General features: G+C 46.9%; 3 long non-coding RNA genes across 7 annotated transcripts; all 3 read left to right on the top strand.

Moving 5' to 3' along the window:
• Nucleotides 1-15,906: 15,906 nt before the first annotated feature.
• LOC310901029 lies at nt 15,907-31,829 on the top strand. Of its 5 annotated transcripts, none has more exons than XR_014585543.1 (6): nt 15,907-20,009; nt 25,914-26,239; nt 28,503-28,614; nt 29,244-29,716; nt 30,332-30,811; nt 30,949-31,829. It is a non-coding gene; the product is annotated as an uncharacterized lncRNA (long non-coding RNA). The 5 variants fall into 5 exon arrangements; XR_014585545.1 differs by having other exon boundaries at nt 15,908-20,009; nt 25,928-26,239; XR_014585546.1 differs by having other exon boundaries at nt 15,915-20,009; nt 25,928-26,239; nt 30,674-30,811.
• Nucleotides 31,830-46,230: 14,401 nt separating this feature from the next.
• On the top strand, nt 46,231-48,770 carry LOC310899795. Its single transcript, XR_014584672.1, has 2 exons — nt 46,231-46,850; nt 47,807-48,770. It is a non-coding gene; the product is annotated as an uncharacterized lncRNA (long non-coding RNA).
• Nucleotides 48,771-53,030: 4,260 nt separating this feature from the next.
• On the top strand, nt 53,031-55,346 carry LOC310901111. Its single transcript, XR_014585610.1, has 3 exons — nt 53,031-53,440; nt 54,496-54,615; nt 54,967-55,346. It is a non-coding gene; the product is annotated as an uncharacterized lncRNA (long non-coding RNA).
• The last annotated feature ends 16,156 nt before the right edge of the window (nt 55,347-71,502 follow it).

Raw genomic sequence — 71,502 nt, 5'->3', positions numbered from 1 at the left:
ACAAAATACTCCTGCAGAAGTCAATGGCTTGCAATCAAGCTGTGATACTCATGAAGTCATAGGAAAGGGAACACGTCACTGTCAATATAATTCATGTCAAATCATTAGCCAGGTGCTGCACAAAACTGCTGAAGAAATTTGCTCTGGGAGCAGACCCTGGGGACCCTGAGCAGCTGCTGGCGAAGTGACAGCAATGCATGCAGCGTGGCATCTGTGAGAAGGTGGGGAAGGAAGGAGGAGGCAGCATATTTTGCAAATGTAACAAAGGTACTTACAGAGGGGAAAAAAATAAAAAAGAAAAAAAAAAGAATAGATATGGGCAGAAGGGATTGCAAAGTGACCTAAACAAAAGAGCTAACAAGGAAGCCAGTTGCTGAATTCATTAGCGAGAGGTGCAGTACAGCACACAGTGACCAGAAGCTCTTAAGCCTTTCTTACATACAGGCAAAGCTCTGTAAATAATACGTCCACTCAAGCAAGAGCTAAGGGCTTGCTCAGCTAGGATTATCCCATATTAGCCCATTGCCATGGTTACTTGCTCTTTCCTGAGGTGCCTGCTGCAGGCCACTGCATCCTCAGGTGCCTGCGGCATCGGTCGGAGGCTGCTGGGGCAGTTTCATACACCTGTACTTCTGTGTCACTTGGCTGCTCTTTAGGATCAGAACAGCTCCTGGCCTGGATCAGCATGCGAGCTCCATCGTGTGAGAGTGCCGTGCCTCCCGGGTGGCTCCAGCAGCCCATGTGTGCGTTGAGACTTCTGTACACACCTGGAGGCGGGCGCGTGCTCCTGAGGGCTGCGAGCAGCATCCCCCTGGGCAATGAGCCACGAGGAGCATCCCACTGGGCGACATGCCACGAGGAGCACCCCGCTGGGCGCTGGTCATTATTCCAGTGTGAGGCACTGTCACTTCTGTTACTCTGGCTGGTGGAAAGAAACCTCAGGTCTAAATTACTTTATCACCACCGAATCCAGCTCTTTCACTCTGGTGCTCTTGACAAGCCTTTTGCCTTGGCTTAGCACTCATCAAAGTTTTTTTTCTTTCCTTCTTTTTCTTTCTTTCTTTCTTTCTTTCTTTCTTTCTTTTTTGGTTTTCTTTTTTAACGATCACGTTCAAACCTGCCTTTCTGAGCTTTCTGCACAGAGTGTTGTAGGATAACATTTTAGTTGAAGAGGAAGAATACTGCTAACTGTGGCATAGGTAGTCTGCTAAAGAAAAAGCTGACTCCGTATGTCATTGCTAAAAACTGCTGGGTTTACCTGTTGATTAAGAAGTAGGGAATATGTGAAGTATTTACAGAGCTCTGAGATTCCTTGCTGTTTCCCCTTAAATTCATCAGTACTAATTTTCCTGAGGTAGATCCTTCTAATGATACATGGCTACCTTAAAGCTCTCTGGTTTGCTAAGAAAATGGATTGATGCTCACCAGTAATATCAGCCTATGTGGCACAATGCTTGCTGGAGGCAGCTTCCAGCAGCAGCAGCTTCTCAGTGTGACCTGGCTGGGCTCAGACTGAACTGCAGCACAGAGGCAGCGCGGGCTCCAGTCCAACGTGCGGCTCTGGCTCACAGCAGGGCACAATTTCCAGCCCCAGGAACCCCTCCAGCCCCATAGAGTTCCTCTCCCAGTGGTTTTGCTGATCTTGCACCTTCACTTGGTAGTTTCAGCCTCACTCAGAGTCACCAACGTGCCCCAGTTACTCTCTGTCTGTAGACACTAAGGTTCCTTAAAAATGATCGGTGCTCAAAGTGAGGAAAGGTGTAAAATTCAGTCTCCAGACAGAATTGAATTGATGCAAGGATAGTCAAATAGATGCTAAACTTAACAAATATTAAACTGATGGTGCCTGTATCAAAATGTGCACATTGCTTGCAATCTCTAGATGTATGCTTGGCTAACGAGGGTTTTAGCACACCCAGCACTTTTCTGTTTTTTGTCACTATTTTAATCTGTGCATTATTTCTCACTGGCATGGATGTTTATGCATAACTTTCAGCCACTGTGGCTGTAGGTGATATCTCTTCCCCTTCTTTTTGATGTGTCAGCCCCACCACACCAACTGGCACTTACAAAAATATATCTGTGGGAGCGGCAGAACGTGGCTGAACCGGAGACACGAGCCTTGCCAGGCGCGGGCGCACGCAGCGTACCTGCTCCTGCAGGAGCCTTCTGTTCCCCAAGCTGCTGCTCCTCACAGGCAGAAATGCTGAGCAGCAATGAGAAAAATGGGTGTCCTCCCACCACATCTATATTTATCTCGTGGCGATGTTGTGGTTTAATGTGTCTTGACATCCACTATTCTTCTGTTGAAAGGAAATACCCCTGTGGAAAGAGGCAAGGTCTGTTCTGTTCAAGGAATGGACCAAGGTCACTGGAAGAGCTGTAGACCCCTCTGGTGTCCCTTGCCTCCAGGGTTTTTACCACCCACAGTATAAAACAAATCAGACCACGGTCACGTTCCTTTTCCCCCTGGAAGCTCTGCAGTTCGCTCACATTCGGAGCTATGAGTGAAGTTCAGCTTCTGAGGGAACACGACCAATGAGACCACTTTCACAAAGCACTTCTGAGAGCTTCAAAGCATCAGCAGGCGAGCATGGTTTTATCATTTAATTTTATTTTCTTCTCTTTTCTTCTTTCTGTTAAATCTCTGAATTCATCTCTGCATCGCGTATCAGAGCAGTACACAGTGCCAGCAGATTGCTTTTGTTGCTGCCTTGCGCTTCCCCTCAGAAGCATGGGCTCTTGAAAATCCACCTCCCCTAGAGTGCAGCAGCCAAGCGACATAAAGCTCAGCGTGAGATCTCACCGAAGGGGAAGTGACTTTTACTTACAAAATCTTCAAGCAAGGTGATTTTATACATTCCCTCCAACACACAGTGCCCCACAGGCACCAGATGTGCATGTCCCAGTGTCTGGGCCAGGATCTGCAGTGTGACTCTGGGGACACTGCCTGTTTTCACTGCTTCTTTGGGGTTCCTCGTGAGCAGCAGCAAGCTTGGTTTTGGACGAACCTTTATCCCCTTAGGAAGTCAGCAGCTTTGTCTGCTGGTCCTCCAAGGCTCACCTGCATTTCAGGCTGCAGTCAAACCAACCTCGGGATTTCTGATAGGGACCTCAGCAAGCGCTGCTGCAGCAGCTGGGAAGGGGAGGCGTGAGCCTGCCATGGCCATGGCACCGGTGTCCCCATGCCCATCTGCCCTGGCACTGCCTCCATGCATTTGCACCATGTCTTGAAGCCCACCTGCAGCACTCCGGGTGAGGACAGCTTCATGGCTGTGAAGCTTAGAAAGGCAGCCTGGTCCCAGACGTGGCAGCGGTGGAGCGGGCGGTGCGAGCAGGGTCTGTGCTCTGCCACCAGCCCCAGCCCCCCCAGCAGCCCGTCACCAACTTGGCCAGGCCAGGGTTAATTTCTGAACTGCTGTTGCAAAACCCTGCCAGCCCAAGCACCAGAAAAGATGTATAAATACTGCTGGGACTCGATGGTGCGGAGGGAGTGGAGCTGCCCGTGGAGAGGATCACGTCCGTGGCTGGAGCTGCGGCATGGCAGGAGCCAGGGGAAATGCTCCAGGGGGTGTTCTGGGAGGTGTCAGCAATAACAGAGAGCATAAAGTGGAGCAGGTGCAAGCTTCCTTTAGTTTTATTCTTCTAAAATTCAATTCTCATGGAAATATTGCTATTTTAAAGTGGCATATGGGCAGATAATCCTGTTTGTGGTTCCCCCTGTGTAATTCTGAAATGGAGAGAAAGTAGCACTTGATTTGAGAGCCTGAAGTGTCCTGAATTTTCTGGAGTTACAAAAGGATGGTGCAGAAATGCAACGGCTGAGATGCTTTCCCTGGAAGTAATTCAGAGATTCTGTGATTTACCCATCTCTTTCTATTCACAAACAAAACATTATTTCACAGCAGTCTGATTTTGGTACTGTCTATACCAACTGTGAGTTTCACTATGCCACTAAGGGAAAAAATACTAAAACTTCATTTGTCACTCACATCACTTTCTGTCTTTCCTTCATGTAGAAAACAGTCATTAATTCTCTTTTAAAAAAGATTTTCTGAAAGACAGTTACATTTTCTTGAAAGAACAGAAACCACTAAATTTTGGAAAATGAATGAAGAATGCAGGGATTAAAGTAAACAATCAACTCAAATAAGAACCGAGCCAACAACTCTTTTTTTAAAGGTGGGAGGCAGGAGGTTTAGTCCTGGATTACGGTCAAAACCACCCGGGGCTTGGTAAGGTCTCGTCCCCGCTGAGAGGCTTGCTCTCAGGCACTGGCTGTGTGTTTGGGCTTGGTCTGGGACTACTAATTGACACTTACATTAGCATTCCCTGCAGCAGGTGGAGGAAAGGAAGCAACCAGCAGCCAAGATTCGGTGATGACCTCAGGCTGGTGATGTTAACTCGGTATGAGCGATGGTACGGTGTTACACCAACGGGTTGGTAAATCTCCCGTGGTCCTCTTGTGGTCATGCTCGTCATTTCTGCGGTGTATGTGCGAACACTTCTGTTCGGATGTACAGCAAGAACTGGCATCCCACCCTGCTCAGCTCTTGGCGTCTCTCTGGAGAAAGCATCGGCAGGAAAGCGATCCCCCACAACAGCTTATTGACTTGATTAGAAAATATTAGCTCCACTTAATCTCTTCTAAAGTGTTTTCCAAACAGCTTGTGATACTTACGTACTTTTTGTTGAGAGTTAGGTTCAGAAGTTTGGGTTTTGTTCGGTTTACTGGCTTGGCTGAGTGCTGGAGGTTGGTGGCAGGGCAGGATGGGAAGGATGGTTCTTTGGGAGGGATGCTCAGCTGAATGTCGGGCTCCTGCCCTCTGCGTACAAATGCGCGGCGGAGGAGACCCCTCTGCGTGCCGCGCAGGGTGGCAGGAACCAGCCAGCACACGTCCCTAGCACACATCACAGCCAAAGCAACATTTTGATCCTGCTGTATAAAAATAATTAAGGAAGTGGTGAAAGGCAGAGATGTAAAGGAGGTCAAGATACCAAGCGAGGTAAAAGAGTATTTTTCTGAGGGAAGAAACTAGCAAAAGATAAAGGGGCGGTGTTAAGGGTCAGCACGTAACGGTGTCTGAAGGGCTGGCAGGTCGTCCGGCTTGTCCTCTCCTCCGATGCAAGGCCAGGAGTGGCCTCCAGCCACTGCTCTGCACGCAGGGACTTCTGCCGTGACATTACAGACTGGGGCTGTCAGGAGAAGGGAAGGCTTCCTCTGATGAATCACCTGCACGGTGACAAAGCTTGCTTCAAGTCTTAACTGCCGGATGTTTCTTCTCATTATGCCTTCCCAGCGAGGTTAAGGATTGGGTCAGTAAATAGGATTTTTCTTCTTTGATGGCATGCCACTGTGATCAGGTCACACCATGGTCTTTTTGTGATACTTTTAGTATATTGAGCTCTTTAGATCTATACTGTCAGGCGTTTCATTCAGCTCCAAATGATTTTTGTGGGTCTTTTCTGTAATTTTCCAATTTTTCAGTTTCACTTACAGAGGGAGATGTAAGATTGGTCATGGCCCTGCTCTCGCTAGTGCCACATGTCACTGCTGAGACACCACTTGCTGCTTGCTTATCCAACAGGCATCGCACATTTAGCTGGGGTCTTGCCTGGGAGCCACAAGAGTTTTCTGGTGGAGGATCCTCATTAACTGAAAGTTGAAAATCCAGGCTCGCCGCATTGAGCGGATCATATTTATTTGTTGGTTTTCTCTTTGGGAAGCAAGGCTTCTCTCTCCAGAAGGCATTCTGACTCCTACCAAGCTGTAGTATTTACCTGTGTGTTTAATAATGCTTCCGTCAGTTACAGGAGACAGCACTGTGCTGCCTACCTGTGATCTGCCTGCCGTCATCAGATATTCCAGGCACATTGCGCAGTGCCCTGTGATGTAGAGCTCAAAGGAATTGCGAGGAATAGGGGAAGGGAATACTGCAAGAAAAGGTAACAAGGGCCTTTTAATGCAAGTTTGAAGGTGTGAGGTCTCGCCAGGTTTGTTCTTTCAAGGATAATAAACCAGGAATGGGGCTCATTTGTGCAGCGAACATGTTTGTAGAGATGTGTCCTGTGTTACCTGGATAATCCTGGTTACAGATCCTCCTTTATTCGAATTTTTCCTCTAAATATGATCATCTTCAAGGGAAGGTGAATGAGATATCTTCAACAATAAAACGTTTCATGTCCTACAAAGTGCTAACCTGACATATTTAGCATCTTCAGTCCCCTGGAGAGCTGATGAATAATAAATAATACAATAGAAAGAGCTGGTTATGCACAGTTTTACACCACCTCTATTGAGAATTCAAAGAGAATCGTGCATTCAATAAACAGCTAGCTTGAGCAGCTCCACACTTTCTCTTTTGCCTGGCTCCATGCCCTGGTCCAGTTTGCTGTCAGTCCTGGTTGGCCCTCAGGGTGCAGGAGGAAAAGGAGCAACTTCTCCTCTAACCACTTTCCTGGGCACATGCAAGCAAAGCGCTGTGCAGCCTCACAAACCAGGACGGGCTGGACAAGCAGGCAGGCTGCTCTGCAGGCTGCTCTATGAAATACCCAAGCAGGGAGGACTGCATAGCTGCAGGAGGCAGAGCCAGCTGCCAGCGGTTCGTCCCTGCCCCTTTTCCATGCTGCTCCTCAGCAGCCAACAGCTCCCTGCCAGCCACACGCAGCTCACACCGCTCTCGGGGGACCAGCTCCATCCGCAGGTGAACCCTCAGCTGAGACCAAAACACAGTTGTTAACTTCCTGGGTTTAATGGGCTCCATTAGTTTTGTCACTTTTCACATTTTCATGTTTTTACTTCCAGCAGCAGTTGGTCCTCCAGACAGCTTCAGGAAGCAGAGCAGCAGGCGGCACAGCCAGGGGCCACCCAGGAGAGCGGAGTGGCACCAGGCACCGAGCCCCCGGCGCTCGGCGACCCTCAGTGCCTGGGTGACACTCGGGGGGGGGTTCAGGTGGGATGTGAGGGCTTTGTTTCTGCTTGTGATAAATGCTTCACTAACAAATTGGCAACAATAGGATAGGATAGCATAGCATAGGATATCCATAGGGATAGGGTGGGACTGGGTAGGATAGTATGGGATGGGATGGGATGGGATGGGATGGGATGGGATGGGATGGGATGGGATAGCAGCGCTGTGCACAGAAGTACACAGAAGAGCTGATACGCTAAAAAAGGGTGTCTAGAGAAAGGCAGATCTTTATTAATGACACCTCAGCTCCTGAACTACTGACTTGCCCCACATGTGACTCTAAACAAGAACTAAATGTTCTAACACAGTTGAAGAGCAGCCCATTGCTATTTTCCAGATCTTTTGGAAAAATCCCAGAGGTAAAAGCCTGAGGAGAGTGAGAAGGATAATGCTGATGCCCATACCTCCTTGGAGCTGCTGCTTCTCTGGCTGCTCATTATTTCTCTTTCACCTGTCGTGTTCTCAGATGGTGGGTAATGGGAAGGCTGTAGAGAGGCTATTAACAAATGACAGGTGAGTCTTTCACATAACCTTTAAACGAAAAAGCCTGAAAGGAAAGAACTTATAAGAAAAAGGTGGGGAGTGGTGTGCACATTCTTCAGGAATAGCTGCCGAATGAAGCAGTTCTGCTTTGCAGGATCAGTCTGCATCCCCTGGCATATTCCTTCCTACAGAGAGCTGGGAGAAACTTAAAATCCAAGGAAGGGGAGAGCTATCTTCATCTGGAGGGATGTCATCTGTGTCAATAGCCTGCACTCCTGCTGCCAGGATCACAGGGCATCCACACAACCGCCTGCTGCTTAGCTCCACGATGGGGTCCCAACGCGTGTGGCCGCTGCACCTGCTCACGGTGCGTCGCAGTCCATGGTGGTGCCACGACCTTTGTGAGGATGGCCATTTCTCCGGTACCATTGTTTACCTTTCCATGGTAAACCTGGCTTTGCAAAGCACTTTAACAGGTTCCACCACAGAGAAGTGATTGCACAACTCCAGCAGGGCATTTGGGATATGGATTTAGGGAAAATTACAAGGGCAGGTTCATATGAAAGCAGATTTTCTGCACTTAAGAATGCCGTGGAAAAGATTCAATTAAGCAATCTCTGGGAAGTCCATGGAAAGTCTATTTATGAGTCAATTATCTCTCAAAGAGAAAATTATTTCTATCTTGCGGAAGTTGAAGGAGATAGATCACTGCTGTTAGCAGACCATTCATAGAAGAACACATTTTCATTATAGTGTGCATTACAGGACATTTTAGTTATGTGTGTTTGTATAAAGCTGCACATCCTTCTCATTATGACCATTAAAAAGCAGACATTTAAAGTAAAAATAACATAGAACATTAATATGACTTGAAAATATGCAAGTGAATACAAAAAAAATAATTATTGATTCAAAAATCAGTGTATAGCAATGAGAGTTTGAAAGATAAGAATATGTCTTGTTATCCTGAGAAGGGTGTGAGTTCTTATAAAATAATGACCCACCATTATAAAAGTGGACCTTTTAAACGGAACAGAACAGAACAGAACAAAATAAAATGTTTAAACTTTTAGGTGAAAATAAAGAAAAAAAAAAACAGACAACAAAAACTTATTACAGATCACTTAAAATTCATACCCAATTACTCATTTAGAGAATCTTTCCAGTTCAGTCAAAAGAAATCACAGGTAATAAATCTGAATTATTAAACAGTCCTTAATTTGGCAGTTGCAGCAACAGTACCACAGACCGATGACTACGGAAATACTGCACACAATGCAGTAAGAAACATTAATGATTGTTAAGACGAGAAAATTCAGCCCAGCACTTTGATACTTGAAAATACAATGCTTTCCTCATAAAAAATAAGAATAATTCTACAATACAGTAACCTGGCAAAGTGACACTCTAATTGGGACTGGGGTCTTTGAAACATGACACTTCCCAGTGGAATTACAATTAACTTCTAAGTTGCCGAGATTCAAATATCTGTCTGAAGAGTGAAGGATTACTGACGTGGTTGCAGATGCTCTGTCCATTGCTGGTCAGGCAATTTTCAGAAATGCTTATGGTGTTTTGAGCCTGTGCCTTAAAGCACCTCTGACCTGCAAGGGAGGCTTGTCAGATGGGGGTGTGAGGATGGGCTTGCTCATTTCGTAATCTGGACATTGGGATTTTTAAAAATGAGATCATATGAATTTATAGTTGTGAAAGTGGACTTGCTTACCCCACACGGGAGGGGACGTGACACCGATGCACTAAGCCGTCTCACTCATCTGCCAGTTTCTTTCTTTCTTTTACACCTAGTCTGTTCTGACGTTTATGATGCCAAGCTTCACTGCGGGCACTGGGAGTCAGTGCTAGACACAGCGGGACGAGTCCCGCAGCGACCTGTGCTGACTGCCTCTGGCGGCGGCGCTGCAGGCGGGTTCCTGGAGCTGACAAAACGTCCTCCTGTGTTGTATGGCACGTGTCATGAGACCCTCATTCCTCTTGCTTCCTTCTTATGATATGACTCATTGACTGAAACACAGTGATGATGAAGTATTTTTATTGTTGTTTTTATGTGTATTGAGTATTTACGCTTTATAATTCCCAACAGGTGAAATCTCAATTGTCTCCTTAGAAAAGGAGATTGATGGTCTGTTTTTGGGGGGGGAATTTGAGGCAGAAATGTGTCAATGGCAGATCAGACAGAACCTATGAAACATTCTGTTTCTTGTTTGGCTCTAACTGTTTCATCTCTGCAAGGACCCAGAGCCTCCCCATGTTCTGCAAGCATGGGAGTGCAGGGTCCAGAGCGGGTGCGGAGGCAGTCTGCCAATATTTTGATCACTTCTTTTTCTTCACAACGTATACCGAAAGAGAATAGGTTAGCCAGAGCCCAGGGGCCAAGGGCCACTAGCACCCTGCAGACAGGGGCCAAAGATGGGCTTCATCAGCTCTGTAGCCTGTTTCCTGAAATACCTGAAGCGTATGAAGAAGCTTTGGCATTTATTTATGTTCATCTTGTGTTAGGTACTGTTCATGGTTCTGTGTGTGAAAGTTCACATGGACAGGGGTGCACATATGCTGCAAATATACCTTGGAATATTGTGTAGTTGGAAGGGACCCATGAGGGTCATCAAGTCCAACGCCTGGCTCCACACAGGACCACCCAAAACCCACACCCTATGTCTGAAAGTGTTGTCCAAACACTTGCTGAACTCCAGCAGGCTCAGTGCGGTGACCACTGCCCTGGGAGGCCTGTCCCAGTGCCCGACCACCTCTGGGTGCAGAACCTTTCCCTAACACCCAGCCTGACCCTCCCCTCCCATCCCGTCCCCTCCTGCCCCCCCTCCAGTGCAGCTTCTGGCTGTTCCCTCAGGTCCTATCACTGAAGAGATCAGTGAGTTCCTCTCCACTCCATTGCGATAAAATTTATGCAAAGATAAAATAATAGAGAAAATTATTAGTTGATAATGTGCTTGTAATGCCTCACCATACTTGTCTCATTTCCCTTTTCCGTTCTTTCTTTTAATTTTAATTTTAATTTTTAATTTTTATTTTTTTATTTGGCTAAGTGTTCAAATGAGGTACCTAAAGCAGCTGAGTGGCCCATTTTCCTGATTACCTACTGACTGCCCATTTCAGACACTTCAGAAAATCAGGATGCAAGAGACTGCAACCGTGGACTGTTATGCTTGAAAGCACGGTGGCATGGCAGCTAGAGCTGCCCTGAGCTGGGTTGCTGCAGTGGTTGGAGGGGTCGGCGAGTGCCGAAGGTGACTGGAGCAGACGGTCCTACCCAAAAATGTGGTGAGCTTCTGGGCTTCTCACTGGGCCTCTGGGCTGAGTTCAGCCTCATCACCAAGCCTGCAGAGCCCGAGCACGGGGAGGGACAGGGCTGTAGGGGGGTGCAGGACCGTGGTGGTCTGGCCTTGAGTGAGTTCACATCGCTGTGGCGCTGAACCCAGCACAGTCCCCACTGCTTGTGCTCGTTTGGCTGAGCTCATTAGAGATCCCCCGTCCTGCTCCACCCGGTGCAGCCGGCACACCCCTGCTGCCTGCCCGTTCAGCCACAGGGCGCCTGGGCACTGCCGCCGACACGGGGTGGAAATGTTCACTTGCTCCATGCTGCACCAGGCCTTGGGCTCGTCAGGATGCCATCCCCAAACTCCTGAAGTGCTCTAAAACCTTCCTGGCATCTTTCCAGCCAGGTGCTGCTAAATGGCAGCTACAGAGCGCTTTGACATCTTGAGAAAGGAGCAGAACATTGACAACAAACCAGCAAAGCCCTGAAAAGGCATTGCATGGATTCGGTTCAGCAGCTGGGTGTGAGCTAAACATCTGAGGGCAGCTGCAGATTACTGGAGCTAAATCGGCCCTTGGGGCCAGGAGGGAGCAAGATTTCCACATGCCCCCCGAATCCCCCGGCCCTGCGCCGACACAGCACAGGAGGGGCGGCCCCAACCTGGGGATTTTCCCGGAGTTTCAGGTCCAAATGGGAAAAATCACCTCCTTGTGATGAGAAGCCCTCATCCCGAGCCGGGGCCGGGGCTCTCGGTGCCGCGGGACGCTGCCGCGGGACGCCGCGCTGCTCCGTTCCCCACTCCCTGCCTGCGGCCATTCGCAGCACCGGCTGCCGGCCAGGGCAGGAGGGCGAGCAGGAGACGGCCACCGGATGAAAGCAGTTCTCTGCCAAGCACAGGAGCTTCCAGCAGTTTGTGTTGGAAAGAAGAGCGTGTTTTCTCTGCCTGCCCTTACACGCCACTGATGAAGCATTCCCCACCACCCAAACCTTCTGAACTGTCTTTTTTTCGACAATTCTTTGCACCTCAGTGGACTTCGCCCAAGTTTTATTTCACCTCAGGGAACTGCGCAGCAGACGCCAGCTGTGCTGTTTGTAGGGACTGTTTGGGGATTTTGCAGATTTGGTATATATACACGGCATTATCTGAAATTCAAGATCTGCCACTGCTGAGAGTGCGAGGTAGGCACAGCCAGGCACGGTGCTTTAATATCGATAGCTTCTCTGGCGCGTGTTTGCATCTGGAAGCACGCTCAGCTTAGGCAAAGAAGGTAGCAGAAGAGATGCATCCCAGGAGATAACAGCCCTTACCCGTTTCCATTTCTGCAGCTAGAGACACAAGTGTTCATAAAGCAAGCATTATAGAAATGGCTCTGAGGTATTTTCTGCAAACGCCATAGTAAAAACACTGTTTTATGCTCATGGCCCATACGCAGAGGGAGCCACAGGCAGCAGCTGGCAGGCCGAGGCTTACCAGAGGGCAGCAGCAAGCACGGGGCGCATTGCTCTCTTGCAGGCTGCTGGGAGCGTGGGGCTGGAAGAACAGCGCTTGTACAAACTCTTCTGAAGACTGCTGTGACAGGTTTGTGGGGTTCCCTTCAGGGCCGATGGAGTTGCTCTTCTCAACTTCAGCTACAGAGAAAGATGAGGTCTTGGTTAACGATATGCATTTTGCTTTTGCATCTTAAAATCCAGAAAATGAAGGGGGGACATCAGCATTTCCTGATTGAGCTGCTCTACGTTCTCTAGAGAGGAAAAATGCACAGCAATTTCTACCTGCTTAGCACCACAGGTGACTTTAATTCTGACAATCAATCAACTGGTAGATAGACACAGAAAATAAATATGCACAGAGATCACACTGAACTTTAATAATTGCTCTTTATGATGTTTTGATTTCCTTAACTCCTGCAGCCTCCACGGTGTGAAACTGCTTAGCCTGGGACTCCCTGGGGCCCGGTGCTGTGCCGCCAGAGCAGGGGGATGCTCGGATGCTGGCCCTGCTGGGATGGTTTCCATCTCCCCCTGCAGGGCAGGAGGCAGCAGCTGGGTGAGGGCACAGAGCGATGCGCGGCGGGGGCAGAGTCCTGCCTGGGGACGCCTCGGCTCCCCTGCTGCTGCTGGAGAGGGGTGAGGGGACCTGCAGGGAGCGAGCAGGGATGGGCAAGCTGGGGGGAAGCCCCTGCAGATTCAAGGCTGAAGGCTCCTCCATCCCATCCCTGGAGGTGTGGGCTGGGGGCAGACCTCGTCCTGTCTGCCTGGAGCCCACCTGTCCCGCAGCCACCCCACGTCCATCCCGCAGCCGCCCTGCATGGGCACGGTGCCCGCCTGGGGACGTGCAGCTGCTGGCCAGCTCTCCTGGAGGCGATGCCAGGACGCTGCCGGGACCTCCCCAGCTTTCTCAGCTCCAGATGGCTGACAATTAAAGGAAGCCTTCCTCTCTTGAGCTAAGTCCCTTTCCCATATGTAATCTCTTCGACAACAATAAACCAAAACTACCAAATCAGTATGTAAGAACCATCCTATTTGCATGGAGGGATGCTGGACATGGCTGTGCTGCACTGTTCTGTAGATGAAGGAAATTACTGAGTGTTGATCACTCCCGAGAAAAACAATGGGTGTATTTCCTTCATATTTTTCAATATGGTTTGAGAAGCCTTTGCCAGACGGTTGCAGGCACTGCGTATATCAGAACAATTGGTGGATTACGATGCAGAGAGGACTGGTATCCCACACACTCCCATTTAAATCATTATCAGAAGAATGGTTTCTTATCATCCGTTCTTATTATTATAGTCCTTGTGAACGGGAGGGCATAAATTGTCTGAATAACAATGAGGCTGGATTTGGAACAAAATTACTCCCCAAACATTTGGCTAATGCTGGAGGCAGCAGTGAAAATGGAAGAAGAACCTAGGCATGCAGGAAAGACATTACTGCTTTTATGGTTACAGATCTTTGGAGAAGAATAAAATATGATGGCCCTGACCAGCACTAGCCAAGTTTCTCTCTTCACTTTCTCCACTTTTTACTGCACTTAGACTTCCTCCCATCAATAAGAGAGCAAAGCAAACTGGTCCTGTCCTGCCATCCCAGCCTGAGCCTGATTTTACCATCGGTCAGGACAACCAGGGACAGTTTCCTTTCACCAGGGATGAAGTTCATGTCCCTGCTTCATATTTGCGTGTCAGCATATCGTGTGACAAATGAAGACCTCACGGGAAAACATTTTTATATCATGTGTGACATCTTGTTTTTCTTACTGGGCTTCCATTTCTTTGGCTGGGGCTGTGTTTGGGCGTGCAGGCAGGCAACCCGCTGCTGCTGCCGGGTGCCTCCCACAAGCTGCAGGAGCCTGGGGCTGACCTGTCTGCAGCAACCTGGGTTCTTCCTCTGATCTTACCTGAAGAAGGGCACGGGCTTTGCCTTTTCCACCACACCAGGATCTCCCCAGGTCTCCACGGCCTTTCTGAGAGGACTGAGGCCTCGCTGTGACATGGGACAGACGGCTCAGCACTCGAGGGCAACAGCTGCTGGAGTTGCTGTGCGTAAAATTACTGTTGGGAGCTGCACGTGGAAGTAATATTGTGGCCAGAATGTTTTACATGTCTGCCCCAACACCTCTGGAGCACTCTCCTTTAAATAGGGAATCACTGCACGGAGGGACCAAAGCATATTGGGCTGCCAGGTGCCTGTTCTCGCTCCGCTTCCTGCCTGCATCCCCAAACCGTGCGGCTGTGTGTCACCCTGGGGGGCTGTCCCTGCCCCTCCGCCTGCTCATTGTCTGCCAAGTGCTTTATGGTACGTGATAGTCTCGAAGACTGAGGAATCACGGCTGTGTTCCCCTGCTGCCTTTTTGCGTCACATATGCTCTCAAGACAATTTCTTTAACACCAAAGAAACAGAATCTCCTTGGGAAAGTGGATGTGGTCATCTCAACGGAAGGCAGATTTCCCTGTGTAAACGAGGCACTCCTCTTGTGACCCTCGCCCTCGGCTCTCCCCTAGAAACAAGGCCCGAGCACCTGCTGGCCCCAAGGGGCTCTGGACCTCCTGCAGCCATCCCCAGGCACACGCGTGTGGCACCCGGCACAAGGCAGAGGCGAGCGGCACCGGCTGCCCGGGCTGCTTGACACCTAACCGAGGTAACAGGACGCTTTGGAAGATGGCCCTTGTGTGAGGAGCAGTGAGAAGTAGGTGACAGCTCCTTCACAACTCTATGGCTTCCAGAGCAAGAATACAGATCTCATGTGGAATCAAATATTTATTCAGAATCATGCACAATAAAGCATTTATGAGCCTTTAAAAGAAGGTAAATTGTCTCAATACAAGATAAACCTCTGATGTTTAATAACCTGTATTATAATAAGTATCTGCTTTGAAAAATAAGAAACGAAAATTGAAGTCTTTCAAGCAGAGCAATCACTCACTGCTGCAAATTGGTTTACAAGACATTTTAATATATCACCAAAATACTGCAGTTACTGACCAGCACACTTAGCACCCTGGGAAGGCAGCACTGTACCTGCCAGACCTCTGCAGAAACCAGAAGAAGATTTTAAAACTGTCCCAGGGGTAACATCAGGACACAACTTCAAGCCAAGAATGTATTTTAAAGCATGTAGCGATGGACATACTAACAGGCAGAGAACACAGATCAACTGAGAGACTGGCCCATGCAAACTGAAGCAAAACATGTCGTTTCTTTCTCCTGTCCCCAACCTAAAAGTGCAGCTGGCTTTTCACAACACAGTTATTTGCTCTGTAAAACATGTATTTTGCAGATGCGCAGAAAGCAAACAAGGAAGCGGCTCCTGCTTTGGAGAAATCATTTAGGAAGAAGAAAAAACGCACTGTAAAAGAACAGGATTTTTTGCAAGGTCTGTGGTGTCAGCAATTGGTGTCTTGGTGTTTTCAGCGGGAGGCAAGCAGACTCCTGGCAGACGTCATGGTGCTGTGGGTGAGCCCCAGAATTGGCAGAGGCTCTTGCCAGTGCAGGAAGCTTTGGGTAGAAGTCTACAGGTGACAATGAAGTCCAAAGAGGCAGCGTGCATGCGAGCACACACTTGCTCATGTGATGAAACCCCAAGAAATTGTTTCATATCAAATTAGAAAGAGAAGAACTCACTGTAGGGGAAACAAACCTAATGAGGAAATTTAAGAAAACTGAGAGACTATTGCATGATAATGGGCAAAAATGGAGCTGTCAATGTATCCCAAAATACAATGCTTGCAAAAGCAGGAATATTAAAGCTATGGAGACCTGGTAATGAAAGCATAGAAAGAGAATCACTTATATGATTGGAAACAATTCCTTGGCAGTAATGATTTGTAATGAGTTGCTCTTATTATACATTATCATATGCTTCTGTATAGTGGTTGAACTCTGTGTAAAAGAGCCAGCGTTTTCATCTGCTGTTCTCTCTGCTTAGCACATTGCTGTCCAATTACTTACATAATCCAATTAAAATGGATGGATTGTATAGTAATGTATAAGTAAGGATAATTACCTCATTTATCCATGTAAATAAAATATCTAATTATATAGCTTCTGTGGCAACATTGAAGGGAAATACTTCAAAACAAAGTAAGAGGAGCAAGCAGAGACGCAGCACGCGGCCGGAGTGTGCTCGTGCAGAGGAGCACGTCCCTCGCAGGAGGTGGTGGCTGGCTCCTGGCCAGGGCACGGGGACGAAGGACAGCCTGGGCACTCTGCACGGCTCCTGCACCGCATGGGAGCTCCTCGCAAGCCTGCCCTTCTGCTCTCACCTCCCTAAACGTGGTCCTTCAGATCCCAAAGTGTGGCCTTTCCACCCCGTTCTTCTTTTGCTTGTTTGTCATGTTTATTTTAAGTGCAGAAATAAAAAGATTTAATCTGTTGAAGGAAAAAATGGAAGTTCATTGACATCCGTAGATCGAAGTCTTCACATTTTATAGAACGCTGTATAAATAACAAACAAAACAAAAGCACAAATTAGGAGAAAATGTGCATGATGTCAATCATGTTTTACTGTAATAAAATGAATTAACTTCTCCAAGTAAGTTTGTCATATTTGGAAGAAGCTTCTTTCTTTCACACTGTCATATCATTACTCATTGTTTCAGCCTGATTTTTCTGGCTACATATGTAAGTTTTCTGAGTGTTTATATGCAGGTTTGCCAGCTCGTTTTCTCATGGGCATGCAGCAGTTCTCTGACAGGTAACATTTTGTATACCCTGTGCTGTGAAAGAGTATTAACTCATCCAAAATGCATATTCTCAGATGAAGTTATCCACCATTTGATAGAAAAAAACTGAATGTTTTCAGTTGTACCAGTTGAAGTAAAAACTAAAGTACATACCACCAGGCAATAAGCATCCTTTTTTTTTTTTTTTTTTTTTTTTCTTCTTTTGAGCAAACTTAAATGTGAATGTTTAGAATCCTTGTAAATTGATCAAGTTGCCCCGTACCTGGGCAGCCACGGCACACGGCGGCACAAGGCCAGCCCCTGGAGGCAGCCGTGGGGGCACCGCTTCTGACCCCCCCCCCCCGCTGAGCGCAGCTCCTCACCTGCGGCCTCGGGATAAGTGACAAAAATAACCCCGCTTTCATTACTTCTGGCGAAGGTGTGCGCAGACCTCCTGGCAGCTGACAGAGGTGATGACTGAGCTAACAGATTATCTTTACACGCTCCCATCCATTTCAAGGTCCCTTCAAACACCTCCTACTTAATAGCGATGACAGGCAGGCTGAACTGCAGGACTTTGCCTGCTATTCCTGTTAACTTTCTGAGTTGCACTCACATTTTCATCACCTTATTAGAGCTTCCTGAGGCTCCTCCAGTGGCATTTGCTGGGATGGTTATTGTCATTTGACTGCCAGTGTGGAGCAGTAGCACAAATGGTCCCTGGTATCAAAGTTACCTTTGCTGTTTGATTTTTAAACCGCCTTTTACAACTGGACACTGATCAATTATATTTTAATCACCAAAGTAAGGTATTTTTTAGGCTCAACGTGCAGGACTCGGAGATCCAGGGCAGCCTGCTGGCGGTGCTGTGCGTGGCACTGCGCTCTGCTCCTCGGTGGGGTTTTGGGCAAAAAGCATCCCCACGGCCAGCGCGTGGCCTCCGCGCTGCCCAAGGCAAGCCGCGTGGCACGCGTTGAGGGGTACTGCTGCTGGCCGCAGTGCCAGCGTGCCTGCTGTTTATTTGTGGTGATGCTCTTCAGTCTGGAAGCTAGTACATGCCTCTCAGAAAACACCAGAAAGCAAATATTTACATTCAGAAAGTGAAAAAAGAACATTTACAGCTTCCTTGTGAGTAAATAATCCTTTCCTTATCGGCTTGCTGTTTTCGTGTACCAGATACAACCTTATAAAAATAAATAAATAAATAAATAAAAGCATGAAAGCAAAACATAACTGATGTATTGAAAATGTTTTCATTTTCAAGAGAGTTTTTTGTGGCAACTTTAGCTTTAAAAATAACAGAATCAGTGTTACGGTGCAGCAAAACATTCATTTAGTGCAAATGTTACTTTAAATGTGAGCTCAGCTGTTTACTGAGCATTTCCAAGACAAACTGCACTGCTTGTGTGAGAAAACCCAAACCGCCTAAAATGTATGCTTGTGGTTTCTAACTTTCACATTTTCATTTGGATATTCCAGTTGTGAGTCCTGAAGGGAAATAAATACAAGAAATGAGTGCAATAAAAGAATGAATAAAGCCCAGCAAGGGTAATTAACCCACAGCAGGAGTCACCCTGTGGGCAGCGCTCCCGGCACGGCAGCAGGCTGCGAGGCAGAGGACGTGGCTGCCGCTCCAAGCAGGGCTGGCTGCGCCAGCTCCCAGCTCCGCACCGCGGCTGCGCCCCGCCAGGATGAGGCCATCTCCTGCCCTGCCTCCGGGAGCAGTGGAGACACAAAGAAAAAGAGAAGAGCTTAGATCGGGACAGGAGAAGAGGTAATAAACAGTCCCAAAATTGGATGGAAGAGGTGGCAGTAGCTGCACGAGGCTGGGCAGCTCTGCCAGAGGGGCACGTGATGGTGCAAAGCGGTTTTGCTGGGGGGGGGGAAGCCCCCCAGGCCCTTCGGCACACTCTGCAGGCCACCAGGCAGCCGGAGGTGCAGGCAGAAGACCAACAGAGCAGCGCAGCATTTGCTGGGTCAGTGCACACCTTGCCTGACACACCATGCTCTGAGCGTATCCAGGTGAACCGAGAAATTCATGCAAAGCAGACCGATAGCAGCACCTTCCAGAGAAGTTCAAACACAACCGAGGAGCGTTTTCTGGAGGTCAGCACCGCTGCCTCCCGGCTCTCAAGGAGGCCGCTCTCCATCAGCCCCTGCAAATTGAAGCTGCCGGCAGAGCTTCGCCTGGTGTGGGTGGCTCGGCTCGGCTCTGCCCATGGGCAAAGGGTTGAGGCGGGTGTCCTGGCACAGGCTTCATCTCCCCAGGGCAGCGGGCTCCTCCCCGCTCAGCACCGCTGAAACCACGCGCAGGGGCATGGGAAGCTGCGGGCTCCTGCCCTCTGCCTTGCACGTGTTGGGGGCTAAAGGCCTGCGAAGGGGCGATGCAGCGTAGCTCAGGCATTGCTTCATGGCAGTTCAATCACTGCCTCACATGATGTTGTTGTTTAAAAACATTAGGCAAAAGTTGTGCTAGCGTACTTCTATTAAACAGTGGCAGAAATGTATAGCCACAAATGGATGATGGCTGGGTTGGCAGGATACGGCCTGGCTGTGTGTCAGGGCCTGTGTCTGGTTCCAGCCCATGCTGTGCTGGCAGGCTGGAAGCCTGCTCTGGGAATAGAGGGTAAGTAGAAGCTAATGCACTCAGCGAGGCTGAGCTTGCTAATGCAGGACGAGGAACAGCTGCCAGCCCTTCGTCAGAGGATTCTGGGGTTACTGGGCATCCCAAGATAAATACATCTTAGTCATGTCCTGCTGTGATGGGAAAAGTAGTGACTTGTGGATGAGGGGGCACAAACATGAATGAGCCCTGCAAGAAACACGACATTGTACTTTTGTGCTGCTAGAGCCCACAGCTGGCCCAGGATGCCTTGTCTGAGGGTGTGGTGCCAGCAGGAGGCAGCCCCAAGAAGAGCCGTGGCGATCATCAGATGGCCCTGGGGGAGAGCTGCTTCCACCTGCAGCCAGAGAGGCCGAAAAGGGCCGTGCCGAGGAGGGCTTTAAAACGAGCTGTGGGTGAAGGCTGGGCTGGGCTTTGTCGTGATCCAGTAAGAAGAGTTCATGCTGAGCTTGGAGGAGAGGTCTCTGGCAGTGAGGGTAGGAGGAACAAGCTGCTGAGTGAGGCTGCTCAGCCCCGGACAGGAGGGGTGGGAAGGGCGTGTGGGGTGCTGTGGGAGGAGGTGGATGGGGTGCGGGGAGGGGTGGCCCCGGGGTGTTCTCTGTCGCCGTGTGCTGGAGGTGACATCGCTGGGTGCGGGAGGATTAGCCCTCGGCAGCGCCTGGGCAGCTTATGCTGAATGTATCAGAAAACTGATTTAGTTAACAGGTCTGGAAAATAAGTGGTAGGTAAAGGAGGTGTGATTTCATATAAGTGGTTCTTAGCGGGGTCCCGCAGGGATATTTTCTTACTCTGCTGCAGGTGCGCTTTGTTACACGTCCTGGTGGCGTGTGTTGAGTTGGCGAATACAAATTGCAGGCTGTGAAATAATGGATGAGGGCAGGTTACATATAGTGGGTGAACTGAGCTCTGTGGTAAAATAATCGCATTTCCTCCAGCCCAGTGGCTTTGTGGGAATAAAAACAGAGCTCCCAAGGGGGTCGATGGGAGAGCTGTTCTTTGGAAAGCGGTAACTGCAAGGGACCCTGCAGATCGTGACCCGCAGGATTTGCACAGACCTGTGATATTGTGTTCAGCTTTCTCTATAGCACAATGGTGATATTTAGCCTGTAGCCTTGTCTGGGTGCTACAGCTTAAAAAGCTTTGCCTGTGTGTCAGTGGAAAAATCCAGGTTAGCACACCTCCCTGATAGGGCAGATGCTCGCTCTGGAAGTATGAGCTTTTTGCTTATGTGCACTTAACTTTTGCCTGTTAGCATGTAAAAGGTTTTACGTGTCAGGGTAGCAGAGCGATTAGATTCCCTGCCCTGAATAGGGGTTCACTGTGTCCCAAACTTGTGCTGTATGCGAGGTGACAACGCTGTGTAAGGGGTGAGGAGCGGCGGCGCACGCCTTGTCCTGGGCCTCGCCTGGGAGCTGCGGGCACGTCCTGGGCAGCGCTGGTGGCACAGACGGGGCGGGCTCGTCCTTGATGTGGTGGGTGGTGGCAAAGCCCTCAGCTAGGTCTGGCGTGCACTCGCTTCTCAGCCCGGAGCTGAGGTTGCTGTAGGTGAAAAGGTGCACGGGGAGGAACACGGCTGGCAGCAGCTCTCCCTGCTCTGTGTGTTGGGCTGCTGCTGTTCCCGGCTGAGAGGGGTCACTGCAACAGGGTGACGGAGCTGGTACTTTGTCCATTGCTTCCATCGTAAGCATTATGTGCATGTCAAAAGTCAAATGTTCCTCTAATCAAAAGGCATCATTTATCTAACAATATTCAAGGCTGTTTTTAGTGCAACTGCATTAGGTAACAGGTGGATAAAGCTTATGCTTTATGTTCAGTTGACCAGTTTTCTTCACACTGAAAGGAAATAATCTCTTTTGTGGAGGAGAGGTTTCTAGTGCAGATTTGTACATCAACTAGCAGTATGGAAGGCAACACTCAACTGAGTATTTGTTGATATAAATATTTAATTCATATTATTCTGTTGACTTTAAAATAGCTCTGTGTAGGCAGGCATCAGTATGGGATATAAAGGAGAAGTAAGTATAGCTTGAGAGAAGCTTTGGAGGAGCTTCAGAAAAGCTGGGCCAGTTCAGCATTAATTGCAGCTGTAGGATCTAAATAAACTATTTTCTTAATAAAAAGCCTGTTTGGACCTAGAGTCATGTAATTACTCAATTCATAGCAAATGAAATGCTTTGACTGGCTTTAGCTCTCTCAGCAACTTGTCACATACGTCACCATCTGAAGGCTTATTCTCATCACCCAGCTCTGCCTCCTCGTGAGTGAAAATCTCCTCTGTACAGATGGGCAATCCTTGGGCTGCACCGTGCACTGGATCCCTGGTGTGACCCCAAATTATATAACCTTGGAATGTGAATGATGAAAATGTATCTGAAGAGGAGACAGATGAGCTAACATATGCAACTGAGTCACTGTGCTTTTGGAACATATCAGAGTGGATTTAGATGCTTTTAGCTGCTATATAAAATGGTCCCACTGTACCAAAGCATGCATTATTTGGGAGACAATGCATCAACACTGCTCTTCTGGGTTTTTATTTTCTTTTTCTGCTGTACTTCTTGTGCCTGTAAGGTTGCTACCTCTCCATCGTAAATATGCTCTTCACCACATTCCACAGGGTGTTCTGTGGGTGCTCCAGGTGCAGGTCATGCCCTGAGTTTCTTCTGTACCTGCTTACACAGCTGAGGTGCTGAGAGGATGCAGCTGCTGCAGCTGTCCTGTGCCTCAGGGTGCTCTGGACAGGCTCAGCACTGTCAGGTGGGGTGCTTGCGAGTGAGAAGAGTGTCAAATGCCTGAGTTCTTACAAAGAGGAAGAGGTCCAAACTGGAAAGTCCATGGGTTCAGAGTCCCTGAAGGAACACGAATTGAGCTGATTTCTTCTCTAAGACAAGTCCTTGACTTCCACATTTGCAAAGAAACTCTGTCCTTTTTCAATTTTCTCTGCAACCGAGTAGTTCAGACAGGGTGAAGAAAACTAGGTCAAAGCCACAAAGTCAAACTGCAGAAGAAGGATTTCTGGTGAACGTCATCTGTTTTATTCTTCTCTAGCTTAATACCTAGCTGCTATTTGTAGGTCATGCCTGCAAACAAAAGGAAGAGTGTGTGAGAGGAAGAGAGCATAATTTCTTTATGAAAAATGTTCCTACAGCCTGCAGCAGTCAGAAAACCAGGAGATTTCCTAGCATTAAGCACAGACTGCATTGTGGCAGAAGAGATGCAGAGACAGACATCCTGCAAGTCAGCTACCCACGATTGGTCATGTCCACATATGCAGTAAATGATGGCATTTTACAGATGATGGAGACAAGGTGGGCAGCAAAGCAGTACTCCAAACAGGTTTTGCAGTGAAAGAAATGAGCTTGGCCACATACCTAGTTTCCATGTTCTTCTGGTTTAGGGGCAGCCTGTGTGAGTTTCCACGTGGTGGAGACAGTGGGTCAGAGTGTGTGTGTGTTCAGTGCAAAAACGGGGGAGTTCTGGCATGATGATCATAATAGTTAAATATAATCAACAGCAGAAACAATTCATTTTCAGAGCAGTGCTTAGTGAGGTTTCCTTCCTAGATCTAATGAGGTATCACTACCAGGACAGCCAAGTGTGTTGCATGAGCAGCCGTTTGCAGCCCTATCTAGGGCACTGGTCTGGAAGTAACCAGCAAAGAAAAGGTGGTGTTTGCTGCTTACTTTGCGGAGTAGGGACAAAGAGCAGGGTAAGGTTGAGGTTTGGTTTGCTTTCTTAATGTCATAAAGCTGTTTCTGCTGAGGTTGCTTTTTCAGATGCAGAATTTCCTTGGGATCTTTAGCCTCAGAACCAGGTGTTGGAGAGGAGTGCTTACTGTTGTCAGTGTCAATGAGAAAATGAGTAAACTCGGCAGTGAGATTTCTCCTGGGATTGTAAATGCACTGAACTGATCTACAAATAGTAGCATATCCATAATTTTGGCAGAGATCAACAGCATTGATCTTTTTCAAAACAACAAATTAGGCGGTAGAGGGGGACCCATGAATCAGGACTCTGTCACTGCTTCTTCTGTGATATTTTGTCACTGTTTTCGTTTCAACCTGTTTTAGCATGCAGAATCAATGCAGAGTCAAGCATCTCCTGAGTGCTGAGTCTTGGTGTGACGGGGATGCAGCTGGCCCTGTCTCCCACCTCCCATCCTGTCACCCTGCTGCTCACCGTGTTTTGCCTTTGCTGCTCAGCTGCATGCAGCGCCGTGGTGTGGTGCTGCTCCTGGGAGCCCCCTTCTGCAGTCGGTGCCAGAGCCCACTCGGTGCAGCCGTGTGCCTGCACAGCACTGCAGGGCTGGTGCCCTGCTGCCCAGCTGAGCTATCTGCCCTGCCCCATGAGGCTGGTAACAGCTTTACTTCTTTTTATTCTTCCACCACAGCTGAACAGCTGAGTGTGCGAATGGCGTGAGCGGCAGCATAACCCTGGTGGCACCAGGGGCAATGAAAGTATGGGCCAAATCGTGTGTGTGTGAGAAACTCAGGAAAGATTAAAAGAAAGTGGTGTTCCTATTTGCATTTCTTAGGCTGGGAGTTTTATGGGTAGGATCACTGGCAGAAGCTGTTCAGATATTATTCATAGTTTCTCGATGCCAGTACAGCAGCTGGTCGCTGGATCTGGAAAGCACTGGCTTGGGAAGGTCCCGCTGACGAGCGCAGTAGCAGGTCCAGTGCTGCATGGCGTGGTGGAAGTGCCAGGATCCCATCCCAGATCTCGTGGGTATTTGCAGCAATTCAGGAAAAATACAAAAGGCAACTGCTGATAAAGCAGCAAAGATCATAACTGTTCTCAAACAGTGATGGCCAGCGTGGGTGGAAGACAGGGACTGCCAACTGCTGCAGTGCACGGTTCTGACCCCACACTGCCATGGTCCACGGTGACTCCATCTGCCTGAGCCTCGCTGGGGAGCGTGACAAAGCACCGTGCTCCGGGCTGGGCTACGCACTGCCCTGCTGCTGGGGAGGGCTGCCTCCCCCAGTGCAGCTGGGTCACTGGGTAGGACCTGCGTGCACAGCATTACTCTTGGGACAGATGTGGGACGCCTCAGGCCAAGCAGCTCGGTCACGTAAACACACAAAGTGCTTTGATGCTGACCCAGGTACTGGCACATGTGAAGGAGCAGGGATCAGCCTGCAGAGCGGCCTTCTCTTCATTTGGTCAGGTATGTGGAGAGGATGTGGGGCTTGTTATCTCTGGACAGTGATGGAGTTGTTATTCTAGGTATAAAGGTATTAGAACACTCCTTTTAACGGGCTGTTCCTGTGACCTATTCCCTGCTCGCCGTTCCCTCACATGATTTTCAGCTGTACTTAAAACTCAGACCTCTCCCCTGCCCTCTCTAAACCAACCAATCAATGCCACAATAACAGGGCTGGTCCCCAGCTGATGTGCAACAATAGGAGCATTGTGTTCATATTGAAGACAAATGACTTCCCTGCTGCTGAACAATACCAGCTGATCAGTATCTTCTTGATCTACGCTAGACCAATCCACAGACATAGAGTTTAATAGCCTGTCTGCTCATCTGGGATATTCCTATGGAGCTATTTGTACAGCTGTCTCAGATGTTTTGATAGTAGACCATCTTAATCTTTGCCTTTTTTGTAGTATGTGTAAGGGGGAAAGAAAGGAAAAAAAAGCTATAATTAAGTATCTCTCAAAGAGAAGCTGGGAAAATTGAATTGTGCCCCCTCCGCTCAAAACAAAACAACAAAAGAAGATTAGAAAAAATGAAGCTGGAGCATGGGAATGTGCGAGGAGAGGCTGAGAAGTGGGTTTGTGCAGCCCGGAGGAGGGCTGGAGGATCCCTCTACCTCCTCCAGCTCCCCATGGAGAAGACAGAGCCGGGTGCTTCCTGAGGAACGCTGGAAGGATGAGAGGCAGCGGCAGGAACAGCAGCAAGGAACGTGCCAGGTAGATGTAGGGAAAAGCCTTTCATCCTGAGGTGGTCAAAAACAGGAAGAGAGGCTCAGAGAGGCTGGGGGCTGCATTCTTGGAGGTGTTCAGAGCTCAACCAGGCAAGACCCCTGTCAGCCTCGTGTAGCTTTGATGTTATTCCTCTGTAAGTTAGGTGCTCAACTGGAGACGTTTTGAATCTCTTGAAAACTGAATTTGTCCACAAGCTAAAGGTGAATGAGTGTGACGTTGTGACTAAAAGTGCATGTGTGATCTAGGACCGTGCAGACAGAGATGCCTCATAAAAGCTACCTGTACAGAGACTGGAAGTCTGTCACTAGAGCCATGCCCATGCTTGATACCTGCAGGCGCTTCCATGTGAAGGTCAAACAATAAGGGGAGATTTTGTAACATTCGATAAAGAAAGGCTTAAGGAGTTCAGCTACATTTTTTTTTTTAATCAAAGCACCTTAAAGCTTCTTGTCTATAGGTATCTACATGGTGATGTGGAATAGATGGATCTTCAGAGAAAAAGATAGAGAAAAGGTATGAGTGTGCAATGACTTCATCTGAAGATGAACAAATTCAGGAAAGAAATGCATCCCTTCCGGCAGTGAGGATACTCAGCTGTTGGAACATCCTCCTCCAAGTCACTGCGCCTGCTTGGGTGGGCTCAACTGTGCTTTTCGTGAAGGAGCTCGTCCCATTCAGGAAGGAAATGCCACCAGGAGGCCCAGTGCCAGGGCTGTGCAGGACAGATCGTGTAATCATAAAGATACCTTCTGACTGTAAAAGTCTCCAGGTGAGTGGTGAGGAATCCTTTTGTATTTGCTCCTTTATAACTGTGTTATTTACCAGTGACTAAATCTAGTGTTTTTCTATGATCATAGATGTTCTACTGTGACTCATTCATTTCTCTGAGAAAAATATATTTTTTTTTTGGCTCCCTACTTTGGAAGCAGTTACATCAGTTGCCTTTTTTTCTTGAACAATTTGTTGTTATTACAGCTCTTTTATAGTTTTAAAATATCTGTAGTTAATGGTGCAGGCTATTAAAAAGCCATTTTATCGCAACTAACTGTGAACATCTGATTTTTTTAAATTATTTTTTTAGTAGTGATGCAACTATAACTCTGCAACTCTAAGTTAAGGAAAGAGTTTTATGTACCATGTTAGAAACTAGAACTGAAGAACGCATTAAACCCAAAATATGAAAGGAGTGCACTTTTTTCCTCTGTAAAAAGCACTTCTGATAGAAAGGAGTGGCATTGTAGAAATCTTTCCTGCAGGTCTTACCATACTGAAAGCAATGAAAGCAAACTCATTGTTTGTTTGTTTGTTAATGTTTTTTCAGAAAACACTTCCAATTGCAAAATTGTCAGCAGAATTTCTCTTCACCTATACTGAGTCAATGAAAGTTCCCTAAGAGTAAAGCTGGTGTAGAGAGGCTGAAAAATTTACTGCCTTCAGTGCAGAGTCAATTATTCTTTTGCATTTGTATAGCAAATGTGGGAGATGGCTTGAATCAGTGCTGAGACTGAAAGAGCTTTAGACAGTTTGTCCCTGAGGTTCTGCAAGATTTCAGTGCCAGGGAAGTCAGGCCTCTGGGCTGAAGTAACTCTCCTCCGACACGTCCAGGATGCATAAAACAAGCATGAGATAGATGTCAATGACATGCAGGTGGGCAGTCAGAATTCTTCAATCCCAGCTCGATGATCAGTCATTAAATATTAGTTAGGTAACTTTATTTGTGACAAGTAATAGCAGAGACAACAGTTTTAAAATAATATTCTTGGAGCTTCACTTCCTTTAAGTTGAGCAACAGTGCATAAACAAAGGTACTTGAGCTTGTGGTGGGAGGACAGAGCTCTGAAAGGTGACTTTGAGTTCTGCCAGATGATGGAGAAGGCTATTCTTTGCTTCTCCTAATAGAAGGCATGTTGTGATCTGGCAGTGCATCTAAGGACTATCTCATAGTCCTTTATTACCCTCTAATCCTTTATTATTTGGAGGGCAAAACACTTAAAGAAATCAAATTAGATTAGGCAACATTGTGAAGTATAAAACCTGATATATGTGAAGTCTAGGCAGAACTTCCAAATGGAAGTTGGAACATCCGTCTGTCTGTACATCTTAGATGTCCTGCGCAGCGGTAGTGGCTGCACAAAAGTCTTTGGATAGGGTCTGAGTGTGCAACTTTTACCCCAGGAATTGTGGATAACTAATTAGTGGGTGCATCAGAGTGTTTCTTTGCTCTAGTATTTCAATTTTCTGACTGTGTCAATCAGATTGTGCTTCCACTGTGTTACAGTGGTTATTAGAAATTTCTACTGTGATCTTTAAATATCAGCTGTGTCATAAATATTTTATGACACTTTCAGTGACAAATGATGAGTTTAATCAGACTCCAGAGAAATCTGTTGGAGCTAGGAGAGCACTCCAGGGCAGAGGCTCTTCAGAGAACCTAAGTGTGAGGTTCCTGGGAGCTTTCATACTCTTCTGAGCTAATGACAAATGCTTTCTACTTACGCCCTGGAAAAGAGGAGATGTGCACTCCTGCTGCGTGAGTATCCCTCTCCCACAGTCACAGCATGCGCCCATCTCTGCTTCAGCTGCCATCGCAGACCATGCCTGCTGCTGTGGCAGAGTCTGGAGAAATCATCTCCTTTGCTTTGTCTAGCCCAAGCTCGGGCAAGCTAAGCGAGGTGGCACCGCTGTGCAGTGACAGCTCCCAGTGAACCAAAGCACCGGGGCTGGGACCTGCTCGGCCTTGCGAGCCCGCAGTGCCGCTGTCCGGGGGCAGCAGGACCACCGGTGTCCCGGCGGTGCATGGTGTCCCTGGCGGCACCCCCGGGGCCCAGCAGCCCCTAATCCCCTGCTTCTTGCTGAGCTGGAGGGGGTCTGTTGGCAGCCCTGTAACTTGATCTTTTTTTCCATTTCTTCACCTGGAGAGCTTTGCCTGAGAGTTGCAAAACACTTCAGACACTATTTCTAGTAGTGAAAGGTACTAAAAATGCAATTGTCAACAAGTCATATTGCAGAGACTGTTCCCATGTATTTCTCAGGTGATCCACCCTCCAGGCCTGATGTTAAATATACCACTGTGATACCGAACACCAGGGTGGCAGGTGTCTGTCTTGCAACTTGCTGTAATGAGTGAGGAAAATGCTTCAAAAGGTGTGTTCACAATTTTGTAGCCAATAATTCTTCATACTATGTAATCTGCACAATTTTTCTTCTAAACTTTAGCTTACCAGCTAAGGGCAGAGCAGCAAACGTCGCCCAGCCAGGCCGCAGACACCCGCTGCGGTCTCCAGCAGCATCCCCGCAGGGGGCTGGTGGAGGGTGGGGGGCTGGTGGAGGGTGAGGGCTGGGAGGGTCTTGGGGCTTGGAAGGCTGTGCTCAGCATTAGGAAACCCAGAGAGTTACGGGTAGCATCCCTTGGGGGCAGTTCTTAATGTCTTCACCCAAGACTAGGGGAAGGCTGACAGTCAGATGGGGACCAACAGCGCCCGGCACAGAGAATGGGGGTCGCCCCTCGCCGCATTGTTCTGTGAGCTGCAGCACCTTCCCTTCTGACTCAGCACATATTTGAGACTTTCCTTCAGAGTAAAAAGTCTGGAAGGTCTACGTAAAAACTGAGAGGGGAGGAAGAACCTGACTGAATTGGGATCTTTCTGCATAATGAAGTACTTTGCACAGAACTATAAATGTTAAAACAGAAAAATGACTACCTGCACTTTGGAACAAATGCCTAAAGATAATTAATGTACAGAGCTAATTTTACTTGTGATTATTCCTTCAAGGTGTATGGCTGTTACTCTCAGGAAGAGAAGTTCTGCATTATAAAATCCCTGAGTGGTGGCAATTGCTTGAAGATGTGCTGGTGGCAGTGGAGAGATGCTGACGCTTACTCTGAAAATCCCATGGATAAGCAGAGGTCGCACGGCTGGGACGTTACTTCTTGTGAGCAGAGGCCAGACGCGGCCGGTCCCCTCGGACCCAGGGGCTGCTGGCCGGGCAGGGCTGGCACAGCACGCCGCCATCGCCAGCAGCAACTGCGGCTGGTGCTCCGTGCCAGGCAGCGGGACTCCAGTGCCAGCACTGACATGAGAAGGAATCTAACCTACCTCAGGCCAGAGAGAAGCCCAGGAGATAAGCCGTATACCGCAATGATTTCACATGATGGAAGTGCCCAGATCTGAAAAGAAGACTTGAAATCAGTCGATTCTTTTTTCCCAGTGAAAGAGAGTCCACTGCCTTTTGATAGTGTTCCCAGGTGTTGGCTTTTTCTTTCTTATTTATTTATTTTTCCTTATAGCCACTTTATTTTGAAGACTGCCTGGGGGGAAACAAGTTTGCCTTGGCAAGCCCAGCTTGTTTGCTTGGGCGACTCTGGCAATGCAGTCTCGTAACTCACGGTGAGATGCGTGGCTGGAAGCCTGCTGCCTCCTGGGGCCCCGGGTCCCAGCACTGAGGCAGTGTACCCTGGGGTGTCCGGCTGAGCCCCCTGCCCCTGTGCTGGAGGGGGGCTCGGGGTCACGCAGGCGGCTGTGGGCTGGCTGTGGGGAACTGCTCGCAGCCAGGGCTGGGGGGGCACAGGGCAGCAGACCCTGCACTGCGGCACCCAGTGCCCTGCGGGAGGGGTGGGAGGGGGCGGTATTTCCTAATGATGCTTATTGCAAGGGCAAAACCTGTAGAAAAGGAATACGTTCCCCTGTGTAAATAGAGGAGATGTTTACTGTGACAGAGCTAATTAGGCTCCTGGGAGAATTTATGCAGAGCTAATAAGAAGCAGAACTAAACGTTGTCTTAATTTACCCTCAAGCTCACAAAAATGTTGTTCATTCATGTTGCACTAATTAAGCCAGCAGCCATTAACCCTTTCTTCCAGAGGTGGAGACCCTTGGCACTGAAGAGGAGCTAAACCACATCCTTTCCAGTGGGTGCTTTGGTGTTTCTGTGGGTCTTCAAGCACGTACCTGGACCCTGCGGCGAGCATTGGAGGTGCTCTCGGCACCGAGCAGCAATCCTGCCCTCCCCAGCTCAGCGCAGACCGATGCCTGGTGCCTGCTGAGCTGCTGCTCGGCGCCCCGGGCTGCAGCTGGGACGGGCTTGGAGCTTCAGCCCCATGTCACAGGGCCTTTTTGTGCTGAGGAGCTAATAGCACTAGGAGCCCTTGTGCAAGCCTGGTGGTTGCATTCAGCTCCTCTGAAATTGCATTTTTCACACCTAGGTTGCTGCAAGAGACAGCAGAGTTGATGAGAACTTGGGCAAGTTCAGAGAACTTGGAGTTCCCTTGAAGCTCATCCAACAGCCAGCTGCCCTGACTTGGCTGTGTGAAGAGCACAGCAGCTCCTGCGCTGCACCTGAGGTACGCTACAAGAGCTCAGTCGTCAGGGGGGTGAAAAGGGCACAAAATGGTATTTACGGATCATGTGCTTTATAAAGCAGAGATGAGCCTGGTGACTGAAGCACCACATGGAGAGCCTTCCATGTCTTGTCTTACAGAACAAGAGCATTGTGCATCCATACCGTGTAAGCAGGATGAGAATGAAATACAAAACATGGTGCGTTCCTCATTATCTTGCTTGCATGTGACCATTTGGAACCATGAATGGCAGTGAACGGTTCCTCAGTGAGAGGGGCACCACTGGCTCCCTCACCACAAATCCCACTCTGTTAACAGAGGTCTTTTAACTTGCATGTAATGTCTTGCATGAGCTTCGTGTTTTGTCATGCAGATCTCCCTCCTCTGTTGTTATGAGGAAGGAATATTCCTTGTTCCCTTGTCAGGCACTGCAGTGCTCTCAAGCTTTTTTTTTGTGTGTGTGCTGGTTGGTTTTGGTCGATTTGTTTATTTTCTGTTTGTTCCTAGTAACAGCACTATCTAAACGTTTTCCAGGGTGTTTAGTTACTTCGTGAAAATGTTATGAATCATGCTAGTAAGTTGTGCTGCCTTGCCCAGCTTTCCTGTTGGGAAGTGGCTGGAAGTGTAATGGAAATGTAGGCAGAACAAGGGAAGCAGGCAGCATCTGTCCCAGCGGAGAGCAGAGCCCCTGCTTCCTTCCTCTGCTTTGGCCAAAGCCTGGTGGGGCCAGGCTGCCAAACGGCCGGCAGCAGTAATGACAAGGGAGTGTAAGCAGAGTTTTATTATAATGTCTTTTACTTTGTAATTTTAACTGCAACAACTACCAAAATGATCGATAGTTCAGTTCTTTAGTGTTAATGCTTTTTTTATAAACCACTGGAAGACTCCAAGCAAATGACAAAAAATAAAGCTTTTATGAATGTTTAAGCTACTTTTCCATCGTTAACAATTCAAAATGCTTTTTATTACTTTGATCATCTTAATGTAAGAACTTGCACTCATAAAATGCCAACTAACCCTGTGACAGAATGCAAAGCTGACTTCGTGTTTGTGTGTACGTGTGCTGAGCCCTTGGTGTCTGCGGACATGACACTGCCAGGAGTACTTTGTGATGTATGTTTAAATCATATTTGTAACTATCGCTGCTGCTTTACGGTAAGAACAGAAATAGTCCTTTTTTTTTGTTTGCTTTGTTTTTTCTTTTTGGTATATAACAATGTGTTCGCTACTTGATGTGAGTAAGATGACTGAATGGGAATGTAGGAGACAGTACGGGCGATGTTCATTGTGTCATTCTGCAGACTTCTTAGAGTAGTGATCAAAGCTCTGCAGATATATATATATGTGAATTAGTTCCAAAATTATCTATTTATTCTGAATATGAGCCCTGGTGAGGCCACACCTGAAGTAAATCAGCTGGGGAACACAAACTCTAGCAATTTAGATGAAAGTTTTATTCATTTTAAGTGTTTCTAATACAGTTTTGATATCATATTGTGGTGTTATCCATATTTGCAATCAGAATTTATCAGATCACTGGTAGCTGATAGTTTTTTATATAATATTTTTCAGATATAGATCTTCTCTCTTTTTTGAAATTGGAATACATTTGTAATAATAGTAAGATGGCTGGGTAAGATCATCTTAACGGGGCTTTCCCTCTCGCTAGGTTTCCTACCATACCTCTTGACATGAAACCGTCCTTGCAGGAGTGCTGTGCTAGACGGGGGGTGTGGGAGGGGAGGTGCTGAGTTCGGAGTTAGTGGAGGCACCTCTCCAGTGATTTTTTCATGTGTTCACGTATGTCAGGGCCCTTTGCTGTTCAGGTACTGTGATTACAATGAAGTCAAGGGAGTCATCAGACCATTATAATATTGTAACAAGCTGTGTTATCTCTATTGACAGAATCGTTGTTCACTGTAGCAGGTGCCAATTTACTTAAGTGTTCCAGCACTTCTCAATGCCTGCTAATTCTTCCTACAAGGAAACAGCTGGTGTGCAGAAGTCCTCTTTTAGGAGAATGTTGTGGTTTAATGTGGCAGGACAGAAAAGGAAGAGAAACAATAAAGACAACAATAATAGGAATTACAAAGCAGGTGATGCACAGAGCAATTTGTCACTACCTGCTGACCCACTCCCAGCCTGTCCCTGAGCAGCAGTCTCCCCGCCACCCCAGCCAGCTACCCCCTAGGAATTGCTCAGTGTGATGCCATATGGGATGGAGAGGAATATCCCTTCGGCCAGTTTGGGTCAGCTGTCCTGGCTCTGTCCCCTCCCAGTTCCTTGCACACCCCCAGCCCCCTTGCTGGCAGGGCAGAATAAGAAACTGAAAAGTCCTCGACTTAGAGCAAGCAGTGCTCAGCAACAACTGAGCCGTCAGTGTGTTATCAGTACTATTCTCACCCTAAATCCGAAGCGCAGCACCATACAGAATCGCAGAAGGGTTGAGGTTGGAAGGGACCTCTGAAGGTCACCCAGTCCAACCCCCTGCCAAAGCAGGTTCCCTGGAGCAGGCTGCCCAGGTAGGCGTCCAGGCGGGGTTTACCCTCCCAGTAAAGAAAAAGAGATCCAATCTGTAATTAGATCACGTTGTAGAAATAGGAAAAAGTCGGGCAAATTTTAGATGCGCATTTTCTTCCTAAGACCTGAAGGGGGGGGGGGGGGGGGGGAAGACAGGCAAGCCCAAAGCTTGTTAAAAAGCTAAGTTAAGTTGACAACAGTGTTTTGAGTCTGAGATATGTATCTGATTAATGTATAAGCCTTGTAAATGACTGATGACTTGTGTTTGCTTAAATCTCTGTTTTCCAAATTTCCACCTGCAAATTTAAAATAAATAAAGGGAGCGCTTAGGTCAGGAAAAAATGCAAAAATGGTAACTCAAAATGAGAGATATTTACCTAATAATTGAATGTGGAGCCAATAGGAAAAAAAAAAATATATACTCTTTGTTGGTGAGGGCTCATATTTAGGCAATGACATGGGAGGTGGCAAATTCTTTGTTGAAGACCATATTGATTTTTGTGTATCATTACAGTGTAGGATTGCCTACCTGCTCAGGCCTAACTGCCTTGTTTTCATCCTTTTTGTGCATAGATTTTATTTTCAGCTCAAGTGTTATTGAAGTCAATGAGTTCCTGTAAGCATGGCTGGACAGATAGTTTGGATTTTCTGGTCATATGAAAGCTGGATGAAAATATCATTTGGTCAAGGGCATCTTGTGATTATTTAGCAGCCTTAGAGATGGTCAGTAATTTCAGTGGAGACACAGAAGCCGTCAGCTCTTTGCAGACCTAATCTGATGGCACTACATGTCCTTAAGTGCAGTGACAGGCCGGGTGTTGAGCATTTATCACAGTACCGCCCTGCACAGTCTGCGTCACTTCATTTCTGTACCCACCCGTTAAAATCAACAAACATCTTCGTACATTAGGAATAGAATACAAGGCATAATTTTAAACTGTGCGGTCTGTGGTAAGGCCACGTGGAGCTCCTCTGCCCACGTGTGGTGTGAGCTGGCCCTGGGGACAACCCAAGACCCCGGGGTGCTGCTCTGGGGTGCTTGTGCCTGCCCCCCACTCCCCCCCGCTGCTGCTGATTCCCCCGGCACCCAGCCCGTGGCCACCACCGTCATCAGGCTCCCCAGAGGTGGAGGAGATGGAGGGTATCTGCATGAGGTGCCGCTGTTTACTAGGCTGCTGACGGTGGCTCCTTGGGCTGGTGCAGCTCATTTCCTCGTGGATCACGTCGAGGTAAATGGGGATGTTGAGGGTGCCGAGCAAAGGAAAGCCAAAGCAAGGGGAAGATGTATTTCGTCTCTATAAACACAGCATTGGAAAAAAACATTAAAAAGGGAGAAGAATTAATTAAACTAAGGGATGATGTTGTCCTAAAAGCAGATCTGTGTAATGTGCCTGTGAATATATTTAGTAAGCGAGAATTAAAAGGCGTTAGCGTCAGAGCAATGAGGGTTTATGAGAGCTCTGCAAGTGAAGAGTAGGAGAAAAATTTACTTCTCTTATGACAATGCTGGGTCATTTGTAGTTGTGTTGTAGCTGGGAGAACTACAGCTGGAATGTGAATCTCCAGTCCACATTTTCATGGACAAAAGTAACTGTTCAGGAGATTATTTTTCTGTTTACATGTCGTGAGGTCAGGCTGAAAGAACTGGGCCTGTTCAGCCTGGAAAAGAGGAGACTGAGGGGAGACCTCATTAATGTGTATAAATACCTGAGGGGAGGGTGTCGAGAGGATGGAGCCGGTCTCTTTTCAGTTGTGCCCAGCGACAGGACGAGAGGCAACGGGCACAAACTGAAGCCCAGGAGGTTCCTGCTCAGTATGAGGGGGCACTTCTGTACTGGGAGGTGACGGAGCACTGGGGCAGGCTGCCCAGGGAGGCTGTGCAGTCTCCTTCTCTGGAGATATCCAAACCCCGCCTGAATGCCATCCTGTGCAAGGTGCTCTAGGTGATCCTGCTCTGCGGGGGGCTTGGACTGGGTGATTTCAGAGGTCCCTTCCAATCTCAGCCATTCTGTGAGGTTTTTTTTTCTTTTTCACCTTGTAATCAAGTTAATCCTTCAAAATGCAAAGACAGGTCTGGAGCTTATTCCTTTAAAAATGAAAGCTAAATTTTAGAACAACCTATTCATAGCATATCTCCTTAATGAGACGCTTGTAATCAAGCACCTGGTGTGTGCTGATGCTCAGCTGGTGGTGGAAATGACAGGTGCCCAGTGTCACATCTGTAACCGTCCATTTGCTTTGCATCCTGCCCTGGTAGCATCCGTTCCCTGAACAACACTGCTGCTGAACGCAGAGCAGGATTAAAAATGCAGCATTTTGTTAGCGTTTGGCTGCACCAGGATTCACAGGGGGTGAAATGTGCAGCATGCTCTTTTGTTCCAGCGCTGGGGATTGGGAGAGCCTAGGTATGGATGAGGGAGAATTTCTTGCTGCTTCCTCCAGATCATCAGTGGTAAACATAATAAAATCTTGCCAAACCGACACAACGTGCCAGAACATCGCTGAGGTGTCTGCCTGTGCATCGCTGCCGCTCTCCCCTGCCTGCAGCTGGGTGCTCGGAGCCCTTCTCAGGGCAGCGCCAGCAGCCTGCCTGTGCTGCAGGAGTGGGGTGGGTGGGCTGCAGGACAGCCTTCTCCTCCGGAAAGAGGAGGAAGAGGAGCCTGGAGACAGGCTTACATGCTCGACTGTTATTACTCTGATGGGAAAGAAGAAAATGTTTTCCCTCTTTTGAGCTCTGACTAGCCACAGATTTCCATTTTATTTTAGCAAGGAAATGAAAGCCAGCAGCTTAATAGCTTAAATGTGAAGCTTGCTGTCAAATCCAATCCTTTGGAAGAATAGAAAGGAAGTCTGCTGAGATACATCGCAAATTTTACATGTGGGCAATTTCTTGCTCAGTGTCTATTATCCTTCAATGAGTTGCTTTAGTTGACTTTATATCTGCCTACTACTCTTTCTACTTCCTGAAGCAGGAATTAATTTACAAGGCAGAAGAGCCAGCAATATGCTGAGGCTGCTCTGTGACTGCCGGAATGCTTTCCCCTGGGGCAACCGGAGCGGGCAGAGGGACCTGTCAGTATGGGAACGTGGAAGATGTTGCTTTCTTGCTGAGAAGGCAAGATATCCAATAGACATGGTTAAATAATGCATGTAAGTCAATCATGTTCTTGCAATTACCACTCAGGAGATGTGGAAGATCATCTACGCAGGCAATAGTCTAAGTCTCACAAGTCCTAGGAGGAGTGGTTGAGGGAGCTGGGGTTGTTTAGCTTGGAGAAAAGGAGGTTCAGGGGAGACCTTATTGTACAATTACCTAAAGGAGGTTGTAATGAGACGGAGATCAGCCTCTTCTACCAAGCACCAAGTGATAAGACGAGGGGAAATGGCCTCAAGGTGCACCAGGGGAGGTTTAGGTTGGGTATTAGGAGAAATTTCTTTACTGACAAGGTTGCGTGGCACTGGGACAGGCTGTTTGGGGAAGAGGTTGAGTCACCATCCCTGGAAGTCTTCAAGAAACACGTAGATGGACACTTAGTTGCAGGGGTTAGTGGTAGACTAAAGTCCACCACCGTGGCTTGTTCTCCCTCAGCCACAAGGTGCTAAGGCCGAACGCAGCCGCGCTGCTCAGCGGCAGTGAGGCAGCAGCCCCCGAAACATGGGCACCTCGGCAGGGCTGGGGGTGTGGGGGGCAAGTGCACCTTCCCAGCAAGGTGAAACAGTGCCCATCAGCATGTTCGATCTGCTGTAGCTCACCCTGCTCTCAGGCAGAAATCCAGACAACGACCTCAATAATCTCTGTGAAACCTGCAGCCATTTGTGTGATTTGTGTGTGTGAGATGGAGCTACCTGGCCGGGCATTTAGTTATAGTATTTGACTCCTTGCTTCACCAAACCAAACATGAGGTGATGTCTGCTTCATAGCCAAACAGAACAGCAAATATTTTCTGTAAAGAAAGTCTATTAGCTGCAGAGGTTACATTTCAAATATAGACAACAGAATCCCCGCATGGCCCAGGATCTGGACAAAATAACTGATTTCTCTATGCAAAATTGTCCTTTTCTTTTTTTTAATCTGTCACAGGTATCTAGAGCATTTTTGTCTCTTATCAATTAACTTCAAGCTAAAAAAGATGAAAGAAATAAAATGAGTATTACAGATTTGAAAAGAATAAAAGGAACATCTCCAGAGTGTTGTGAGCTTTATCTGATTTTTTTCTAAATAATTCCAGCTCTCTATATATCATGTTATTTTCCTTTGTAGCCCACTTTTCTAATGCTAAGAAAAATGTAACACCACCACCCCCAACTACTCATCATTAGGTTTGTTATCTAAACCAGCATAAATAATTCAAATACATTTTTCATAAACTTTTTTTGTTTGTTTAGGGGGAAAAAAAAACATTGTTTTTCTCCTGATATTGACCCAAAACCTCAGCCACTCAGCTGTTTTCTTCAAAACCTTCAGAAAGCAAGTGTAGGAGTTACCACCTGTGGTGCGCCCGCTGCCCACCCCCCCACTTCAGGGTCCTGCCTGGCTCCTGCGAGCCCCAGCGGCTGCTGCTGTTGGTGTGGCTGCAGGGAGCTGCCACGCGTTCCCTTTGCTTGTGTGCTTTCAGGGGGCAGGCTGCTCTGCGGGAAGCTCGTTCTCTTCTTTTGCTGTGGGTGTGATTGAGCTCAGTCTGATACTGGACAACCAGCTGGTGATCTGCAGAGGCAGCTGGGCTGATGGTCCCGCACCACTGCAAGAAGCAGCATTGCATTGCTCTAATACAGCTATTTTTAGATACATATATATATATTTTTTCAGAGATGTGGTTTTGGCCTTTCTTTTCCCAAGGAAAGGCTTTGCTTCCCAGGCAGAGACCCCATTTCTCACCGCAGGCCCAGGTCTCAGACCCGGCTGTGGGGCAGATGGGTCCCCAAGCAGCACGGTGACGCAGCCAGGCCAGGCTCTGCTAACAGCTAACCGGCTTCCTCCCGGTCCGTAATCACTTTCCATCTCTCTTACCTCTAACCTTTTCTTAAATGACAATGTTTCTTTAGCCAAGGTATTAATTTCCAGCTCCCGAAAAGCCTCGTCTGTGTGACTTGTATGTGTCCCACCGCTCCTGACAATCTGCTGCCATTCTGTTGGAGAAAAATGCTGCTTTTTAATCTGACAGTCCATAAACGAAGCAGTTATGTGTCAAATAGCATCTTTTGACAAACTCGCTGGATGAAAGACTTCTTCCTTTTGTGTGACATTTCACTATGTTTTTTTCTTCAATATTTCTGACATTTTTTCCATTACTATGATGAAGTTCTACAGCAAAAGTAAAGAAAAAAAACATCTTAAGAGTTTGCTCTTCTGATGAAAAGAAGGGAAAGGGAATGCAATGAAAATTACAGTAAAAATAGCTAACTTTGTAATAGGCAGGTGGAAGATGTGGGGCTGAGAATTAGTACATATGCAAATGCGATAAATATGAATGCTGGAAGTTTAAGGTTAGCTATACAATGGGATAGTCTGAAAAACTAGCATACTAAAATCACAATACTTACAATATTTTCTGAAAGGGGATCTGTGTGGTATTATGTGGCTCGCTGCCTGACGTTTTTCAACAGAAGGCCAACTCTGGGCTATAGCATGGCATTTAGAAATGCAGATATTTAAACAGTCTATGTATAACATATATGTGTACAGACACGTTATGCAAGTATAACAGGACTGCGTAACAGGTAGGTTTAGATCAGACATTAGGAAGAAATCCTTCCCTCTGCGGGCGGTGAGGCCCTGGCGCAGGCTACCCCGAGGAGCTGTGGCTGCCCCATCCCTGGGGGTGCCCAAGGCCAGGCTGGATGGGGCTGGGGGCAGGGGGCCCTGCCTATGGCAGGGGGCTGGAACTAGGGGGATCTCTAGTTCCAACCCAAACCATTCTATAAAAAAGTATCTACAAAAGACTGGTGGAAAACTCCTGTTTGCTTTCGTTGCTCACAATCTTGCCGTTGCCCAGCACACTCTGAGTTTGCATTCTACCTGCGGGTCGCTTTGCTTCTGTGCTATGGCCAGTGCAGGGCAAACCTTGCTCCTGTCGGCTCTGACCAGGCTGCTAGAGCTCTCAGCTCCTCTGCCTTTACATGTGTTCTCCTTGGAGGTAGGAGAACTTCTTTTTGGTTTACCTTTATTTTTTTTTAACAATGTGCCTGGTGAATGTGAATTAAAAAATGTCTGCTGGGACTTTGCTCTGTGGTGCCAGTTGTTTGCCTGGGGACTCACCCGCAGCAGGGTACCTGGAGTGGGTAGCAGATGCACCGTGGCCCTGTTCGGCACGCAGGGTTACCTACCTTATATCTGGAGCAGGGCAGGCAAAAACGCCAGAGGAAAAACTGGGTCAGTCCTACCAAGTTAGTATACAAGAATGAAAGGAGTCCCACACCACTGCAGAGGCAAGTGGACTATCTATCGGTTGTGGTTTCTCACTCGGCAGGGCACCGAGACCGGCACAGAGAACTCTCCAGACAGCAGCAATTATTTAAAATAAATGCTCCGGGCTCCGGGTTCGGCCAGCACTGCCCGGCGCTGCGCTGGGCGTGCGGTGCCTGAGGAGTGCAGGCCGTACAGGCTCAGCTTCCTCCCAGCCAAGATCAGGGCTGGGGAAGTAAAATCCATGACAAACAACAAAAACCTCAGTAGTCCAGGAACACTGGAGTGAATAAAACCCGCTTTGCTCTGCGAGGCATTTCCAGCTAAGTCGCTGCAGCCCATGGCTGCTCGGGGGTACTGCGGCTGCACAGGCCCGGCCCCGGCTGCCGGCAGCCTCCCTCTGCGCAAATGCTGCACTGCTGACTTTTCAAAGCGCCTTTTACTTTCTCCATACATTTCTTTTTCTTTCTCTTCAGTCTTACTCAGACTCGAGAGGAAATAAATTTCTAGGTTGTTTGGCCATTTCCACTTCTGAAAATACAACTTTGTAGTTTCCTCCAGTGATTGGTAAAGATTTCCCAAAGCGTCTAGGATTCGTCTCCAGAGAAGAGACCACTGAGCACTCAGTTCCTTATATATAGTTCTATAAAAAGCTATATAAAATTGTTTTGTTTGAATTATACCTGCTGAATATCTACTGCCAGTATCCAGATGATGGAGGAGCAGGCTTCTTTCATCTCGAATAACTCAGATGAGGACTGGCAAATAAATCTCACAATTTTTTGGTTAAACTGATATTTAAAATGATCAGTTATGCAAATTAATCTATGGAGTTTTCAGATGTACTCAGCTGCAGAAAAAGAGAAGTATGTTCCTGTGGTTAAGCATCTTCCTAAGCGTATATTCAGTTAAATCCCACCCATTGTATTTGAATTTCTGCAAAATAATTGAGATACAATTTGTTATCTGGATTAGTACCAAACCTCCAGTGTTACACATTTTGCAAATACAAAAAGAGCACTGTCACTCCCAGAGGATCACAGTGTGAAAAAGGACTGGTATCTCTAACTCCACTCAAAATATTTTTAAAAGGCTTCTACATAGGTAAGAACTTAAGAAGAAATAGTACATATGCTTCATATAAACGTACTGGTTTTAAAGTGATTAGTCAGACACAACCTCTACCACATATATCGCTCGGTTTGATCATATCTCTGTCTTTAGGCACCTGAACTTGTCACCTCTCAGTCATCACGGGCTTCCCAGTAAGAAGGCATTTAGGCAGAGTCGCAGACGGGTTGAGGCTGGAAGGCGCCTCTGGAGATGATGTAGTCCAACCCCCCAGTTCAGCAGGCTTGGTCTCTTATATTTTGGACTCAGCTCCCTGAGATTTTTACTTCCATGAATGTTTTTTCTTTTGCATTTGGGGAAAACAAAACAAGCTATAAACCAGGAGAAAATATAATGCTAAATTGTAAAGCCATCCTAGCGTGTGTTTTGAGATATCCTGCATTCTCTCCAGTCATATTCTGTTATGATTATTTTTAATATCCAATTAGGGAATATATCCCTAAAATACATTCTGATAGAAAAAAAAAAAAAAAAACAAAAAAAAAAACCTTTTAATTCTGTAGATAAATTCTTTCTTATTTTATTCCTACTTTTATTGAAATAGTCTCTAGACATATTTTCTTTTGTAATGCAATGCAGTATGACCCGGGGTTACATTTTTTTATCACTGTTAGTTTTAAATAGATGTCTTAAAGTTTCTAACAGGAATGTAAGAGTGAATTATGTTATGTAACTAGACCTCTTTTGGTAGTGAAATATTAACCGCATGTATTAGCAGAAAATTGACCATTTAATTACTATTTATTTATTTATTAAAAACCTTCTTGTTCATGTATGCATGCGGACACATACATGCACAAATATATAAATACATTTATATGCACTTCTATTTGATTTCTCTTTTTTTCCCTTGAAACTTAAACCCATCTCACGTGATGCCCGGTGACTCAAGCCAGCTGACTTTTGACAGCGTGCTGATTTTCTTGCTTATAACATTATTTCCTTCCAATTTCCTCAAAACAGGTCAGGATCTGTGTCAGACACTGAATTCCCCATGTAAGCCGTGAGTGGCTGGGGTCCAGGCTCCTCGGCAGCTCTTCAAGGGAGTGACTGCTGCAGAGCTTCCCTCTGCCCCCTCCGAGGCGAGCCGTGTGTTAATGCTGGCCACAGGACTCCACGTGCTGCCCTTTCCTCTGTTCTCATCGCTAACATTTACGCTCTATGCATACCACTTCCCAGGAACCCCAGCAGAGCTAATCTCAATGATCACTTCAGATGTATTGATTACAAAGGCTTTTTGTGTTCCCAAAATTTTGATTAACAAGAAAGTAAAAATAAGAAGTTATTTTCTCTATAAATTTATCTCGTTTTTATTGACCCTGATTATTTATTGATCCTTCCACGTGTACAGCTGTGTCCATAGCCATGGAAGCACCCTCTTGTTCTTGGCTCTCATGGCTCATAATTCTTCTCATGTGTTCATCAGCATTTATTTAAATGATTGTCTTTCCTGGACTGGTTGCTTTCTGCTGCATTGTGTCATGGAAGATATCACTAGAAAGACACTTAAAGAATTATACCCAACCAAGCCAGGGACAATATTATCTCTTCAGTTTGATAATGATCAAAAAGTAATGAGCAATTACTGTTGCAGGAGTCTTTTTTTTTTTTTCCCCTGACTTGCCTGTATTTCCTTGCGCCCCACGCCCCCAGCTTCCCTCTGCCCCAGCCCCTTCTGTGGGCATGCAGGTGGCCCCACCAGCTCAGCCTTTGAAAGGCAGCATCTGACAAAAGCAAGCTTCAGATCTTCATAAAATGCAGTTTTGTTGAAACTCAGCCATCAAAATATTGTAAATTCCATGGGGAGTTTATTGTGCAGAGAGAGAATTACAACAGCCTGGCAATGGCAGAACAACCAGTGCTGGTACTTTGGGAACAGATTCTTCCCGTTCTTGCCTTCACTTTAATATCTGGTTTGCAATTTTATTTTTTATAATGCCATAAATTTGAATACAGAACTTAAAACTGAAATCAAAACACACCTTTCCTTTTTTTACACAGAATTTTTACTCACAGATTTTTCTTTTAAATTTGGGGGCTTGATTCACAGAAGGAAAAAAAATAAGCATTTTTGGCATTTTACTGTCCTCCGTTAAAAAGAATAGCTGTTGTCCATGCCGCTGTGCCGAATTGCACAAGCATTATGGCAAAACTCAAACACAAAAGCCAGCAACCAGCCCTGGCGGGTCCCTGTGGGGAGGGGGCTCTCCGTGGGCAGGGGGCTCTCCGTGGGCAGGGGGGTCCCCGTGGGCAGGGGGTCCCCGTGGGCAGGGGGTCCCCGTGGGCAGGGGGTCCCCGTGGCTGTGGGCCCGTCTGCCTGTGGTGGGACAGGCCGCCCGACGCCGTGGCAGGGCCCAGCTCACCTTGCCGTGCCCGAGGAGAGGCAGCGAGGCTCCCGTCCGCTGGTGGGGAGGGGGGCGCGCCACAGGGGCTGCCACCAGCTCTGCACCACTCAGGGGGATGGGGGATTCTGAGCAAGGGCAGCTTATTTTTTCCACGTTGCTTGAAACGTTCAAGATTCGAGCCATGTATATTCATGCCAGAACATACCAGTTGATTCCTGAGCGAGCATAAACCCACAGAACTACCTCCTAAAGTGGATGTGAAGCAATTTGCCAGTTGTCCGCGTGGCAACTGACAGCACTGTAAATCCATCTGCGTTCCCAGAATCACCCTTTTAACCTAGCAAACGTTCATCTGTATCCTTCTGTATAAACATCTCACTTTTTTTTTTCCCATGTTTATTATTATTATTTATTTTTCAAGTACTTCAGCAATTAGGGTCTGTTAAGTTTTGCCTGAAGAAAGAAGAAGACAACTTCTTTGTCTAAAGAAGTTTTAAAGAAATTGTGTGTGTCAGGTAAGGAAAACTGTATCTGAAACATCCGAATTTTGGAAAGGGGAAACAGAAAAAGTGCAAAGCAGAATTACAAAGTGATTTGGGCCTTTCATACCATCTTGTGACAAACACGGAGATGTCTGGTTCATTTGTACCAACAGCAAGTTAAAGTGACCACCATTGCAAGGTAAATAATTACCCGCGGTGCTACGTGCAGGTGTGAGAGACCAGGCCTTTATTTCCAGCAAGCAAGGCCGTGTCTCTCCAGGTCAGTAAGGTTTGCCAGGATCCTGGGCACCACGGGGTCTGTGTGGCAGCCAGCTGCGTGCAGCAGTGCTCTTGTTAACTCGTGCCTTGGCCGCACTATTACTGAAATCTTATGGCGCTGCAAAAGCTGTGCAGTAGCAAGTGATGGGACGTTTAAAAGCCTGGATCACATGCAGCTGCTTCTGAAAGAGCACAGACTGCAGTGTTTGCAGAAATTAATCCCTGCTTCAAAGTGCTTTCACCTTACTGTGCCGCACAAGTTTAATGTTGCTCTCCTGCAAGGTGGCACTTCAAACGATACACATAAAATTAAACAGCTAAAATCTGAGATCTGAGATTTGCTGTAATGCGCATCCAGAATAATTTAACACTAGAGACTGGAGAATATTAAAGTTTTTTTTTTTTTTTGGTCAACATTGGATTGATTTAAATATTTTGAATATGTTTAATGGTATTTAAATTATTTTTTGCACAGACTTAACTGCTCTAATAAGATAAGAAAATTTTGAAGAACTTATATACAAGAATAATTTATAGGGCTGCCTTATTCTGCGATGCACAGTAAATCACTGTGATTGGATGGAAATGATGTTTAAAACTGTTCTACTTGGGGACTGTTATAACAATGCAAACTACTTTTGAAGGACAGTAGGTGAATTTAATTCAGTTTATATCACCACATTCATGATTTAAAGTTCCTAAATGGCAAAAAACAAATTTATTTTTTCTACCAGGAGAATATTTTAAATCACCTTAAATACCAGAAGAGATTTATTCCAGTTTATGGGATCCCATAATTAGCACCATAGAATACAGAAAATGTTCCTGGATAACATCACCAGTTCCCAGGGATAGGTCAAATGAATGCAATTTCTGTCTTTTTTTTTTTGTCCCGCTGTCACCACGAGCACTGGGGCTACTGACCCCCCTTTTCCAGAAGCTGGTAGCTGATAAGAGAGACAAAACTACCAGTGCAGTGCATCTGAGATATGTCAAGGAATATAATAAGATAGGTAGATAGGTCAAATTTCCTTTTTTTTTTTTTCTTTCTTTCTCTTTTTTAATTAATTTTCATTTGTGTTTTCTCCCCCTTATGGAAAATCAAGGCTGCGCTTGGTGGGAATGGGATAGCCCATTGCTCCCGGTGTCTCCTGGGCTGTCTCTTCTTTTCCTGACTTCAGCACCATGGTTTCACACCCCCGACAAGGGCTCTTCTCATCCCCCCTGACAGCGGTCCTGCTGCGCCCTGCAGGAACCGCCACGCGTCCGGCCCCACTGCCTCTGCCTTGGCCCCATCAGCTCTGCTCTGCAGGGCTCTGGGGGGCTCTGAAGGGCTCTGTGGGGCTCTGTGGGGCTCTGCGGGGCTCTGCGGGGCTCTGGGGGGCTCTGTGGGGCTCTGGGGGCTCCCTCCCCAGGACCCTGGGGACCCAGGACCCCTGCTGCCGGAGGTGGGGCTGCAGTACTGGGCTGTGGGCACGCAGCCCACCCATGAGCAGCAGTGTGAGGGGACTCCTGGAAAATGGCAATTACAGGAGCGCATTTCACATCTCCTCCTGCTGTGTGACCTGCTGCCATTAAAAATAACTTAAAAAAATTTAGTTACCTCTCTGTTCAAACAAGCAGTATGTGCCTGTTATACAGGGGGGACAACAGACTAAGTCACTGTAAAAGTATGTCTCTCAAAAAGAGCACTAAATTTTGATTACAGCCATCAGAAGATCAAGAACAGTCCACTGTTACTCTCTCTCAAAAACTGTGCTTTACACCTGCTTTGACTATCACTTGAATGCAATGCCCCAGTGCTTTCAGAGAGAAACCTTTACAGAGATTTAGGGGACTTCATTCCAGCAGGAGACTGCACAAGAACAAATTCAAAATTCGTATTCAAAATTAGAAACACATTTTTAACAGCGTGGTTGATCAAACACAGAACAAACTGCTTTGGAAGTGGTGGAGAATCTGCCCATTGGCATCACTAAATCAGGACAGATTGTTTTTAAGATGATATGCTTGATCTAAACACAACCTGTCAAGTGTGATACAGGGCAAGTGCTGAAATCAAATACCCTGTCACACAGCGAAGGTCGTATAAGCTGAGATAACAGCTCCTTCCTACAGGACATGAAGGCAGAAGACAGCGCAGCTGCTCCTGCATGACAGAGTTCCCTGTATTATGAGTCACGTCGCTTCCACCCCATCTCAAGACTTGGGGTCTGTTTTTTTTTTTTTTTTTGGGGGGGGGGGGTGTTTTATTTTCCACTAACATTTTGGAGGGGTTGGCAGGAGAAATGGCTCCACTGACCAGCTGCTAGCAAAAGGATGCAGAAATCACGCTGTAAAATCAGGAGACAGCGGCAGTATAAAGCTGACACAACGGCTGCTGCAAGACTTGCTGGCAAACTCTTGTGATGCTCAGGTGTCACACAAAGTGTCCCAGGCTCCGGCCAGCACCCAGAAGAGCCCCTGGGCTCCACTGCCTGCGTGGTGCAAAGCCTGCCAAGAGAAACCACAGCACCGCAGGGAGCAGCAGTCTCACGGCTTCTGCTACAGAGAGGGAACTGTCGGCTTAAGCAAGGGCGGGGTAAAATCCTGTCCCGGCTGTACCTCCTCCCAGCCCGACAAAGTAGCAGACTGCAGTTAGCCAGTTAGCTCTTTGGAAGACATCTTCTTTGGTGCAGCAGTGCAGTGGAGGAAAAGGGAAGCAAAGCAGACAGGCTCCAGCTGTACGGGGCGGGGGGTGGGGGGGGCAAACGAGACAGGTTCTTGGGTCCCAGGTGCTGCTTGTGGCTGGGACCCGCAGCTGGGTTTCTGCAGCATGCAGGATCCATCCCAGCCCATTGCCCCATGCAGCAGCTGCGTAACTACCTTGATATTTTGGCATTGTAAGATTTTTTTATTATTATTATTATTTTTTTCTGAAGCAAATCTCCCACTTCTGTTGTTACCTGCTTCTTACATGTTATGATATTAGGATTTGCATTTACAGGTTCGTGCTCTTCTTAATTGTGTATGCAGTCTTCCAAGTGTCTTAACAGAGGGGCGCCTTCTAGATAAAATAATTATAATCAAATAAAAATAAATACTCATTACCTAAATAGCATATACAACAAATAGAACCTTTCCATTTAAAGGCTAAGTGACAAGCTTAATGATGAATGATATAGACTAATTACAGGTTTCATAACTCATTAGCATCAAAATGCAAAAATGCTTTAAGGCAAGATAAATTGGTCAGTATAGCCCTGCAGTTGCTTGTCCCAGCTAGCCTGCCGATCAATGGCAGATGCAAAGGCAATAGCAGATTTGTTCTTTTTCTGTCCTATAAACAGTATTTCTGAAGGCACGACTGCTGGCATCACTGCACCGGTGATGCTGGGGGCTGCTCCCGGTGCCCTGCGAGCAGCGTGCTCTGGCTGGGGGGAGCAGCCCATCCTGCCTGCAGATGTGCTCCCTCCTGCTAGTGCCCATCCATTGCTGCAGCTTCTTTCATGCAGGCAGTGCACACAGCATCCACCCTGAATTATTGATGGGACTGCTTTATCATTTGGACATCTTCTCAACAGGGTGCAAGGTCAAGCCGATAAAATCACTGCACAGCAGCACCACAGCCTGCCTCACAACTCGTCTTGTGGATGGTGAGCTGTAGATACTCAGTGCTGTCAAATCTGCTCAATACTGAGAAAAGAGAGCAGAAATACGCTGCTAACTTTATTCCATCACTTTTGGGCCATGTAGGAAAGCCTCAGGGTAGTTTGGATGTGTTATTGGGTTTGTTTGTTTGCTTTTAATTGCTATTTTATTTTATTATTTTATTTTACTTTATTTTACTTATGTGCAGGAGACCTACAAACAGACATATCAGCATGGAAGATTCAAGGGAGGGTTGAAGCAGTAGAGAAATTCCCTGTCGGTGTAGCTGCAGCCCTGCAGAGCACACAGGGCAGCACAGCCGGAGCAGCCGGGGCTCGTGCTGAGCAGCACCATGAGTGGAAATTCCAGAATGGGCTCACAGCAGGCAAGGTTACTGCCCCAAGTTATTGCTGGCTGTGGGCTGCAGGACCATCCCACAGAACTTTATGGGTAAAACCACTGTGAAGGTCTGCAGGAGACACAGAAAATCATCCATCTGTAGCAGACTGGGGTAACCTCCCGTCAACCCCACCTGGAAGGATGCTCCTTCAACTGCCGCTTGGCCAACTGTGACATCGCCAAACCGCTCCACACAGATGACTCAGGACAAATGACAAGAGCAAACTTTTGAATTCTATAGTGCTTTCATTCAGCTGATGAAAATCTCTTGCATAATGTGAAGATAAACTTGGAACTTCATGGAGAGATTTGTCTGGCTAAGAGACATCCTACCAATTGGGAGATGTTGTATTTGGGAGAGAAAATGTTGCATGAAACCTATCACACCTGTGGCAAGTGATGTCAAATGTGATATGCACAGGCACAATCCTTTCTGTCCTGCTTTATGTGGTATTGTTAGACAAGTATGTAGATATGTTTAGCTGAGAGGGATTCTGAAGTGTCCAATGAAAGCTGCTTATGGTCCTGAAGACTCTACACCCGCTGAGCCCCTGACCGTGGGCATTAACTCCTCCTCTGCCCACTCCAGCACTGTCTTTCTCGGCTGTGAGGACTGATAAAACAGTGACACAGTACTTGGATGTAGATTTACTACCTACTTCACTTCCTACAGTGACTCTGTCCTTAGGACATACTGCCATTTAAAACAAAAACAAAATACAACACAGATTAAAAAAAATAATAATTAAACTCAAAATAAAGAAGAAACATAATACAGAGCCACTGCCTACTATGTCCCAATTTTAGTTTTATTTATAGGAGATGCTGTTGTTAAATTAAACCTTCAGATAATTCACATTGAAAGGCAAGTCTTATGGAAACATTAATTGCTTACTGTTATAGCTTATTTTTATCATGTTGTCTTGTTACTCTAATTTGTTAGGCAATATCCGTAAAGCTTTGATAGCAATGAGGCACAAATCCTAAATTTCTACAGCATATGTGGAAGTGCTGTCTCAGAAAGCCTGTAGCATGTTGCAGGTACAATCAGGCAGAGGGGAGCTGCACTGGAGAGCTCTGCAGTTCTGCTTTGAGTTAAAACGAGTGGAGAGGACATTTCTGAGCCACAGCACCTGGAAACATTTCAGATCTTCTTCTCTCTTCATTTAGAGTTTAAATTTTTGAAATACAATTTTGAGCTTTTTTTTGGGGGGCAGTGGGGGGAGGGGGGGGGAGACGGACGGACAGGGAGGGAGGGCAGGGAATAGCACTCGTGGCTTTTTTTGAACTTTCCAGGGCCAAGCTGTGAGACGGGCGGGCGGTGTGTCCAGCTGTGGTGGCAGTCGATGACTTGTTGTACACGCTCCGTGGGCCCCAAGCTGTCCTCCCCCTGCAGCCCTGCCCTGAGCGGGCCCCAGGCCGCGGGCATGGACGGGCCCTCAGTGCCCGGCTCCCTGCGCCGAGCTGCCAGGCCGCAGGTGACGGGGCTGGCAGCGGCACAACTAGCGGGGCCAAAACATGACGAGGGTGATGGGAGGACGCCACAGAGTGTGTTTGGAGCATGGCACAGGAAGCGTGTTGTCAGGGAGGAGGGACACGGGGCAGGCTCCTCCTGCCCTGAGGCTGCTGGCCTCGTGTGCTCTGCGGGGCCTGGGGAGCGCCTGGAGGCCTGCGAGGTGCGGCTCCTGCTGCTGCGAGGGCAGCGCTCGCTGCTCTGCTCAGGAGGGAGAAAGCTTCCGAAAGCAAAAGCTCCCTTAAATGATTTAACCTTCGAGTGCTTCTGGGGTGTGCTGCTGCTGCACTGTGTACTTCTCTAGGGAGCAGCAGGCAGAGAAGCTGCAGCCGGGAGTGGTGCCAGACTGGCCAAAATGGAAAGAGAAAATCTTTCCCTTGTTTGCCAAATGAAATAAAATAAAATAAAATAACCTAGCCCCCTCAGACTGTGAAAGCTTTGAGCCTGTGGGCCTTGTGAACAGAGACATCTTGCATCAGTTTAATGGGTTGCCGAATAACCACTGTGAGATGAGTGATTTAAATTCTCTGTAACATATATAGAGATATCTAGAGATAAAACAGCCTTAAAAACGTGGGGGAAAAAACAACAAAAGCAAAGTAGTTGAATGGAATTTGCTCATGACAGCTGCTCAGTGCTACACTAACTGCTCACTACTGATGATGTATGCTTCAGCACATGATTGTGTTTCTTCAACCCTATTTCTAAGATGCAGCGAAAATAACATAAGAGAATACTCATTAGCCACAAAAACCCTTGTTTGCATGCAGATATGGATAAGCATTTGCATATAAATAATCCATTCCTCAGACTTTTCTGGGAAGAGAGTCCTAGTTTTATTGGTGTTTGTGACTACTGCATAGGAAGAGACATGGTCAGGCTGAAATGCAGCAGCTGTCTGGGCTGAACAGATGTTCAGGAAAACCGCTCTGCAGTGTGACCAACTCTAGCAATTAAACAGAGCATTTGGACCTTGGGAAGATGCAGACAACTTAAAGTATTCCATGCTGCATCTCAGTATTTGATGTCTGCCTCCTTTCAAAGCTGTATCAGTCAGAAAATATGCTTGCAGCCTAAACCTAAGTCCTTGTGCATGACTGATAAAGCACTTCTTATTTAAGAATTTTCTTTTCCAAAAGAAAACAGGAAGGTTGACTCCTTATTGTTTTTTAATACCTAAAAAGCACTATCTGATTTTTTTTTGTTTTTGTTTTTGCTAAAGATTCAGAGAATGTTGATTTCTTTTCATACTGACGCAATAATGACATACATGATACAATGATTAATCAGTCTTCTAGCTACCATTCACTTCCCTTGATATGTAAGCTGGGTAGCAAATAGCTGCAACAAATTTAGAAAGGATGAATCTATTTAGCCCTAGTGGAGTCATTTCACTGTTCAGCGCCACTTTTTTTTGTGTGGTAAGCTTCATTTTCTATTGACTCCTAGCCAATGGAGAGCTGATACATATGACCATCTTTTAAACACCATTAACATGATGATGTAACAAACTTAGAGAAGCCCATTAATTCAAATATACCTAATCAAAAAGTCATGCAAACTAAATTAGATATACAGTTAGAGCAAGGGATACCATCTGTTCAAACTTTCTAAGGGCTAAAGTAACTGAGATGAAGCCAATTTCAGTAGGCAATAATAAAATTATGCTGCAGAATTACAGGCTCTATGTCTCACAGTTTATTCCCCTTTCCTTAAATTATTATCCTAAATCATATGAATACAGTTACCTTCATCTATACATTACCTGATCTGCCTTCTTTTTGACTATTAAATGTCACAACCTTTGTCAGTGAAATGTAGAACAGAAGTCTTATAGCTGCTGAAATGGAGTAAGAAAATGTCTCATTAATTTCCTGACAGCAGTAATTTCAAATATTTTATATGCTTTCTCTAAATGGTCACCACTTGTTCGATACAAGCAAAATAGACATAAATTGCACATCGGACCCTTGCATATAATGTATCCAGTGCTGCTGTGTTTATGGATGTGACACTTTGGCACAAATGTTATGAGCCTTATATTGATAAGCACCACATTTGCCCCAACAAAGGAAATGCTTGGGAAATTCCTAAGTCAAAAAACTGTTTCCTGTTAAAACAGTTCACTGTTTCAGACTTACAAAAAGTCACTGGAATAGCCCACACCTGGAGAGCAGCACTGCACCCCTGGAACCATGCTGAGCTGTAAAACACTGCCCGTGGAAGGGCGGCTCCTGCAGCAAGGGGAGGCATCTCGGCTGCACCTGCGTTTTGCACTAGTGGGGGCACTGAACATCCCTGCCTCAGCCAGTGTTCAAGCACTCCCCTCTTGAAGACAGAAGAATATCTCTGAGCCAATTTTGGCTGAGCAAGTTCTCTTTCATGGCACTGGGACAATGAGGTGGCTGCAGCTGGAGGGTTTGGGATGTGGGCTTTCATGGGCACTGACATACATGGGGTGGTGGTGCACTGCTCATCCTCATCTCCTTGCCTGCTGAATTAATGCACCAATTAATGATAAGGGTATTTTCTCAAAAATCCATTTTCTTCTTGGAAATTAAATAACGGGGTAGAAGCCCAGTCCTGCTCTATGTAATACTGGGATAAAGGCCGGTTCCCTGATACAGCTCCCTGGTCTGGGCTTGGTGTCTCCCTCTAGCACTGCTGCAAACACCTCAGGCATGGTTTGGGATTCAAATCAAACCAAAGAAAAAGCCCAGCAGACAGCATGAATGCAGCTGTTTGGTTTTGAAGGGTGAGAGGTTTTAAAGGTATGGACATTGGCCATGGCATGCCAGCTCATGCCAGAGGACAGTCCAGGGACGTTGGATTTGAGAGGGCAAGCACAGGCGTTGTGTCCAGAATCGGCTGTGCACTTCCTTGAAAACACTGTGATTACTCAGGCTGGTGCAGGTCGTGCATTTCTGGATAAGGAGATACGTAGTAAGGAGCTATTTAGGCTCGGGAGCAGGCAGCAGCCTTACATGTTTAGAACTCTAAACACTATAGCAAGCCGGTACATGTGGAGTGAGTAGGCCAGAGAGCCCTAGAGTCCAGTAAAATAAATTCATTGATATAATAATATAGTCATAATATAATGTTCATTATATAATATTCATTAATATCCATTAATATCCATCAATATCATAATATATTCATTATATTATAATAATTTGCTAATGTGATAATAATAATATAATCAACAAATAATAATAATATAACAACAATAAAATATACAAGCATTTATAGCATTGAGTCAATATGCACGTTCTGTTTAAACTGGGTTTAGCAATGTTGGCCTCATTTAAAATAATTTGATTAAAATAATACCTTTCTGGGAAAATGACAACAAAGTCATAAAACATGCCACAGAGCAGGGACAGACTGCCGTTAGGAACCTGAGCTCAGTCGCTGGCCGGGGCAGGCTGCCCAGGTGACATTCACCCAGACAGGGCTGTGCTCCCAGGGGGATGCTCCCAGGAGTGCCCGCGGGCTTTGTCCCAGCAGCCGCCCCAATACAGGCAGTTTGCCCAGGTGCCCACTGCTGCACCCCGGAAACGAGGACACGTGGGGACCCACACGGCTGTTCTGATGCATTTACATCACATGGCAAAGGTCAGGGAAATAAATGGTGTTTCTAAAAGATGCTATATACCAGTGAAATGACCCTGCTGCTGGCCGAAGAGACTGTGGATGTGCTGCAAACAGAGGAATTGCATGGACATAAGGGGCGAGGGCAAACAGCCAGCAGCTGCAGCGCATTGGGCATCACCCGTGCCTTGCAGCACCCAGCGTGCAGCTCCTGGGCTCGCCGCCGGCCCCAGGGTGGGGGCTTTCCCTGCGCTGAAGCCTCCAGCCAAGGCTGCGGCTCTGATAAAAGCGTGCAGAGGGAAACTTCTTTCAGACGTGAAAAGGAAACAAAGAGAAATGGTGAGCTCATATTCTTTTCGATTTCTTTCCATTCTACTGTATTCCCGTTGGTATTTACATTTCTGCCCAATAATGAGATTCTTTCTTATTTTTTTCTTTCATCTACTCACGGATTTTTTTCCTGGTATTGGCTCAATTGTACTTTCTTTAAAGTTAGAAAAAAAAATAAGAAATAAATAGGAAAAAAAAAAAACTATGACAAAAATCCCTTGAGTTATTTCTTTCACTGAACTTTGAAAAAGAAAGGAAGGGAGAAATCACACTTCAAAAGCTGGAGGGATAGCATTCATTTCTGAGTCTAGGAATATTTGAGTAAAGAAGAAACTTTTCAGAGAGACTGATTTTACTACTGAGCTCGTGATTTTCGGAACCAGCTGTTTAATAAAAAAAAAAAAAAAACACGACGTGTATCACAGATGTGTTAGTATTAATTCTGTGCAGAACCAGTTTACAAAAACAGATGAAGTTTCACAGGACTCAGCTGAGGTTAAACACCTAACAATTCATCCCTTTCCCTCTGTCAATATGCCAGGGAAAACTCCGGAAAAGGCCCGGTCCCGATCCCTGAGCGCAGCCGGTGCAGACTGCCCCTTTCCACAGGGTGCGCGTCCTGCACTGACCGAACCCAGCCCTTCTCTGCCGGGGAGCTTGTCCGCCTTGCTTTTTCCCAGCCCTTTTATTCACTGTGCCTACAGTAAACCGCAGTGACACTACGTCGACACGTGTTGAATTCCGCACCGGGCCCTCTGCGTTTGACTGTCTCTTTCGTTCTCAGTGGGTGTGCTGATGGCCTGGGCAGGCCAGGAGGCGCACGGAGCTCCCCGCAAACCCTGGGGCCCGGGCAGGCGGCCTGGCACCAGCCGGCCCCCACACAGCCCTACCCCAGGGGCAGGGCCACTGCATCCAGCCCTGGGGTACTGCAGGGTCTTGTTTCTCAACATCCTCAGTGCTGGCACCTCAGCCCCACTGACCAGCGTGTCCCGGCTCGTGGTTTGAGACTGTAATGGACGAAATCACTGCTTAATTCTGGTATCCACGTGTCTTGTTCTTCACAGGCCTCTCCTCTAAGACCTCGATTTCAGTTTTTGGATTGGACGGGGAAATTTGCATTGTAGAATGGCATCTGAGAGAACTGATTATTGCTACATAAATTAAACTAATTGCAGGCGGAACGGGTGAGTTGGAAAGCAAAAGCATGCTACAAAGGAAAGAACTGGAAAGAAGATATAAGGAGAAAAAATATGAGGTTTTTGTGTGTGTGTATTATTTTTGGTTTTGCGTGTTATTTCATGTTATGGATTTTACCTCTAATGTCTAATTAATCCTTATAGCTCATCCTAAACGAACACAAAAAAGGATAGCCATTTATGGCTCCAGTCATGGTAACTACTTCAAAATGCTACATCAAACTTAATTAATTCTATATATTTCTGCATGCTTCAGAGTCATCTTTTGCTGTTATTAACTTATTTTGAAGCGTATATAATCAAAACCGTTTAATCTTGCTTCCTCTGCTTCACCTGTAGGCTCAGCAGTCACATTTCTCAACAGCTAACTCAGAAGTCGGATGGACTGGGGTGGCAGTGAGCCTGGGCAACAATTCCTTCCCCACTTAAATGTGTCAAGCTTAAAAAGCTTAAATAGTATTAAGAAGAAGAGGACAACAAACATTTAGAATGAACATTGAAACAGATATCACCATAAAAATAAAGCATTTCAATTATTATTTATTTGCTTTTCATTTTTTTTCTCAGTCTAAAGGCTCTAACACGTTCATTACAATTCCACAAATGCTGTGATTAATCTAAATGTGTTTTCACTCTTTAAATATTTGGCCAGCTCTGCTTTCGGTCAGCTGTACTCCGCAGCAGCACTACAACTGCTGCTGGAAGTCAGGCTCCTGGCTCCTGAATGCTCACCCCGCCCAGCAGCATGGTGCACACTGCTGTGGTAATTACCCCTGGTAATTAATGACATTAATGAATGCCCTCTACATGGGGTTATGTCCAGTGCTAGTAGCAATGCAGTTGGAGGGAGGCGGGTGGGTTTTGGACACTCTTTAGCACGTTTTTCCCCCCAGAAGGTGCTCGACTTGTGGGAGCACTGTGCGAGCAGCGATGCATGCACCTGGCTGCCCCAAGCATCCCCTGCGCCCTGCGGGTGGGACTCTGCCTCGCACACCCTTCTCCTGCCTCGGTGGCTTTATGGGTGCTTCATGTGGTTCAGGGAAGGCAGCCAAGTCACCATCCCGAGAGATCTTCAAAAAGCATGTAGATGTAGTGCTTCGTGACATGTTTAATGGTGGACTTAGCGGTGCTAGGTTAAATGGGACCGCAAATGAACGATGGGTTATATTTTCTTTCCCAATCCCATCCTGGAGGGCTGAGCACAGACACGGGACCCTCCACTGCTGTGGGCAAGCCCCGGGTTTGCTGTGCCAGGCTCAGCCAACGACCCCCAGCTGGGACTGGTGCGGCGAGCAATGTGTTGGGAGCTGGTGTTTGGTTTCAATGCTCATCACTTTCATCCAGAGACATTAGCTTCAGGTTTAGTTCAGAACCTTTATTAGCCATCACCTTCTGATCATTTCTCTCTATACAAGTAAAATGATGATGCAGTTCTCCCCAAATGTATTCTCTGGATGAGTTTGTCAGTTTGGGCTTCCCAGAAATAAAGCAAGCTAATATTCCTTCTAATTTGTGTGAATGTGGTTATCTTCCAAACCAATAACTCAGCATGTTCTTCATTATTTTAGTGTTTTAATATTTTTTTGTCTTTCTTACCCCTTAGCTACAATACTAAAAATAGGCAGGCATGTTTTCCTTACTATAAATATGTTTCTGTTAAAAGCATCTCATCTAAATATTCCTTGGGGAAATTACATATCTATCTATATATAAAGTAATTTTATCTTGGAACACTTGATCTTTGACACAAATGCATTTCCAGGACGCAAAGGAATATCAGGTGATATGTCATCTTCCCTCTGAATTTCAATCGCAAGTGGCATTTCCTGAGAAGAGAGGGAAGGTGAGCAGGGCGAGCGCTGTGCTGCCGCGAGGGTCGGGTGCGCGACCTCCGCTCCGAGCTGCGAGGAGCCTGCCTTGAATGTCAATCGCTGCAGTCACCGCGCGGCAGCAGCTCTCCTCTGTGCCACGAACGTACATCTGTACTCCCAGCCTCGCATTGCCTTCCAAAGTGCGATCTCTAACATTGCAAAACAGTTTATTTTTTTCTATTTTTATTAATTGTGAACTGTGAATTGTGAAGTTTTCAGGAACTGTTCTACCTGACTTATTTGTGTATTTATTGGCATAAAGGCAGTGGCTGACCGACCGTGATGTCAGCCATAAATAACGACCGAAGAGAGCCATTTTAGCCTCTCTGAGAGCCACAGTAGACAAACATACATTGGCCAATGCTAATGCATTCAAAAATCAACCCAGCAAGGATATTCAGCATTTTTCGTAGATATTTATGATTCTGCAAAATTAGCAAATCATGCTTAAGTAGATGAGTCTTTTTAGCCTGAAAACAAAAATAAAGCAGGAACAGCATTGTGTAAATCTAGAATGCTGAAAATGAGTCAAGGGAAATAACAGACCTTGTTTAAAGATGAATTTCTAATGAGATATGATGAGAAACTGATCCAGCATGATTCGGGTAATAAACACAGCAGCTCCAATTTATGTGGAAGAGGGAGTGTAACTCTGCTGCAGTCTTGTCCAGGAAGCTGTAGGAAAACCTGTTAATAATAAGGTGCAGGGCAGATGTGCTGATGATAGCGTGGTATTTTTCAGTGGGCTGGGGCCCTGGTGAAGCAGTGTTTAATGCCCACAGTGCGTGGGTCCGAGCCGCAGCCTGCCAGTTCCTCCCAGGCCTCAGAGGGTCCCTGCTCTCCTCTCCTGAAGACCCACAGCCCGAGCTTGTCACTTTTCTTCTTCTTCTGTGTTATAATCCTGCTTTCTCCCTACAGCTTCACTCTATTCTCCTTTCCAGTTGGCATTTCTCTCCCTTTGAGTTACCCTCTCTGTCATCCAACGGTGTCCTTGCTATTTTTGAGCCTAGTTGAAGCATATTTGATCTCGTCCTTTTTTGCTGGTGACAGTACGTGGCGTAAGGGTGATGCAGGGACCACTGGCCTGCAAACGTGTTCACTGAGAACTTCTGATTAAAAATAGCTGTTAAAAGTCCTCAAATAAAGTGTGATTGTGAATGGTTCCCTGCTCCCCAAAGAACATAGCGAACATTATAATTAGCTTACAAATAAATGTAAATAAAAAAGACTGCTGTAATAAGAAGCCTGGATACTCGTGACCATTGCAATAGTAAAAGTTGCCACTGTGATGAAAATTAATTACGTTTATGTACTGTTTGTGAGCAGGCCATTCGGTATAGAATAATAGCTAGAGAGAAAAAGCTTTTACAATTCTATTAGTTGTAATGGATTTGTAGGTTCAAACGCACGATTTATCATCTGAGTTCCACCCAAGATGAAAAGCAATACGTAGAGCTAATTAATTAGCAGTGCCAGTAATTAACTGCTCCCCAGGTGCTCATGTTTTCCCAGGATGACAGGATGGATGGCATCCAGCACACGACTCACAGCACCCCGCACCAGGCAGGAGGGCGGCCGTCTCCGCACCGAGCTGCTGCAGCCGCCCCGCGCCCCCGGGCAGCAGCCGCGTGCCCTGCGCCTGGACACGGGGACACGGGGAGGGACCCGCGGAGCCCTGCTGGGGCCGAGGGGTGGCCATCCGCACCCCACTGACCAGCCACGGCCTGCCCCAGACCCGCTTCGGGGCTGCACGATGGGCCTCCTGGCCAGACGGATGGACGGACAAACCTCGCTGGGGCCCCTGCCACCGTCAGCCAAGAGCCAAGCGCCACGCCAACGCGTGCAGGGCCTTGGGTTTGCAGAGAAGGGTCATCCCAGCAGATGGCACGGCTTCTTCTGCCCTGGGTGCATGGCACTCATTAACCATTTTTTCTCTCGCTCGTTCTGCAAATTCTTTTAGCATCAAGGCTGCTGTCCCTGGGCTGCGTCAGAAGTGCTGGTGCTTTATAGGCTCAGGCGAGCATCAGCATAGAATTACAGCTGAAGCCTTGATTCTCTTGAGACTGCACTGGATGGATTAAATACACTTCCCAAACACTCTTCTAAAGCTTCAAGCCAGGAGAAAAAAATAACAACTTGAATCTCTAAGAACTATGCCTTTATTTATCAGTTGAAATAAAACTGATGCATTATGCATTTCAGGGATGCATTAATGTTCATGTTACTTGAGAGAAGGGAGGGCTGAATTTACAGCTCTGCCTGGTGCACCTGAGGGCCAGCCTGGAGGCAGGGCACCACCGCTGAGAGGCCAAGTGATGGAGGAAAAGAAAAGATGGGGCTCAAAAAGCTCCTGCAGCGCAGCCGCATGCAAGTCTCGATGGAGGGCAGCGCGGGGGATCGGGCAGTGCCATGACACAGCTGGGGCAGCACAATTACGTGGGCTGGAGCTGGGTGTGCTGCTGCTGCTGTAGTGCTGGCACCAGGCGGCCAGAAATGCTGCCTCCAGAATCATCCAGCATTAAGAGCTGTCACAGGTCCCCTCCCTGCCTTCTGTCACCACTGCCAAGGTGCAGACCCTTTCCATGTTCATAGTGGCACTTCTGTATGAGGAAATGATCGTCTCTGCTGTAATTTGTCCCCCAGCAGCTCCCAAATCTGAGCATGAGGAGGCTCATTTCTGCGACCTCAGAGCTGATGCCACTCCGGTGCTGGCCATCACAGCCCGGTGCCCCTGCGGACTGTAACCGTCACTACCCCTACCCACGGGTCCGCCTGCAGCGATAAGATCGCTGCACACAGGCGAGGGGTGACGGCTGCTGGTCAGGGGGAGAAGCTTGTGGTACCAGCCCTTGTGTTTGTGAAGGAAGGCTGTGCTTTCTCTACGGCCACGCTGGGGCTGAGCAGAGCGGGCTGCAGGCAGCAGCTCCCAGGGGCACGGCTCACCGCCCTCTGCCCGCTGCCGTCCCCACATCTCTGCGGCTGCCTGCCGCGGGGGCGGGAGGCGCTGGAGATGCTGAATAAAGATGGATAAGATTGTTCCCGCTGAACTGAGGAGGTGCCTGGCTTCAGATGCATCTTTACGGCTTACAGTGGGAGGTATCGTGCCCCTGGCATGGAGCCGTCCCACCCCGGCTGGCCTGGGAACAGAAGCAGCACGCTGCTCCCCGCGCCGAGGAGCAGGAGTCCTGGCATGGCCCAGCGCGGCCCAGCCGGCACTCGGCTGAAACACCCTGTGCAGGTACGCGACCTGCTCTTGCTCTGAAGCTAGAGTCGTTTGCCCTTTTAAAACATGGTTTCTAGCAACAATTGTTCCAATTCCTGGAACAATCTGTCAAATTTTAATATTTCTTAAACAAAAGAACAGTTGAAATCAACATTCTTTCTGGATTCGCCTTTATTTCCAGAAAAACACATGTGAGACACAGGGAAGAGGTTTCTCTCAGTGCCCACTCCCCAGCCCCTGTGCTTTTTCTTACAAACCCAGGCTAAAAACATTTCCCCACAACTTTGGCCCTTGTGAAAAGTGCCTTAATGTACTTTGTGTAGGGTGCTAAACTTTAAAACTACACGGAAACTCCTCGCTACTGATGAAGGCAAATAATCAGCTTTTAAATGCGTGATTCTAATCTTGGCTCCTTCAGTTGTGTTGGCTTTTATTTTATTTACATGCACTCTAAAAATGTTGGCTGTGAACTGTAAGTGGTTGAATGGTCTTAACAGTACGGTTCAAAAGGAGATGCAACAAATATCCTTAAATATGCTCTTTAAAATGGAAATTACAATTATCAATGTCTGAAGGAAAATAAAATAGAAAAGTGATGCAGTTATTCCAATATTTATTATATGAAACAATCATAAAGGCTAAAAATAAAGCGTTTTCATTTAGCTAGTTAGCTCATTAAAAACATTTCTATGGTAAGATCCTACAGAGGGACAAACAATCTGCTAAAAGTAATTTTTTTACTGTTAAAAAGCCCCCAGGAGATGGGACCGAGGTGCCCAACCATAGGTGTCAGCAGCATGGTGAAACCCTGTGGCACCTGCAGGGCCGCCGGCCCCCGCCGCACCAGGGCTGCGATCTGCCAGCCCCATGCCCTGGGATCTCCAAAACGGAGCGGGGTGCGTGCACAGACACCTGGATCTGTCCCTCTGCACTTCAAGGAGACCATTTAAAACTGCAGGAGAAGCTAGCAACACCCCCCTTGTGGTTCTGGTCAGGCTGCGGGAAACACTCTCAGAGAGCTTTGCAGGTTTGGGTGCACCGAGGTTCCCCTGAGACCCCTGCAAGTGCCCCTAGCAAGCAAACATCCGCGTGAGCTTTCCTGGGGCCCCTGCTCCGAGTGAGCCAGGAACAGAGCTCCTGGGGCTGGGTTTGCACAAAGGATCTCCGCGTTGCCTGGCCCACGGGAGGGCGAAGGGCTGCCCACGAGCTGGTACCAAGAGAGAAGCAGCACTCAGAGGTCTCTGAAGCGCAACCTGTGTCTTCCAGTAAGAGTATGGATCAATTAGTAAATTAATAACTGATTATTATTGACTGACTGGTGCTGACTCACACTGGTTACATCAAGTCCTCTGACAGACTCCCTGATTAGCAAAGTCTGCACCATTCACGCATTCTCTTGCTGACTTTTCTGATGCTCACAGCAACGGCGAGACAATTCGGAGCTGCCCTGCCAAGCGCAGAACATTTCAGGTTTATAAATGTGGAGGGCTGCACATGCCAGGCAAGCATTTTCAGGGAGAAGGTGATTCATCGTTATAAATCACAGTTAGAAGGCACATAATCATTTGTTATTAAACGAACAGAGGATAAATCAAGCACTGAGTGTAACTCTAAGAAACACTACAAAAATGACGGGGCAGGTAATGGGAAAAACAGACAATCTGGCAGGAACCGAGCCTCCATGGGACCAACACTCCACCGGCTTGCTGGGCTGCGATGTGTCAGTAATAACGGTGATGACTAGCTCTGTGTTGGCGTGGTGAGGGAAGTTTCCTGTGCTTACATGCCGTGACCTGTGTTATTGATTCAAAAGACGCAGCTGATTGGGATCAGAGTGCAAGTACCTGGGAGCAGTAGCTCATGGGAAGAAGAGGAAGTTCTGTATCGTCCGCTACTAAATTACTCACAATTTATGGAAAGTGAAATTACTGGTAGCCGCCACTTAGTGCTGGAATGGCTGAACGACAGCAAGCACCGGATCCCCATCAACACCACGCCACAGCTGGCTGCCTCTGGCATGCTGTGGGTGGTTTCTTTCCTCCAGGCAATGCCCCACCTGATGGGATGCTGGATTACAGGGACAGCGGTCTGTTCTCATGAAGAAGGTGCACGGAGATCTGCAATTTACTTCCATTTTTCTTCCCGTCCTCATTACCGTGTGTTCCTGGCTTCCTGTCTTTGCTCTCGCTGGCAGCCTGAGCACTGGGAGGGTTCTTCTGGTGCAGGGGAGCCCCTGCAGCTGGCAGGGGGTGGGAGGCCGGGGTGGCGTCCCCGTGCCTCGGCTGGCCCCCGCGCGCCTGCACCTTTGCCCTGCTCCTGGGGGAGACACAGCCACCCCGTGCAGCTGGACCCCCATCACAGCTCATATTGCCCAGCACCGTGGTGCACAGCGCTGCCGGCAAATCCTCTCCCAGTGCTGCATCTGCACAGCCTTGCAGATGTGGGGCAACTTGGCCCTCTACCCAGTGGAGCATGTCCCTCTGCTGTTGTACATAGGGGCTAGGCAGTGCCTCTCAGTTTTAGTGGGCAAAGAAGGGGTCATAAATGGTAAATGTGTACTAGAATTTACACTGAATTATTGCATAAGAACAAAAAAAATTAGGACTGCAGAAAAAAATGTAGTGTGATGCTGAGGTATCACCCAGTTTGCACAGACCTTCTCCTTTCCTGGCTTGACAGAGATCTCATCGGTTTACTTTTTAACTTCATCTGGCTGTTGAAAGCAGTGCCTTAAAATGTTTTCACAGAAAATGATCCTTAATATGAAGTTCAGACTGATGGAAGACATCCATTCTGCTTGCAGCAATGGCCATGCTGACAGAGCATTTTTCTCTGGCCGGTGTACGTCCTGTGCTGTGCCTGGGCCTCCCCAGGCTTTGTACCCAATTAGGCAGTGTCACAGCTACTGCCAGCAGCCTGATGAGCTCCTCCTTTCCTGGTCCACATCTGCGTTCAGCTGCGAGACATAAACTGGATTTGGACAGGTTCCTATCCCATGACAAGGTAGACTGCAGGATGTTTAATTTATCTGCATAAAGCGTTCATATATTATGTTACATGAAATCTAAAATCTCATTAATCAGTTACAAATCATTATGATTGAAGCTCATCAGCGGTCTAAAGATCATTCTGAGCTCCTCACTTGGTACCAGTGAGGTGGAGTAGAGTTGTGGGTGCCAAAATCTACATTTGCATCATTCTGGTACTGGTTACAGGAGCAGAAGGAGTCAGCAAGCCACCCAGGAACCAGACGCCAAGTCAACGAGCGGAGGGAGCTGGAAAAGCAGTGGGAAGGCACAAAGGAGCACATCCAGCGTGGCTGCGGGCACCCAGTGCTGAATTCGTCCCTGCACCCGGACTTTGTCAGGAGAACAGCTTGTGTCTGGGGGTGGGGGGTAGGAGAAAAGTCGCTTTGAGATTAGCCACTGCTTCTGGGTTGCTGCTGTGGTTTGTTTCCATCTGTGGGCCTTCTGAGCCCATCTGAAAGCAGGCAGCAGAATACAGATGTAACGAATGATACACCGTCATAAGGACAAGATTGCTGCCACCTTAATACACCCTCAAAGCAAAGGAATAAAGAGAAGAAGATAAATCCAGAAGGATATACAATGCCTTTAGAAATATTTATTTTTTATAATATTTTCTCACAATGCAATGCCAGAGAGCTATTAAATACAAATATGAAGCTCATAGCTTGCACAAGCTTCCAAATGCCTGATAATAAATGTCCATGTACACGTGAAACGCATTTAAATTTAAATAACATTTTCGATCCAAAATGTAATGCCAGAAATGACATTTTAAAAAGTTGCAGCGTGATCCTCTAAGCAAAAATCAAAAGAGAAAACTGATAAATCTGCGAGGCGGCCCCTGCCCAGAACAGCCGGCCTACGTGGCCGCCCCAGCACCGATGCTGGGCAAACAGCAACGCTTCGGGCAGGCGGCGAGCCCAGGCCGTGCTGCCCCTCGCGCTGCCGGCGGGGTTCCCGTGCCGGGCCTGGCCGGCCACGTGCCTAGCGGCCTTCTGCCGCCCCGTTCCTGCAGCAGGTTTCCTGCGCTTCGGTCTGAAACCTCGGCCTCATCACAATGGGATCACGAAGGCTTTTTAGGCTTGCACGTATGATTATAATGCTGTGGCTCACCTCCTGATGCATTATTTAAAGTATTGGCTTAGTTTCTGGGTTAAAAGCTCAGTCACAGTTGTACAACTCCATTCTAATTCTCTTCTCTTTTTTTCATTTGTCTTTCTACAGAGTTGTTCAATTTTCAGTTGCAAAGGTTATGAGTGCAACCACAGTAGGGGTGTCATACAAAATAAAGCAATAATAGCTCTTCCTAGTCTGCACTGTGTAGTTTCTCATAGCACATTTATCACTGCAGGGCCATCGGGCTTTCCAGACATGCACCAGGAGATGCAACCGGTACCTCTCACCTGCTGCTGGAACTTCCACTCCTCCTCCAGACAAACAAGCACAGAAGAGGGGAAGGAAAGCAGCAGTAAGCTCCGGTATTGCTTTACATTAATTTTGACAGCGTTAAGATTAATGCTATCTCCTCTCATTTATCAGATGGTGGGAGAATGTCCAGTAGCTGGGACCGAAACCATACTTTGCCACGTGCTGTAAAAGGCATTATTATTTGTGGTCATGCTAGAAAAACTGTTCTTCTGCTTATTTTACCAGAACTGCGCTCATAAGTCATGAGTGTACATGTCATTATCTACCCACCAGCTGCTGTCCCCACTCATCCCTCAGGCAAAATTCAATCACAGCTTCTCATAAATAAAGGATTTGGGGTCTGCTCTGTGCCAGTACAGTTGCAGGGCCTGATTAAGCAGGATGGTGCTGCTGATGTGCTCCACTGCAGCAGGTTGGAGAGTTAAATGGCATTCGTGTCCTCTCAGTGTCAGGACAGCAGCATAAAGCATCTGGACATTAGCAAAAAGAGACTGTCAATGATCTGCCACTTTGGTCACCAACCCACAAGTGACTTTAATAAATTATATTCGAGTTTAGTTTTGACTCTACGTTTGAGGACTCAGAATATTTGGCAATATTGTTAGCATTCATACTAAAAGTTTTGTTTTACCTGTAAGAAATTAATTTAATTTCCCAGTTGATAAAAGCATAGCATCAGATTTAGAAGGGCAAAGACAACTCTGAAAAATTAGTATAGCTCCAGAATCTTCATATACACTGTAGTGGGTTTACATGGCAAGGTTTTGGTAATGGGGGAGCTGCAGGGGTGACTTCTGTGAGCAGAGCCCAGCAGCTGCCCCATGTTAGATAAAGGCCGGCTCCATTCGGCTCCAAAAGGGACCCACTGCTGGCCAGAGCTGAGCAAATAAGTGATCTTGTTTGTGCCTCTGTGAGAGCATATTTAAGAAAGGGGAAAAAAACAAAACAAAACAAAACAAAACAAAACCTGCTGGGGAACAGCAGCTGGGAGAGGGGGGTGAGTGGCAGCCCTGCAGCCCCCAAGGTGAGTGCAGCAGGAGGCAGGAGGTGCTCCAGGCTCACAGCAGCAGTTCCCCTGCGGCCTGGGGAGAGGCCCCTGGTGGAGCAGGCTGTCCCCCTGCAGCCCACGGGTCCCACACGGAGCAGATCTCCACGCTGCAGCCCGTGGAGGAGCCCCCGGTGGAGCAGGTGGATGTGGCCTGGAGGAGGCCGCGGCCCATGGAGAGCCCCCGCAGGAGCAGGCCCCGGGCTGGAGCTGCAGCCATGGAGAGGAGCCCACGCAGGAGCAGGGGGTCTGGGGGGAGCTGCCGCCCGTGGGGGACCCGTGCTGGAGCAGTTTGCTCCTGGGGGACGGACCCCGTGGTACGGAGCCGTGTGGGAGCAGTTCCTGAAGAGCTGCTGCCTGTGGGCAGCCCCCGCAGGCTCATTTCGGGAAGGACGGCATCCCGTGGGAGGGACCCCACATGGAGCAGGGGCACAGAGGGACTGTGCAGGAGCGGCGGAGATGAAGCGTCAGGGACTGACCGCAGCCCCCCTTCCCCATTCCCCTGCCCCGCTTGGGGGGAGGAGGTGGAAGAGGGTGGATGGTTTTAATTTGTTTTCTTTCTCACTTCTCTAGCTAGTTAGTAGTATGTAATAAATTTCTTTAATCTCCCTATGCTGAGTCTGTTTTGCCCTTGATGATAATTGTTGAGCGATCTCCCTGTCCTTATCTCAACCCTTGAGCCCTTTGCATCATATTTTCTCCCCCTTTTCCTCTGAGGACGGAGAGTGAGAGAGCGGTCGTGGTGGAGCTCAAATGCCCATCTGAGTAAAACCACCACATCCACGCATCATGGCTTCTTCACTGTCCGACTCTGAAAAAAAAATTAACAAAATTAAAAAAAAATCCACCTCCAGACAAATGCCCTGATCTGGAGGTCAGGAGATATTGCTTCATGGACCTGTCTTGAGTCTTGCTGCTAGATTTCCTCCACCTCCCAAGGAATCCAGATGCATTCACTGAGTCGAGCCTCCCCTGTCCCAGACAGTTTCTGCGGCCTCAGCGATGGCACCTGGGTTACATGTGCAGCTGGGCACCGAGAGCTGTGAGGTAAAGGAACTGAAGATCACAAGACACTCTGATACTTCCATTCTGGAGGTCAGAGAAAAATGTTATTGCGAAAATGCACGGGGGATGCAAAACATTAGAGCTGTTACGCTGGTCAGACAGAAGGTCCGTCTGGCCAAGATGTTATTCCCAGGAGTCCATACTTACTGTGAACTTTCACTTGCAGCTCACTGGCTGTGACCAATGTCTCCGTTGGCTAGGTATTTCTCCCAGAGCTTCCAAATCCTTGAAGGTCCCCTTCTCCCTTCCTCGGCTCAGGGATGCAGGAGGTACAGGGATATGGATGTTATCTTGGAAAGAATGAGGAGAAACAGGACAACAACAGCAGGTCTGCAGTGAGGGCAGTAGCTGTCCTGTGGTAAACCAGTGGATTTTCTTTCCTGTCATCAATTATAAGATAGAAGTAAAGTTTGTGCCTTGCTTTTTTTTTTTTTTTTCTTTTTGCTACATCTTTACTCTGTTTTAATGAGTATCTGAACTGAAGGACACACAAACATAAGAGCTTCCACCTATAATAACATTTAGGTTGTATGCTGAACAAGCTCTTACAGTTTCTTTGTGAATCAAGCATGTATGTACCAGGTACGCATCAGCTGAGGGAGCTGTCAGTCTGGCCTTCACTTGCCATTGGCTCAGTTCTGTAAGGGCTCAGCCTGGAACTGAAATTCCTACCTGAAACTGCACTATGGGGGGAATATGTTTACATCTGCACACAGTTTATCTTCAGACACATATATAGCTTGGCAATCACAACAGATGTTCTTCGGCAGTAGCAAGCCACGTGTTTGCTGAGATTGATCCCCAGAGATTTTTTTTCCAGAAGCAGACTGACTCGTCTTTCCTCTGGGTTGCATGCATGTGTCCATGAGCAAAGCAGTGACAGAGAAGGCAGCAGCCTCTTGTGAGCAGGAAGGTGCTGCTAGGAGCCTTGCTTCCACTATGCAGATTTTTGAGTGTCCCATTCATTTTCTCTCTGCAAAGATAAAGTGCTCTATGTAAATAGCATATTTAAATATGTGGCTTTAACCAAAAAGTAAAGAGAACCACCTTAACTCTCTGGTCTAGCAGTTACGTGGGACTTCTCTGCTCATGTAATGAAAGTTTGTTTGCCAAAAGTCTCAAAGTACTCATGATTTTATTGTAATGCTTTTATCCTCTAAACACTTTGAGCTGTTGCATTTTGTTTACTGCCATCTACTTGTCAATTAATCATCATCAACCAGTCCTCTTAGCAAATGTATGCCAATGATGGTTCCTCTCTTTTGCCCATGGATCAGCATTTTCTCTATATACATCCTCAAGATATCTGTTAGTTTATAAGCCACATCAGATCCCAATTCTGTTTTTAATGACTGCATCACTTCAACCAGTTACTTCATATAAAAGAATCAGGCCAATTAGAAGTAGAAAGTTGTATGAGGTCACGAGTAATCTCCTTGCCAATGCATGGCTGTTCCCCAGAGTCCGTTTGCTAGAAACCTTTAAAATTTAAAAACCTCAGATTAAATGATTTTTTAGACATATGCTCACTGAATAGTTGCTCAGAGCTTGACATGTAAATCACAGACATATAACAGTGAAATAGGAATAATCTTAATGTGAAAGTCCATATTTCTTCCTCGTTATTTGGAAAATCTTTTCTGGATTTAAGCAATTTTCAAGCAGCTTTGAGAGCAAAATGCAATGTAATTCCTAATTCTGCACTCAGTGAGCCAGGAGCCATTAAAGATGTGGTATAGTCTTATTTCACTATGCATCAATGTTAAATTGTATCTCATGTTCTCATTTTTCTTCTGAAATACAATTTCCATATGGATTACTTGTAAAATATAATGCATATGTAATTTTAAACATGGCTGGGAGACGTTACATTCACACTGGAATGGAGCAGAGTGTTCAAAATTCAGAGGGAACACAAAGCTGGGGTAAACAGTCAATTTAACTTCCATTCAAGTTTACCATATTCTTACACAATACCACTTTCCCTGAAATTGTAAGGAAGTGATAGTTCAATTTTCCTCCTGGAACACTCATCATGCAAGAAGAATAGAAAATGTAATAATGCTTTAAACTTCATTTACTTTTACCCACCTGTTTTGACTAGCAAGACTTTTATCATAAAAATCGGGTAACCTGTGGCATCTAAAACAATACGTGCCTGGGTAAAACATGATGCTCTTTGTTAACATGCCTGCATTACTTTGTGAATCATAAGATTTTTACATCTGCTAAGTGTCTAGATATTAAGATTATTAGTCTCTTGATAGACAAGTTGGATAGATAGAAAAGCAGTCAACAAGGGCTTTTTCTCTCCTCTTTCTCTTTCTTTAAAAAGAAACACATGACAGAATGACTAGTCTATAATATAATTTAGTAGTGATTGCAAAATTTTCAACTCTAATTGTCTAGAAATTGGATTCATGTATTAAAAAAAACATGATCAGCAACCACTACAGAAAGTCCCAGGGAACCTGTGACGTATTTCATGTCCGTGGAGGATAAGCAAAACAGACAGCAAGCTACTCTGCTTGCCAGCATGCTCAGAAAACGGCATTTCGTGAGTCTCACCCGACCATTTGGCATTAAAGTAGTAAGCTGTGTCTCTAGGCTAGGGTTAGGGGTTTTATATGCAAGTCTTCATTTTGGCCTTATTTGACAGTTCCTTTGGAGGTTCCAAATGCAGCAAAGCCAAGGATGGAGTGTGGCAGGGCCTGGAGAGCCCCAGTGGGGGTGAACAGGAGAGGCCAGCAACAAACGTGGCTCAGTAATGTGCCTGCCTGAATTGCAGCATCTTGCAGAGACTGTACATAAAAGCACTAACACAGCAAACCACTTAGCCCTTCATTGGAGTCTGAGAAACATTTATGTCCATTTTTGCTTATTTAACACTTTAGGAATATTATGTCACTAAACCGTAATACTCCTAACACGTCTTCTTCCCTTCTTTTGTTTGGGTCAGCTACAGTTAAAGCATCAAGCAGGGCTGGACATAATTCCCTGGAGATTTAAATGGGGATTCCTATTAAATGGTTTTACTTTGGTAAATGCATGTGTTCGTAATAATAGCCCACCATCATCCACTACCATGTTACTGATAGCAAATCACCGAGTATTGTATAAAGTGATCTGAAGTTGGGCTCATCCTTGGCTGTTTCTTCTCTGGTGCAGAAGCATGTGCTTTCAAACGTGCTTTCTGTTCCACACCGTTCCTGCCTCTATACAAGCTACAGGCAGTGCCGGTGGTACTGCATCTTTCTACATACACCTTAGCAAACAGGTGTTTTTAACACCTATAGGGTCTCCAGCTGCCTCTCTGCAGTTTCCAAGTATTACTCTACTTATCGATGACATTACTACTTCCAATGTCTTTGTAATTTTCTCTCTTATTCTCACGGATTTTTCTCTGGTTCAGAAACCTGGTTTGTTGTTGTTGTTGTTTTTTAGATAGTTACCTTTTCATCATTATCCCTGGAGGTAAGCATCTGCTGTTCTTTGAAATGCATCCTTTGCCTTAGGATTCTATTGCACCTTGTTGACACTGTACTTCCCTATGTCCTTCAAGCTTTCTTTCCCTGTAACATCCGTTTGGGTTCTCTAAAGCTCAAAACACTGAACTTCTCCTTTTCAGGGATCTCTTTTTTGTTCTTATCACTTTTCTCCAGCATAATCTCTTCTTTGAATGATTTGTAGAAAAGTTCCATCTGCCATTATCATTATTGATTCTTTCAGCTTCTACATGAAGTATTGTATGCTCTTTTTTTTTTTTTCCCCAAATATTAAGTCAATGCTATTTTGCTAGCACTGGAGCTCTCCCACCTACTCTAAATTAAAACATCCAAACTCCTTTTCTTGCTCCATACTTGGAGGCCAGATGACATGGCTCCTGGGGGGTGCAGGGGCACTGGCTGGTGCACGGAGGGGTTGCTTTAGCACCTGGGCAGGGTGTGTAAGGTTTGGGGTGACACGGACAGCACAGAGACACTGCTTGATGCTGCTGGGCAAGGAGAGCATTCCTTCACCTCTAGCAGGGGCAGCATGAGCAGCGAGAGCAGAGGCTGTCCCATGGGGGCAGTAAGAGTGTACCCCAGTCACAAGCTGAAAATAAAATTATTGCAAGTCTTCCCTTTCTCCCATTCTTGTTTGCCATCACAGCTGTTAATTTAATGCATTAATTCTTGCAGATAATCCACCTGCCCTGAGGCTACAGCCCATCACCACGTATGTGCACGCTCCTGCAGCGCTCTGCGGCTGGCTGAGAGTCTGACGAACAACCTGCGAGCTGCAGCACAGCGTGGACAAACCCTGTTACGTGGGGAAGGGAACGGACCGTGGTTCAGCAGTGACGTGCAGATGTGCAATCTGCTTCCACCACGGGGCTCTACAGCAGCAGCACATCTGGGAGCAGCCTCGCAGGACACGAACAAACGGGCGAGGTACAGGTGTGTTTCTGGGGACAGCTGCAGCCCCGTCCCCGTGCCAGGAGGACGCTGCTGCCTGGCACTCTGCACGGGGGGCTGTCTGCGGCTTCCCCTGCCAGGGCACCAGGCGGGGTCGTCAGTGACACAGGCCAAGGTCTGCTGCCCGTGGGGGTGGCCATGGGGACGCTGGGGACCAGAGGATGCAGTTGGGGAGCTGCAGCCTTATGCCTGCAAATACTCTGCAGGAATGTGAGGAAGAGACAGAAAATTACCCCTTGGGGACCAGTTTTAACACTTGCATAGTTATTTATTTGCAGCTCTGGGGAAGAACAGTGTTGTCAAACACAGGCACAGGGTGCATAATTATTTGGACCCATTTATGAAAGGGAACCAAGCGAAGCACTGCTGCCCCGGTAGGAGTGCTTCCAAATTTTCTATCCTTTTCCTGTTTCTTTTTTTCACCTGGGGACTAGTAAAGAAAGGAATGTATATGCTACTTCATCACTTGCAACATTAATGCAAAAACTATTTGAAGCACATTTTTAGGAAGTTTTGAAGTAACTTATTTCAGTTCACTGTCAGAGTATCTTCCAAGAAGTGATTTCTTTTGAATGAAAAAGAATTTCATTCACAAATAAGTCTCCTGTAGGAAACTTTCTCAGAAACCTTAGGTAAAAACCTAAAAATTGTCAAGTGACTTTTAGTACTCTTAAAAAAAAAATCATTATAATTCCAGCAGATGCAAATGCATTTTCTAGGAACCCCCTGAATACATTTATTGGGCTTTCCTGGGCTT

The sequence above is a fragment of the Anser anser genome (genome assembly GCF_964211835.1).
Source record: "Anser anser genome assembly, chromosome: 5".
Classification (NCBI taxonomy): Eukaryota; Metazoa; Chordata; class Aves; order Anseriformes; family Anatidae; genus Anser; species Anser anser.
Note: the sequence above shows the minus strand (reverse complement) of the source record. Positions and strands in the feature narration are given on the sequence as shown.